General features: G+C 49.3%; 1 protein-coding gene across 3 annotated transcripts; it reads left to right on the top strand.

Moving 5' to 3' along the window:
• The first annotated feature begins 779 nt into the window (after window positions 1-779).
• Window positions 780-49356, top strand: LOC115083657 (oocyte zinc finger protein XlCOF6-like). Of its 3 annotated transcripts, XM_029587605.1 has the most exons (5): window positions 780-834; window positions 10807-10923; window positions 11023-11130; window positions 20687-20776; window positions 48151-49356. In XM_029587605.1, the coding sequence occupies exons 1-5, from the start codon at window positions 801-803 to the stop codon at window positions 49311-49313; spliced, it is 1512 nt and encodes a 503-aa protein (XP_029443465.1). In that variant the 5' UTR covers window positions 780-800; the 3' UTR covers window positions 49314-49356. The 3 variants fall into 3 exon arrangements, with proteins under 3 accessions (XP_029443465.1, XP_029443467.1, XP_029443466.1); XM_029587607.1 differs by lacking the exon at window positions 20687-20776 and having other exon boundaries at window positions 48154-49356; XM_029587606.1 differs by lacking the exon at window positions 20687-20776.
• The last annotated feature ends 11592 nt before the right edge of the window (window positions 49357-60948 follow it).

Genomic DNA, 60948 nt, shown 5'->3' with positions numbered 1-60948 from the left:
CCAGAGGACGTGGTTAGTGCAGTTAGTGTAGCTGTGTTTAAAAAAGGATTGGATAAGTTCTTGGAGGAGAAGTCCATTACCTGCTGTTAAGTTCACCTAGAGAATAGCCACTGCCATTAGCAATGGTTACATGGAATAGACTTAGTTTTTGGGTACTTGCCAGGTTCTTATGGCCTGGATTGGCCACTGTTGGAAACAGGATGCTGGGCTTGATGGACCCTTGGTCTGACCCAGTATGGCATTTTCTTATGTTCTTATGTTCTTAATGAAGTTACTGGGTAATACATTTAAAACTAATAAGAGAAAATAATTTTTTACTCAATGCATAATTAAGCTCTGGAATTTGTTGCCAGAGGATGTGGTGAAAGCTATTAGTATAGCTGCGTTTTAAAAAGGTTTGGATAAGTTCCTGGAGGAAACAGTCCATTAACCATTATTAAGGGAGAGTTGCAGAAATCCACGGCTTATTCTTTGGATAAGCAGCATGGAATCCACCTAATCCTTGGGATGCTGCCAGGTACTTGTGTCCTGGATTGGCCACTGTTGGACACAGGATACTGGGCTTGATGGACCTATGGTCTGACACAGTATGGCAAGTCTTAAGTTCTTATGTTCTAATTCCTCCATAAGGAGAACAAATCCAGCTGAGATCTAATGCACGCTGAGCCCCTCCACATGTCCCTGAGTGTTTCTGGCTTGTGTTTCAGGTGCCGGTGACGTTTCAGGACATCGCTGTCTCTTTCTCCCAGGACGAGTGGGGGTATTTAGATGAAGGGCAGAAGGAACTTTACTGGGAGGTGATGAAGGAGAATTATGAGACCCTGAGCTCAGTTGGTAAGACTTGCATTATTTACATTTTTAAAACCTCAGGAAAGTGGAGAAGTGGCCTGGTGGTTAGAACAATAGGTTGAAAGCCAGGGAAGCCAGGATTCAAATCCCGCTTTTCCCAGTGATGCTCATTGAGACATTGGGCAAATCATTTCACTCTTTATTGACCCAGGTATGGACTTAGGGGGTCATTCACTGAGCCGGGAGGGAAAAATACCACAGGGAGTCACATAGCCACAGTAAATGTCCCCACGAGGAAAAATACCATGGCATTGAATGTTCCCCAGCCAACACGTGATAGTGACCCTAGGACTGGGGGGGCCATCATTGCTTAAAAGGGCCAATCAGCCCCAAGAACAGCCCCCTGCATAGAAGTACAACCTCCAAGGGTTTCATAAGTTATGAAAGTGCGAGTGTAGGCTCTACGGACTAATCCATTTAGCTGGATGTAATTGGTGTAGGGGAGTGAAGTCTATTTTTACCTCACAAAAGGGCAGCTGAGAAAATGTGGCCCATAGTGTTTATGGTACAGACTCTGCATCGTCTTCATCCTCCTCCTCCTCCTCTGACAGACTCCACTCTCTCTTTCTGTCCTCCTGGGGATTCCCTCTTCACCCCCGGATACAGTGAATGTCTTACCGGTCTGTAGAAAGATTTTATAATCTGCTTTTATCTGCTGTTTGTACATCTCTCTCTCTCTCTCTCTCTCTCTCTCTGTCACCTGGAATACCTCTGACTCTCTCCCATGCTCTTCTCATAACGTTTGACCCCTATATCCCTCTGCTTTATGCTTGGAGTCAGCAGTCGAACCTCACTCCTAGCCTTCCACCCATCAGAACCACTCCCCTGAGAACTGCAGCTGTGTATTTTTCTGTGAATGTAGGAGAAATATAACTCAGATTCTTAGCATTCAGACAGGTTAATCCACGACCAGCGGGTTATACAACTCTTCCAGCAGATGTCAACAGAGCAAAGCTGATATCACAGTATATATACCCATCTCTGACAGCCTACCAGTGTTCTCCGTCTCCAGCAGATGATGGATGTGCATTTCCCTACTGGGGATTGCTTAAAGTTTTTAGAATGAGAAAAGAAGAAAGAAAATTAATTCGCCCCACTCTCCTGTGGCAATACCATATGGTCCCTCCCTCAGTCTAGTTGTCCTGAGGTGATACCATATGGTCCCTCCCTCAGTCGAGTTGTCCTGAGGTGATATCTGCAGATCCTTCCCTCTTTAGAGTGCCTCAGTCCGGTAGCTGGTTTTCCTGTGTGGACTTAGCTGTAGAGAGAGAAACAACTGAGAGCCTAGCAGGTTCAGGAAGCCAAGCGTGGAGGTGAAGACCTTTGCTCTCTCCTCCCACAGCTGGAGACCGACTCTATACTAGCCAGGATGGGCTGAGCTCAGGTAAAGAGTAAATATAAAAAAAAAGGAGTGAGGGATTCCATACTCCTCCTGGTCTCTGAGCCATGGTGTGCCGATCCGATGTTTGATACCACCTCCAGGTAGCTTGGGGAGTCGTGGCGAGTTGAACAACCTTTTGGCTAGGCCCCGCTCTCAAGCTTTGCTCAGATGCTGTGTGGTAGGCCGTGGTGATGTTTGCACGCTTTTCTACTCGCAAGTCTGCCGCAAAACAGCGTCTGACGTTGGTTAGCGTTTGCGCGCCTGGATGGGCACTCAGGTGGGTGGCTATCTGGACTGCGTATTGGGCACCTACATTTTGGGCATCCGTAATGTGCCCTTATTGCCAAAGCTCGTTTTTGGGCACTCTGTCCTGGCTCATTTGTGTGAATGTGCAGTTGGGCACACGATTGTTGGACACCTTTGGGAGCGTGCTGCTAGTGGGTGTTTATCCATGGCGCCAGTAACAAAGAAGCCTAGGCGCCTTTCTCTTTGAGCTGCTTGCCGTATTCAGCCATCTCAGCCCGGCGTTCCCCCTAACTTGTGTCAGCGCTGCTTGGAGGCTCAGGGAGAGTGGTCTCCGGCTGATTTTGCTAAGCCCGGTCCTTCCCAGCATGATGCGGGAATGGGACTGGAGGGAGACCTGTCAGAGGTTTCACCTGGTTTCACCTGGTTTTGGGGCTCCCCTAACTGGTTTGTCAGTAGGGGAAGGCAACTCAGTGAGTGCAGGACCGACGCCCCCCTGGTTTTGCCATGGACCCCTCTGCCTTTCCTTGGGTGGAATTTTTTCAAGGACTGCAGTCTTTTCTTCAGGCGAAGTCCTCAACCCTGGCCAAACCTAAGCGTTCAGGATTGCAGCCTGCGGATCCCCGCACGGCTGCTGCCGTGAGTGAGCATCAGAGTACATCTAGACCTGCTGCGGGTCACACTGATGGGGGACTCAGATGGCACGGATGATGAAGGCGATCCTTACTCCCTGGAGGATGGGGAAATTCCTCCGGGATTGGAGACGTATAGAACTACGTTGCATTTTATTAGCGTGTAGCCAGATGGACTCGGGACCAGTGGGTTATGTGCTCTTCTGCTAGCAGATGGGAGACTGAGTCAGATTTCAAAGCTGACGTCACTCTAGATATACCCTTGCAGTAGCCTCAGCTCTTTAGTATCTCTCCGTCTCCTAGCAGATGTGGACACTATCCCACACACTAGAATAGTGTTAAGAATTAGAGCAAAGAAAAAGAATGCCCTTTAAAGGATCTCTCTTATTCGGAAGCGAATTGGAGAAGTTAGCCAGCAAATGGGGTGAATCCCCAGTGCCTCGGCTACCGGAAGACAGGGGTAAAAGATCTCAGCGCCCCTCCCCCAGAAGAACCAAGGGCAGAGGCTTGCAATGCTTTAGACCCTACAGGAACTCGCAGTTCCAGGCACCTTGCCTCTCCGGAAGGTCTCAGCCCTTTCGGAACAGACAGACCAAGAGAGGAACAGGCCTGGGGGCAGGCTCCAGCCGTGCTCCCCAATGAGAATGGGCCAACCCATCCACAGGAAGAGGAAACAGAGGGTTGACTTGCCCTCTTCTTCCAAAGATGGGTCAAGATCACGTCGGACAAATGGGTACTAAACATCATTCGAGAAGGTTACTCTCTGGAGTTCCGCAGCATCCCTCGAGACAAATTTATGATGTCACCCTTCCGCTCCCACACCAAAAGACTGGCAGTGGAAGCCACCCTGACAAGACTACTCAGTCTGAAGGCAATAACTCTGGTTCCTAAGCCCCAACAAAATACGAGGCACTATTCCATCTATTTTATCGTTCCCAAAAAGGAAGGTTCATTCTGACCCATCTTGGATCTCAAGAACGTCAACAGTCATCTGCGGATACTACACTTCCGCATGGAGACTCTTCGCTTCGTAATAATGGCAGTACAACCAGGAGAGTTTCTAACCTCCCTGGACCTCTCCAAGGCTACCTTCACTTTCCAGTCCATCAAGATCACCAGCGCTTTCTACGCTTTACAATACTGTGTCACCATTACCAGTTCAGAGCGCTACCTTTCGGCCTAGCAACCGCCCCCCAGAACATTCTCCAAAATTATGGTGGTCGTGGTGGCAATACTGAGGAAGGAAGGGATTTTGGTACACCCTTACCTAGACGACTGGCTGATCAGGGCAAAGTGTTCGGAAGAGAGCCGGCAGGTGGCCAGCAGAGTCAAGAACCTACTGCAGGAACTCGGTTGAGTCATGAACACGGGCAAGAGCAGCCTTCAGCCCTCTCAATCTCTAGAATACCTGGGGGCCTGTTTCGACACCAAACAGAACAAAGTCTTCCTCTCTCCCCTGTGGAGAAGGAAACTGATGGAACAATTACGACAACTGATGACCAATACACGCCCCAAGGTATGGGACTATCTTCCAGTCCTCGGCCTTATGGCATCAATCCTGAAGGTTGTTCCGTGGGCAAGGGCCCACATGCGACCGCTCCAGCACTCCTTACTGTCACGTTGGAACCCACTGTCCCAGGACTACTGGATAGGCCTCCAACTACCAGCTGAAGTACGTTCTCAGCTTCAGTGGTGGCTACAAGAAGACCATCTAAGCAGAGGAGTAAACCTATCCCCATCGAACTGGATCTTGCTCACCACGGATGCGAGTCTGCAAGGGTGGGAAGCCCACTGTCAGGAACTGACGGCCCAGGGACAATGGAACAAGGAAGAGGCGGGATGGAACATAAACCACCTGGAAGCTTGAGCAATCAGACTAGCGTGCCTGTGATTCAGCCACATACTCCGAGGCAAAGCGATTCAAGTAATGTCGGGCAACGCTACAAAGGTTGCTTATATCAACCGCCAGGGAGGAACCAGGAGCCAACAGGTGTCTCTGGAGATAGACCCTCTCATGGCTTGGGCAGAGATAAACCTACAAGGGATCTCGGCCTCCCAAATTGCAGGAAAAGACAACGTCTCAGCAGACTTCCTCAGCAGAGAGAGCCTGGACCCGGGGGAATGGACACTGTCGCCACAGCCTTCCAACTGATAGTAAATTGCTGGGGCCTTCCAGCCATGGCTCTACTGGCCACCCATCTCAGTGCCCAAGTCCCCAGGTTCTTCAGCTGCAGACTAGATCCACTCTCCCAAGGGATAGATCCTCTCATCCAGACTTGGCCAGAGGAAGACTTACTGTATGCCTTTCCCCCCATAGCCACTACTGGGTAAGGTCATCCGCAGAATAGAACATCACAGGGGACTAGTTCTACTAGTGGCCCCGGATTGGGCAAGATGACCATGGTACGCAGACATGCAAAGACTCCTTGCGGAGAGCCCTCTGTGCCTTCCTCCACACAGGGACCTTCTCCGGCAGGGCCCGATTCTTCACGAAGATCCATCTCTATTCTCTCTTACGGTCTGGCCCTTGAGAGGACTCGCCTGAAGAAGCGCGGTTACTCGAAGGCCGTGATTGACATCCTGCTCCGAATGTGCAAGTTCTCAACATCTCTGTCATACATATGGATCTGGAGAGTATTTGAAGCCTGGTGTAAGGACCGCGGGATACTCCCAGGGACAGCCAAGATCCCCCATGATTCTGGAGTTCCTACAGGACGGTATGAAGAAGGGGTTGTCACTCAACTCCCACAAGGTCCAAGTCACTGCACTCTCCTGCTTCAGAGCTGAAGTGGACGGTATCCAGCTATCAGCTTATCTGGACTTGACCTGTTTCCTAAAAAGGGTTAAGCAACTCCAGCCACCCCTAAAGTGGCTGGTGCCCCTATGAAATCTCAATCTGGTATTAGACTTCATAGCAGAGGCTTCCTTCGGACCAACGCATGGTCTGTCACTACGCCTCTTAACACTGAAGACGGTATTCCTGGTGACAATATGTTCAGCTCGTCGCATCTCCGAACTACAGGCTCTATTCTGTCGGGAACCGTTCCTTAGGTTCACTCCTGGAACCATTCGGATGGGCACCGTCCCTTCCTTCCTACCGAAAGTGGTTTCCAAGTTCCATTTGAACCAGGCCATCTCCCTACCATCTCTGGAGGAACATAAGGACTCGGAAGACTCACGCCTTCTTCGACATCTAAATGTCAGTAGACTCCTGGTGCAATACCTGGAAAGATCAGAACCGGTGCGCAAAACGGATCGCCTGTTCGTTCTTCACAGCGGGAAGAAACAAGGAGAAGTGGCCTCGCGGGTGACCATAGCCCGCTGGATCAAGGAAGTAATCAAGGCAGCCTACATAGAGGCAGGAAAGCCCTTACCAGTACAGGTTAAGGCTCATTCTACTAGGGCCCAGGTAGTTTATTGGGCAGAAACCAAACTTCTGTCGCCCGCCAAGATCTGTCGGGCAGTAACGTGGTCCTCCCTACACACCTTCTCCAGGTTTTACCGCCTGGATGTTCAGGCCCGAGAAGACGCAGCCTTCGCAAGGGGAGTATTAAATGGGCCACGGGCCACCTCCCGCCCTTTCCGGGAGTAGCTTTTGTACATCCCACTGGTCCTGACTCCATCTGGCTACACACTAAGAAATGGAGGAATTACTTACCTGATAATTTTGTTTTCCTTAGTGTAGACAGATGGACTTGGCATCCTGCTCACGGCTGCTCCAGAGAAGGAGAACCTCGGAAGTGAACTTCGAGACTAAGCAAATACGGGTAAGCCGTTGCCTACCCCTATTTCAAGACACTCACAGCTTGTCCGGTGTCGGCGTTAATTGATTGAGTGCACTGGTGGTCTTCAGTTTGAAATCAGTTGAACCAGTTCAATCAAGGTTTAAGGAAGATATATCCACAATGGCTTTTCGAAGAGAATACTGAGGTTACTGCAGGGGTATATCTAGACTGACGTCAGCTTTGAAATCTGACTGCGTCTCATTCTGTTAGTAGGAGAGCACATAACCCACTGGTCCTGAGTCCATCTGTCTATACTAAGGAAAACGAAATTACCAGGTAAGTACTTTCTCCATTCTTTTATAGAGATGAGTTGCCAGTTCTGATCTCCCAGACACTGAAGGTGCTGGGTGCTGAATCCATGTCTGAGCCAAAGAATAATCCCATTTTAGTTTCTTTGCGTAAAGCATTATGGATGCTATTCAAGAATTGATTGATCTTCAATGGGGCGCCCTGGAAGCTAATTTTAAAGAGGGATGAGCCTTGGAAGCGCTGTATCCCCTGGATCCTGTAGCGAGAGAGCAGTTGCGCTTTTTGAATGTGGATGTTCTGGTGTGTGCCGTCACCAAGTGGACGACTATACCTATAGAAGGGGGAGCGGCATTGAAGGATGCACAGGATAGGAGAATTAATGCTATCCGTAAGCAGGCCTTTGAGGCGGTAGCAATGAATTTGCAGATAGCCTCTTGCTATCTTCAGTTCTGCCAGAGGGGTGGCTATGGTGATAGCGGCCAGGCATCAGCTATGGCGGAGGAATTGGTCGACCAATACAGTTTTAAAGTCTAATCTTATGAAATTGCCTTTTAAAGGATCACTCTTGTTTGGGAGTGGGTTGGAAAAAATGGCCAATAATTGGGGTGAGTTCCCGGTTCTTGGTTACCACAGGATAAAAAGCAGGTGCCGTGCTCATTTGGCACGAGAGGTTGTGCTAAGGGTTTCAAACATTTTCGATCCTAGAGAGGAGTGACTTTTCAGAGGGCTCACCCTTTGGGTAGGTCTCAGTCCTTCGTCCCAGGTATCCCAGATGGGGCGTGGGCTTGAGCGGCGGTGCTCCCCAACCCCCTCAATGAGGGTGTGCTGACCCACCCTCCAGGAACAGGAGATAGGGGGTCGCCTGTCTCTTTTTTATCAAAGATTTTTTACGTCTCTGGATTTGTCAGAGGCATATCTGCATATTCCCAACCAGCTGAAGCATCAGCGGTTTTCTGTGTTTCGCTATTTTGGGGCAACATTATCAGTTTCAACCGCTATCCTTCGGTTTGACCATCGCGCCTTGAATCTTCTCAAAAGTCATGGTGGTGGTAGCAGCAGTATGTGAAAAGATGGCATTCTGGTCCACCCGTACTTAGACAATTGGCTAATTCGAATCAAGAGCATGAAAGAGAGTCTTCAGGCCTCGAGCAAGGTGATCTCCTTGCTACAGGTACTAGGGTGAATTGTGAACTTCGCCAAGAGCAATCTGCAACCATCCCAGACACTGGAGTATCTCGGTGTTTGTTTTTAACATGAAGCAAGACAGGGTGTTTCTACCGGAGATCCACATTCAGAAACTGATGGCATAGGTGCGACTATTGACAGAAACAATATGCCTGACGGTGTGGTCTTATCTACAAGAGCTCAGGACTACTTGTCGCTGTTTCAGGTACCGGTGGAGATCAGTATCCAACTGCGGTGGTGGTTGCAAGTGGATCATCTAAGGAAGGGCGTTTCCCTATGAACACCAAACTGGCTAGTACTCACAATGGATGTGTGCCACCAGGGCTGGGGGACTCACCGTCAGGAGATGACAGCGCAGGGGTGCTGGAGTACAGAGGAGTCTCTCTGGAGCATCAGTTGGCTGGAAGCCCATGATGGTCGGCTTGCATGCTTGTGATTCGTCGACTACTTGCAGGGTTGAGCGGTCCGAATGATGTTGGACTATGTGACCTCAGTGAGTTACATCAATCGCCAGGGAGGAGCCAAGAGTCAGGAAATAGCCCAGCTTATGGAATGGGTGGAAGTGCATCTTCAAGAGATCTCAGCCTCACACATTGCGGGGAAAGACAATGTAAGAGCCGACTTTCTCAGCAGATAGAGTCTGGATCCAGGAGAATGGGAATTGTCAAATGAAGCATTTTAGCTCATAGTGGGTCACTGGGGCCTCCCATTTCTAGACTTGTTGGCAACATTACACAATGCAAAGGTTCCTCTCTTCTTTAGTTGCAGGAGAGATCTGAAGTCTTTTGGCATCAGTGCCCTCATGCAGGACTGGCCGGAAGGCACGCTTCTATATGCCTTTCTGCTGTGGCCCATGTTGGGCAGAATGATTCAGAGGATTGAGAGACACACAGGGTTGGTGCTTCTGGTGGACCCAGATTGGCCCAGTAGGCCGTGGTATGCAGATCTGCAGAGGCACCATGGTGGACTCTCCTCTCCGATTACCAGTCCACAGGATCTGCTACGGCAGGATCTATTCTTCACGAAGATTCGACTCAATTTTGTCTTAAGGTATGGCCCTTGAGAGGGCTCGGTTGCTGATGTGTGGATACTCCACTGCAGTGATTTCCCTTTTGCCTCGAGCGCGAATTTTCTCCACTACCTTAGTCTATGTTCAGGCTTGGTGTGAGAAACAAGGGGTTCATCCTCATTCGGTTAAGATCCCGCTGAGTTTGGATTTTTTTGCAGGATGGGTTGATTAAGGGCTTGGTCCTTAATTCCTTGAAGGTACAGGTGGCGGCTCTTGCCTGTTTCCGAGGTCAGATGAATGGTGAACACTTGTTGGCCCATCCAGATGTGGCCCGGTTCTTGAAAGGGGGTGAAGCAATATTGTACCCTCTTGCGGTTGCCAGTGCCCTTGTGGAGTCTTAATCTGGTTCTGGCGGGTCCCACCTTTCGACCATTGCATAGCCTCTCCTTGAGGTTACTTACGGGAAGACGGTATTCTGAACGTAGAGTTTCTGAACTGCAAGCTCTGTCTTGCTGGGAACCGTTCCTGTGAGTGACTCCAGGGGTGGTCCAGCTGTGAACTGTTCTGTCCTTTTTGCTGAAGGTGGTCTTGGATTTTCACTTGAAGCAATCAATTCCCCTGCTGATGCTGGACAGGGAGAGAGATGTGGATAAATATCATCTGTTACAGACCATGGATGTCAAGCGGCATATCATGAGGTATCTGGAGGTTTCTAAACCTCTCAGGAAGACGGACCGACTGTTTATACTCTATGGTGGGGGTAAACAGGGCAAGCTGGCATTGCAGGGTGTGATAGCCCGCTAGATTAAAGAGGTTATCACGGCCGCGTATGCAGATACTGAGCAGCCGTTGTGTAGTCAGCTTAGGGCTCATTCCACTGAGGCTCAGACAGTGTCATGGGCGGAAGTTAGATTGTTGTCACCCGTCGAGATTTGCCGAGCTGCGACGTGGTCCTTCTTACACAACTTTTCCATGCATTACCGCCTGGAAGTGCAGATCCGGGAGGACGCAGCCTTCACTCGTGTAGAGTTGATCGGATCGCAGGCAGCTTCCCTCCCTGTTCAGGAGTTGCTTTCATACATCACACTGGTCAAGGATTAACCTGTCTGAATGCTAAGAGAGCCCTTGGCTGCCGGATGGTGGTGCTATTGTCCTCCAGACTGGCTGCGTTTCTGGGGATTGCTGGTAAGTGCCAGATCCAGTCTCCTTGCTGAGCTCAATGTTTTCCTGTTAACTAAGTGTTTATCTGTTAATAGTTTTGATCATGTATTAGTTGTCCACAGTTGGCTTTTGCAGAGAATACTGGCGGGCTGATGTCAGTGCAGGGGTATATATATTGTGATGTCAGTTTTCCTCTGTCTCCATCTGCTTGTACAGGAGCATAACCCACTGGTCGTAGATTAACCTCTCTTCATTAAAGATAAGGAAATTATCAGTTAAGTAGTAATTTCTCTTTTATATCCCTGGATACAGGCCAAGAAAGGATAAATCCTGATCCTAATACATTATCGAGGATTAAACATGAAGAAGAGCCGTATGTCCAGGATTCCCATGAATTAGCAGAGGAAGAAATTACTCACTCGGGCACAGGTGAGAAATAACACACGCACTGTACAGAGTAATAGGAGATATTACAGAATACAGGGGAGTGATGAGGTAACTGAGGTTCCTCTCCATTCTTACACACAGGCCATGAAATTATCAATCCTGATACAGTGAGGATTTCACAAGAAGAAGAGCTAAAAATCCAAGATCCACAGGAGTCAGGACAGCGAGGAGTTACTCACTCATATACAGGTGAGTAATAATAAATACTGTACAGAATAAGAGGAAGTATTTCAGAGTACCGGTGAGAGATAATAGCACATTCTGTGCAGAGCAAGAGGATGAATTATTTCTCAACTGTACCCTATAACATTGTAAAGAGCAAGAGGAGGGATTACAGAGTAAGGGTGAGTAATATATAATTGTAAAGAGTAATAGATATTACGGAGTACAGGAGAGTAATAATATAGCTCAATCAATTTTACATTCTCACATACAGGCCATGAAAGTATCATTTCTCGTCGATAGCAGGGCTGAATTAACCATGCTGTCATGGGGATCTGTCAATCAGGCCCGGGAGGCAGAGCTTGTCAAAGCAGAGATTTGAGCTTTGCTTTCTGCGGCTGCGTGTGTGTTCCCGCGCAGGAAAGTAACAGAATCTCCTCAGTCTTTTCTTTCCGCACGCGGGATCACATGCGGAGCTGTTCTTCTCCTCAGCTTCAATAAAATAAACATGTCAAAATCGGGGTTTAAACCCTGTAATTGCGGCAAGGTAATGTCTGTCACGGATGGCCATGACTGATGTTACCGATGCCTAGGGCCAGATCACAATCGGGAAGATTGTGAATTTTGTTCGATGTCTCCGAGAGCCCTGAAACAATGGGCCTACCGGCTTCAGGAACTTTTTGCCTCATCGGAGCCATCAGAGGCTCATTCGTTGCCTGGCCCTGCAATTTTTCCGGCTCCCTTGAAAAAGAGGGCATCATCGTGGGATCCTAAATCCTCCACTATTGGAAATAAGGACGAGCCAAGTCGACAAAGGCCAATGGATTTTAAACAATCCATAGAGCCAGAATCGCTGGCGCAAGAGTCACGGGCGCCAGAAATGTCTGCGCCTAAGATGCCGGATGCGCATAAACTCATGGCGGCGCATTATACTTCTGCGCCTAAACACGGATCGGCACACAACACTTCTGCGCGCATGGCGCTGAAGACACTTGTGCGCAGGGCGCCAAAGGACTGTATGCGCACAGCACTGAAGACATCGGCGCGCACAACGGAAGGAAAATCTGCACGCATGGCGCCGGATATATCTCTGCGCATGACGCCGCAGGCATCGGCGCCAGTAGCTCTTGCGCAAACAGAGGCGGAAAAATATGAGTGCAAGTCTAGATCGCGCACAAGACGCACGAACACCCATCACATGTAATACGACACGAGTTAAAGCGACGACGAGGACCCACTCCAGTGTCCTCTTCCTCCTCTCCATCGATAACCCCACCTCGTACAGGTACTTCACTCTCCTCGAGAGCTACTTCGACAGAGTTTCAAATAAAACGTAGAAAACTATCACCGTCTTCACGAAGAAGTCATACAGACTCCTCGTCACATCATTATCATAAGCATTCACGGCACTCCAACCACAAGAAATCGGCAGAGAGGAGTGAAAATTGGGAAATAAGCCCTTTGACCTCTAAATCATCGCATGTACCAACTTCAAATACTTTCTCCCACAAAAAAGTAATACAAATTGCTTCCTCTAACGCTTCTACAGCTTCAGAGGATTCTATGACTATAATATGCGACAAAAACCAAAAGGACCATAAAGACCATAAAGTATCCAATACTTTATCTCGAATACTCCAATGCAACATAAAGCATATGAGTCACAAGAACCAGATGATCGTACAATAATGCCCCCACGTACAAAAGAGGCATTTTATCAGTTGTCCCAATCCTTGGCAGGATTTTATGAAACTCTTCAGTCATCCTTCAAAATGACTAATCTTGCCTCTGTCAGTTCTCCTGAACATAAGACACAAGCTAATAGAGAACCGTCGGTGGAACCTCAGTCTCCTATAACAAACCGACCGAAGTCACCAATTTATAAACGGGATACATCCTTCGATTCTCCTTCACCGCAAACATTCCCATCGGATCCGCAAGAACAACTTCAGGAGCCGTATTCCCCTCCAGAGGACTTACATACCCAAAATATTTAGAAAAATTAGGTACAATACTGCATCTAGAGGTCCAAAAAGAGACAGACCCTAGATCAGAAACCCTTGGTCTCCTAAAGATTTTCGATACTCCAGGAGAACCAACATCTCTTCCGCCACAAGATATCTTACATTCAGTATTACAAAAATCCTGGGAGACTCCTTACACAATCTCAGCGGTTTCCAGGAAGAGAGACATAAAATTCCGTATGAGGAAAACATCACCGTACTCTATACCACAATTACCTCATGCTTCAATTGTAGTAGAATCGGCGATGCAAAGATTTAAGAAAATGAAGTAACAATCCTCATACCCCCCCAGGTAAAGATAACAAATATTTAAATGAGTTTGGCAGGAAAGTATACCATAACTCAATGTTGAATGCCTGAATTATGCACCATCAGTTCTACATGGTACAATATCTATATGAATGCATACAGGCTATTAAAGGTATGCTTTCCTCGACTGCAGATCAGATACCTCTGCCTCTTCACGACATGGAAGAATGTTCTCGGCACCTTTTGAGGTTAATCTATGAGGCATATGAAACATCTTCCAGGGCATTTGCAACAGCCATTGCAGCCCGCAGTTTAGCATAGTTACGCTCAAGTTCGATATGCGAAGATTTGCATGAGAAACTAACAAACCTCCCATGTACAGGAGATAACCTGTTCGGAGAACGATTCCAGGACACAGGTAAGCTAAAGGAGGAAGCTCTAGCAGTACAATCCTTAACATCGCATCCTCACTATTCAACTACACGTCGCTTTGTGGGATCTACTCGCCAGCAATCATATGCCAGGGGACCCTACAGATCTTACCAGTCCTTTCGTACACAGGCTTACACTGCTTACCAGCGTCCTGCTCCACAACGGAATACCTCCAACCAACGTAGAGGTAAACCACATAACCAGAGACAGCAGGCACAACAGCTGACTACTGCAGTAAAATGGACTCCTTCTTTTTAGTTACCCAGCCACCACCACAAAATCAAGCACCACCCGGCAGGATTCATTCTTGCCTGGTAGAGAATAACATCCGATCAATGGGTTTTGGAGATAGTACGTCATGGCTACCAACTCCAATTTGTCACAAAACCCACATTACCTCACCTTTCCACTCTCAAGATTCACAACTTCCAACAACAACTAGGAGAGGAAATTGCTTTGCTTCGCAAACAGCAAGCAATTCGGGAAATTTCCCCGGGGATACAATCACTAGGATTTTATTCCCCATATTTCCTCATACCCAAGAAGTCAGGTGGCCTTCGCCCCATCCTAGACCTCAGGGAATTGAATAAATTTCTCATCAGAGAGAAATTCAAGATGATATCGTTGAAATCAATCCTTCCTCTGATTCAAACCAACGATTGGATGTGTTCCATCGACCTAAAGGATGCTTACACATACATCCCAATCCATCCATCCTCTTGGCATTACCTATGCTTTCACTACAGGCATCAACACTACCAGTACAAAGTTCTCCCCTTTGGACTATCAGCTGCACCTAGGGTTTTCACCAAATGCATGGTTGTGGTGGTGGCTCATCTCAGACAACAAGGTATAACCATCTTTCCATATCTGGACGATTAGCTCATAATCGCCCCAGCTCCAAACATCTTACTCTATCACCTCCAATGAGTGATACAATGCACAATGCACAATAAATCTCTGGAATTTGTTGCCAGAGGATGTGGTTAGTGCAGTTAGTGTAGCTGGGTTCAAAAAAGGTTTGGATAAGTTCTTGGAAGAGAAGTCCATTAACTGCTATTAATCAAGTTTACTTAGGGAATAGTCACTGCTATTAATTGCATCAGTAGCATGGGATCTTCTAGGTGTTTGGGTGATTGCCAGGTTCTTGTGGCCTGGTTTGGCCTCTGTTGGAAACAGGATGCTGGGCTTGATGGACCCTTGGTCTGACCCAGCATGGCAATTTCTTATGTTCTTATGTTCTTATCAATTTTCAGAAATCACACCTACAACCAACACAACGATTACAGTTCATAGGAGCATTCCTGGACTCTACATGCAACAGGGCATACCTACCAAGTGACAGACTAGCACAATTCCGTCCTCTTTTACATGCCTTGAACCATACTCGGAGACCTTCAGCGAGACAGGTTTTAGAAGTCCTGGGGGCACATGGCAGCGGCAATATTCATGGTTCCCAACACCAGGCTACACATGAGACGCCTGCAATGGGGCTTGAAACGTCAATGGAAACAGCACTCACAACCATTGACACAGAAGTTGTCGTTGACCACCGAAATGAGAGAGGATATAACATGGTGGCTCCTAGACTCCACCCTATCCAAAGGAGCATTGTTCAGTTCCCCTCCTCACAATACAGTCTTAACCACGGATGCATCTCGCAAAGGATGGGGTGCACACCTCGAGATTTACGAAACACGGGGGTTATGGACAATCTCGGAATAGAACCTGCAAATAAATTTATTGGAACTCAGAGCGATTCGGAATGCACTACGAGTGTTCCAAGAACATCTGAAAGGACGCAGGGTAATGATCTACACAGACAATCAAGTAGCGATGTTTTACATCAACAAACAAGGAGGGTCCGATTCATGGTCCCTTTGCAAGGAGACCCTGACAATCTTCGCACACACCCACAAAAATTGCATACATCTACAAGCAACTTCCCTACCAGGCGTGGCAAATACAAGAGCAGACAGGCTAAGCCGCATCTTTTATCCTCATGAATGGACACTCAATACAGAAGTAGCCCAAGACATATTCATGCACTGGGGGACACCATCGATAGATCTCTTTGCAACGGAGATCAATGCTCAAGTTCCCAAATTCTGCTCGATAAGACCAAGCCAATTCAGGATCGCTCAAGATGCCTTCCTCATTCCATGGACGACAGGCCTCCTGTACGCCTTTCCTCCCATACCACTCATAACAAGGACAATTCAAAAGTGCATAGCAGACGAAGCTCAACTGATACTCATAGCCCCAGCCTGGCCGAGGCAACCATGGTACAGTTTCCTTCTCCAGCTATCCATCATGGATCCAATTTGGTTACCGAATTGCCAAGATCTTCTATGCCAAGATCAAGGGATGCTTCTACACCCCCTACACTCATCTCTTCACTTGACGGCGTGGAGATTGAGAGGCTGCTTTTAACAGAACAAGGAGTTTCCACCTCGGCACAATTCATTTGTTAGAATCCAGGAAACTCTCAACCAGAAATAATTATAACTATAAATGGAAACGTTACTCTACCTGGTGTGCTGCCAAAGAAATACCACCATTGGACTGCTCACCTGAATTGCTCATTGATTATCTTCATACACTATATACGGCTGGTCTAGCAACATAATCCATCAGAGTTCATCTCAGCGCCATAGGGGCATATCATATGCTCCCCCAAACATTCTTGAAAATAATCCATCTCTTCTCACAGAATTCATTGCCAAACACATCGAAATACATGTACCAGCCATCATCCTGGGAGACCTGAACCTGCACATTGACCGCATCCCACTATCTCCAGCCTGCGAAGCATTCATGACTTCACTAAATGCACTAGGATTTCAACAAGCAGTGACCAGTCCGACGCACAAAGCTGGCCATACACTTGATGTTATATTTACCAATTCGATCTTTCAAACAGACCTGCCCCGTTGTACCCCGATACCTTGGTCAGACCACTACCGAATCGATACATGTTGCACTATCAAACACTCTCCACCTACATCTCTCGGGAAGAAAACAATCTCCTTCCGAAAACAGGGGCAAATGGAAGACATTATGAATGTACTATCTGAAGACCTAAAAGAATTAGACCTCACAGATGCCGACACCGCCTCCTCATCTTGGTTCCAAATTACAAGCAATATAGCAGATAAGCTCTGCCCCATACAAACTAAAAAAATCAACACACAAAAGATTAACAAAAAAACCATGGTACACACCGGAATTAAAATCAATAAAAATGGAGCTCCGCAAATCTGAAAAGGAGTGGCGCAGAAACCAAAATACAACAACTCTTCAAAAATTCAAGGCTTTACTCCACCGCTACTGCCAAACCACCGACAAAGTAAAGGACTATTATGCAGCTAAAATCCACCAATATCAATTTAATCCACACGCACTATTCCAATACGTAAAAAGCCTCGTTATTGCTCCAGTCAATACAAACTCAAACAACAAGGACGAATCAAAATGTGAGAAACTTGCCACTTACTTCAGCAACAAAATACAATCTATTATATCTCGCTTTAATTCACAAAGTCTACCCTATTCATCAGCAATGACCAACTGCACCCTCAACAACAAACAATCTCCAGCTACTCTGTCTACCTCCACCATACAACCATCACCAACCACACATAGAGAAAGGATATTGAAGCAAGGCTTACCATTCTTGAAAATACATCTCAGATAGAAGTAGAATCAATACTAAAGAAAATTAAATCAGCTCTAAACCCCGCAGACACTATGCCCACTAAAATACTTCTATCTTTCCGCACCACCATAGCGAAACCCATAGCAAAGATACTCAACAAATCGATCACACTGGGCACAGTTCCTTCTCAACTTAAACATGCCATCATAAAACCGACTCTTAAAAAATCAAACCTAGACACCTCAGACCCAGCGAACTATCGGCCAGTTTCGAACCTCCCCTTCCTATCCAAAATTATGGAAAGAATCATCAATAAACAACTCTCCGAATACCTTGACTAACATCAATTACTCTTCCCATCACAATATGGATTCAGAAAGCACCACAGCACGGAAACTCTCCTCCTATCACTATCAGAATCACTCCTAAAAGCCCTAGACTCTGGCCACGCATACATACTTGCCCTTCTGGATATATCTGCTGCCTTTGACACTGTTAATCACAACACACTTATCACACGCCTTTCTGAAATAGGTATTTCCGGCACCGCACTACTCTGGTTCCAATCCTACCTGAGCAACAGGACTTACAGTGTTAAAAGTGGACAATGTGAATCTAAACCTAGAAGCCTCACACACGGAGTACCCCAAGGATCTGCACTTTCATCAACGCTGTTTAATATTTATCTCACTCCACTATGCCGCCTTCTATCAAAACTGGGTTTCCAACACTTTATTTATGCAGATGATGTGCAGATTCTCATACCTATAAAAAAACTCTCTTTCAAATGCTCTGAACACTTGGAATGCTGCCCTCACTGAAATAAAAAAAAAACGTCTCACCGACAACTTTGTAGCTATCAATACTACCAAGACTGAACTTCTCTTCATATCACCTGCAAACAACTCCACACTGAACACAACAGTCCTACCCCAAGGCTACCCTCTGGCTGTACAACAAGTCCGCAGTCTTGGCGTTATCTTAGACAACAATTTTACCTTTAAAAATTCATTGCTGACACTGTTAAAAACAGATTTTTTTTAAGCTTCACACATTAAAGCGTATCAGACCTCTATTACACCCATACGACTTCTGCATGGTTCTACAAGCCACAATTCTATCAAAACTTGACTACTGCAACGCTTTGCTATTAGGCCTACCAAAAAACACGTTGCAACCATTACAAATGCTTCAAAATGCAGCGGCGCGCATCATCACCAACACGCACCACCACCATCACATCACTCCTGTGCTTCAATCACTTCACTGGCTACCCGTAGCTTCCCGGATCATATACAAATCGATCACTCTAATTCATAAGGCCATCTATAACCAAAACATGCAATGGTTTCCTGAGCACCTGTATTTCAAAAAAACAAACCGTCCAATCAGATCCCAACATCAGGCCAGACTGCCGATCCCTTCTCCTAAACTAACCAAACTTACATCCACTAAAGAACGTTCGCTCATCATAGCAGGAACCAAAATGTGGAACAGTATGCCCGCGGATCTGCGCCAAGAACCCTGCCACCGAAAATTTAAACAGAACCTAAAAACATGGCTGTTTAGAAAAGCCTTCCTTTGAAGGATGGGAATCATGCAATTACATACTTCGCTTCTCAACCTACTCCTGATTCCTCTATTCTACCTTGCCTTTCCCCTTCCGCACTGACTCCCCTTCCTCCCTTACATGGGGGGGATAAGAGAGTTAGACCAGCAGCGCGGGTCTGACTCCCTTCCCCCCTACTATGATTCCCCCTTTCCCTTACCCTCCTTTTCTTTACAAATAACTCCCTTCAAGACAGACTTTAGTTAATATTGTTACACATATGTATTTGATATGTATACTCCTAGTTTTTCTGTTTAAATTAGCACTTTGCTTTTTCCACTTATGTTCATTGTAAAGCCTTTGGCTGAACTACTGTTTGCTGTAAACCGAGGTGATGTGCATTACGTACCGCGGTATATAAAAAACTATAAATAAATAAATAAATATCATAGACCAGTTAACAACATTCCTATATCCAATCACCCCTTACTGTCTCGATTCATTAAGGGGTTAATTCACCTTTGTCCTCCGATATCTAAGCCTCCAGTTCCATGGAACCTCAACATAGTCCTGGAACAGCTCATGCTTTTCCCATTTGAACCCATGGACTCGGCACATATTAAATACCTCACATGGAAAGTGGTATTCCTGGTTGCAGTAACATCGGCACGAAGAGAGTGAATTACAGGCCTTGGTCCATTATTCTCCATATTTGCAATTTCACCTTCCAATTTCATCACCAAAAGGTAGTTCTCCAAACTCACCCATCCTTCCTACCAAAAGTGGTTTCTCAATTCCATCTCAATCAGACCATGGAATTACTCACCTTTTTCCCTAAACCTTATGTAAATGATAGGGAAAAACTACTGCACACACTAGATTGTAAAAGAGCTTTAGCATACTACAAAGAAAGGACAAACTCCCATGTTTCTCAACTCTTTGTTTCCTTTGACCCAAAGGCACCTGGATTACCGGTGGCTAAATGCACCATCTCCAGCTGGATAGCGCAGTGCATCAAATTCTGTTACGACAAACAGAAACTACAACTACATTCAGAGCCTAAGGCTCACCAAGTCAGAGCAGTAGCAGCCTCATTGGCACACCTAAATAATGTGCAACCCATAGACATTTGTAAGGCAGCTACATGGTCATCGCTTCATACCTTCACATCTCACTACTGCCTTGATCAACAAGCAGCCACTGATGCGAAGATAGGGCAAGCAATCCTGCAATCTCTAGCCTCCTGTTCACGGTGACCGCTACACTGTCAAAGATCACGTACAAATATATATATCATAAACAAAATGATCGGGAGCTTGGGACTCCCATGACAGCATGGCTAATTCAGCCCTGCTATCGAGGGGAAAAAGCAAGTTTGCTTACCGTAAACGGTGTTTCCATAGATAGCAGGATGAATTAGCCCTGCTGACCCACCCACCTCCCTGGCAGTCACCGAGTCTTCGACTACACTTCAGCTTAATCACAGACTGAGGAGATTCCGTTACTTTCCTGCGCGGGAACACACGCGCAGCCGCAGAGAGCAAAGCTCTGATCTCTGCTTTGACAAGCTCCGCCTCCCAGGCCTGATTGACAGATCCCCATGCCAGCATGGCTAATTCATCCTGCTATCTACGGAAACATCGTTTACGGTAAGCAAACTTGCTTTTCTAGATACATTATCAAGGATCAAACCAGAGGAAGAGCCATATGTCTGGGATCCCCAGGAATCAGGAGAGAGAGAGGTTACTCACTCATACATAGGTGAGTAATAATAGGAAATACTGTACAGAGTAAGAGGGAGAATTACAGAGCACAGGATGAGTTGGCGACACACCCTGGGAATCTCATCTGCAGGTTTACAGCTGTTTACTGAGGGGCAGAAGAGGTAGAAATGCGGCAGCAGAGCCGTGTACCGAGATCTGTGTAGCCCTGCTTTATAACACTTCCTGGAGGTCACAGGTACAGCTGGGTCCAGTGAGCTGCTGAGATGATATTCACATTTCATTGGCACAGTTTTAGAATGAGGACAGATATAATGATTATGGCAGGTCTGAGACTGAGCATCAGGGCAGATCTGAGGCTTACAATGGATATAAGCCTCATGGTGAGAATGAGAGTCATGGAAGGTGAGAGGATCTTGATGGATATAAGGCTTACAGTGCTATATTCATGAGGTTAATTTGCGAGCACCGCTTCCATTGCATGTAAATGCATCTCGTACAAATTCCTTGTGAATATCCTGAAAACCCAACCAGCTTCCAGCACTTAAGGACCGGAGTTTAAGGGTTGTGTTGCAGGTAAGCCAAGACCAGTCAACAAGGCTGGCCCATCCTACGAAGATGAATAATACTTACTAGCTAATGTCTTTCCCATGGTGCTTAATTCACACCCATTCAGGACTTACAACATTTTCTGTCTAAAAAATATTTTCCATATTGGGTGAATAAAAATAGACGTGTCCTCCACTTGGAAAAAGCTGCTGAAGCACTTAGTATATTTTGGATAAGCCAAGTTTCCCTGTACGTACCTGGATCAGTCCAGACTGCGGGTTGAGCCTCCTTTCCAGCAGGTGGAGACAGACAAAAACTGAAAGGATATCCTATATCAGGACAGAGCCTATCCTCTAAACCAGAGCTTTCCAAACTTTTCATGTTGGTGACACACTTTTTAGACAAACATAATTTCACGACACGGTAATTCAGTCTACTAGTAAACCAGAGGTTAAAGGTTAAACGAACGAAACATATTTCGACAATTTATGTATGTTTCCTTAAATATATACATAAATAAAATGTTTCACGACACAACCTATCTCATGAAAACCTTAAATTTATATTAAAAATATATATTCCAAGATTCATGTTATTGTTATAATTTATGAGAAACAATAATAAAACAAATTGTCTGTCCCCCACACACTCATCTCTCTCCTCCCCCCAGCATATGTCTGGCCCCCACACACTCATATCTCTCCCCCTCAAGCACATGTCTGTCCCCCCAGCACGTTTGCCCCCCACTCACTCATCTCTCTCCCCCCAGCACATGTCTGGCCCCCACACTCATGTACCTCGTCTTTTTGATTGTTGCCAGTTAAGTGCTTCACTCCCTTCCATGATCACCAGACACTGCTGCTTGCAGTCAGTACTCCTCATGGCCAGGCCTCATTGGCAGCAGCAGCCAATGCAAGGATGGCTGGGCTCGTTCCACCCACCAAGCCCCCCAAAAAAACGCGATTGACAGCAAAAATCACCCAATAATAAGCAACCCATAAACTGAAAAAAAAAAGTGAATCTCTAGAAAAAAAAAAGCCCAAACTCGCATCAGAGTTGACCGGGCTTGCGCGACACACCTGCACACTGCAGGCGACACGCTAACGTGTCCCGACACACAGTTTGGAAAGCTCTGCTCTAAACCTCCAGTATTCGTCTGTCTCCAGCAGATGCAGCAGCTCACCCTTCATTCTCTGCTTTAGGCTAGTCAGCCTGCCTTTCTTCTTTTCTTACGGATCAAGCAACTACTTGTTCTTATTTTCCTTCGTATTAAAGGAAATTATTTCTTTAGTGACTTTTTCTTTTCTTCTGTGGGAGACGGTTCCGTCTCCCGGCTCTTGCCGGTCTCAGGGGGGCTTTGCCCCTTGTGCGCTGCATAGCCTGAATCCATACCCGCTTCCAGGTGTGGGGCCGAGTCTTTCCGGGTCTCGTCTTTCCCCCCAGGCTGCCGAGAGGGTTTAGAACCCGACTGCTGCGCTCAGTTGTAAAAAAAAAAAAAAAAAATTAAATAGAAGAAATTTCAACTTTCAGTTTTTATTATAAGTTGCAGGTATTCCCCTACCTCCAACTTATTTGCAGCAGTAGACAAGTATTTTTCTTTTTCTGGTCTCAGGAGGTCTTGAACCGGCAGCCAGACAGACAGGAGTCGTCAGGTTTCCCGCCTGCTTCACTCCGGGCCTGCAGGCTGTCAATCAACTTTTTTTTCAGACTTTTTTCTTTAGAGGCGGCTCTTCTATGCCGTGGCAGGCAGCCTGCCTCTCCTGTGGGCAGCCCTCTTTGTGATTTTCGCGTCAGGGCCTATGCTCTGCTTGCCTGCCGGGTGGGGAAGGTCCCTCCTCGGCAGGACAAGCAAATTTTAGCCCGGGGATCGACCCCCCCCCCCCCCCCCCCCCCGGCATGGCCAGGCCGTTCCCGGGTTGGCAAAGCCCAGGAACGGTGGCCATTTTGGATTTTTCAGCGGCTCCGTTTTCGGAGCTCCCTGGGACTGGGGGGCTGGATTTTTTGAAGATAACCCCCCCGATTTGAGCCCTGCGGGCCCCCAGGAGGGGTTTCCCGACCCCCCTCCTCACCCCCCCACAGGAAATTTAGGGTCCGTTTTTCAGCTGAATTCGTTCTCCTAATGCACACATCATACCTTGCAAGCCTGCAGGAGGAGGACGAATGCCCCCCTTCGACCCCCGCCCTGCCAAAAATCCCTCGCTCCGCGCCGTTGATCCCTGGGCCGGCTGCGGAGCCCCAGGGGCCGGTGCGGGTGGTCCCGGGGTTGTCCCCGATCCCCCAGTGGATCCAGGTTTTCCGGACCCCGCCGCTACTCCAGATCGAGAGGGTGCCCTTCCTTTGGAGAGGGACGACCCTATAGCCCTTCGCTTATTCCGCAAGGAGGAGCTGGAGCCCCTCCTCCCATTTGTCCTCCAGGAATTGGGGTTGGAGGGGCCCGCTGTGGATGATTTGATGGCCTCCTTGCCCAAAGATATGGACCCGGTCCTGGGGGGTCTCAGGGCTCCGGCTACCACTTTTCCCTTCCATCCCATGCTTAAACTGCTGATTCTCCGGGAATGGGAGGCTCCTGAGAGGGCTCTCCAGGTGGAGCGTGCCATGGACAAACTCTATCCCCTCCCAGAGGAATGCTTGGAAATGCTCAAGAAACCCTCGGTCACCTCCTATGTCTCGGCGGTCACCAAGCATACCACGATCCCGGTGGAGGGATCGACAGCGCTCAAGGACGGACAGGATCGTAAGCTGGAAGCACACATGAAGCGCATCTTCGAAGTCTTGGCTCTCAGAGTCCGGGCAACTTGCTGCAGCAGTCTCATGCTGCGGGCAGGCCTTAGGTGGGTCCAACAATTATTCTGCATCCAGGACCTCCCGCCGGCAGAGGCGGAACAGGCTGAGCGTCTGGAAGCCGTAATCGCTTACAGGGCAGACGCACTCTATGATCTGGTCCGTGTTCAAGTGAAGGCGATGGCTTGGGCAGTGTCTGCCCGGAGACTCCTCTGGTTACGCAATTGGTCGGCCGATCAGTCTTCCAAAGGCCGGTTGGACACGTTGCCTTTTAAAGGTAAGCTGCTCTTTGGTGAGGACCTTGAGAAGCTTATGGACTCCTTAGGGAAAGACAAGGTCCATAAGATTCCGGAGGACCGTCCTAAACCATCCCGGTCCTATACGCCCTCTCGTCCTCGATTCTGGGGCCAGCGTCGGTATACTCTGCGCGGGCGGGGTGATTCCTCTAGGGCAGTGGTTCTCACCCCTGTCCTGGGGACCCCCCCCAGCCAGTCGGGTTTTCAGGCTATCCACAATGAATATGCATGAGAGAAAATTTGCATGTTATGGAGGCAGTGTATGCAAATTTTCTCTCATGCATATTCATTGTGGATAGCCTGAAAACCCGACTGGCTGGGGGGGTCCCCAGGACAGAGTTGAGAACCACTGCTCTAGGGGTTATTCTTCCAGATCTCAGTCCTGGTCGCAGCCCTTTCGTGGGCGGTGGCCCTTTCACGAGGGCCAGCTAGCGCATTCCACCCCCAAGCCTGCCATGCAATGAAGTTCAGCTGACTCATTCCTCGGTCCCGTCCCCCCCCTCGGCGGCTGCCTCTCCCTGTTTCTCGAGGAATGGGTCAAAATCATGTTGGATCAGTGGGTCCGCGACATTATCAGAGATGGTTATGCCTTCGAAATTGTCCGCGATCTTCCGGATCTTTTTCTCTTTTCTCCATGTGGGCGGTCCAAGAGGGACGCGGTGGAACAAACCCTCACCAGACTCCTGGATTTGAGGGCTGTGGTCCCAGTCCCGAAGGGGGAGCTTTGCGCCGGCCAGTATTCCATTTACTTCGTCATTCCCAAAAAGGATGGGTCTTATCGCCCGATTCTGGACCTCAAGAGGGTCAATCGAGCCCTCAAAATTCCTCATTTCCACATGGAAACCCTGCGAGCGGTCATCGCGGCGGTCCGCCCCGGAGAGTTCCTCGCTTCACTCGATCTCGCAGAGGCTTACTTCCATATTCCCATTCACCGCGACTACCAGAAGTATCTTCACTTCCACATTCTCAACCAGGACTTTCAGTTTTGGGCGCTTCCTTTCGGCCTTGCAACTGCGCCTTGCACCTTTACCAAGGTCATAGTGGTGGTCACAGCGGCTCTTCGCCGGGAGGGAATTCTTGTTCATCCTTACTTGGACGACTGGCTCATCAGGGCCAAGTCAGCGGCCTCTTGTCAACAGGCGGTGGATCGCGTCTCTCGGGTGGATTGTGAACTTCTCCAAGAACCACCTTCAGCCCTCCCAGGAGTTAGAGTTCCTGGGAGCCCACTTCGACACCAGAGTAGGCAAGGTCTTCTTATCGCGTGCGTGAGCCCTCAAGCTGATCGAACAGATCCAGAATCTGATTGCGCTCCCTTTCCCGACAGCCTGGGACTACCTGCAGGTTTTGGGATCCATGGCTTCCACCATCGACCTCGTCCCTTGGGTTTTTGCTCATATGCGTCCGCTACAGAAAGCTTTGCTGTCCCGTTGGCGGCCGGTGTCACAACTGTTTCACATGGTCCTTCCGTTCTTGAACTCTACAGTCGACAACTTGCAGTGGTGGCTGTCACTCCCTCATCTCCTCCAGGGGATGCCTCTCCAAGCTCCACAGTGGACAGTAGTCTCCACGGACGCCAGTCTGTCAGGCTGGGGTGCAGTCTGTCTCTTCCAGTCCACCTAGTCGCCGACTCAGTCTCGCTGGCACATCAATCGCTTGTAGACCCTGGCGGTTCGCTTGGCCCTTCAGGAGTTCCTCCCCCTGCTCCGCGGCAAGGTGATAAGAGTCTTGTCTGACAACTCAATCATGGTGGCCTACATCAATCACCAAGGGGGCACTCGCAGTCCCCCGGTGGCCCTGGAAACCAGCCGTCTCTTCGCTTGGGCGGAACGGAATCTGCAGTGCCTGGCGGCCTCTCGCATCGAAGGCAAGGAAAATGTCCAAGCCGATTTCCTCAGCCGTCAATCGCTCGATCCGGGGGAGTGGGAACTCTCGGAGGCGGCCATGGCTCTGATAGTGGACAGGTGGGGTCCCCCCCACCTGGACTTAATGGCGACCCTGCGCAACTCCAAGGCCAATCGGTTCTTCAGCCGTTGGAGGGAGCACGGCTCAGAGGGCGTGGATGCTCTAGCTCTTCCTTGGCCAGCGGAGGTCCTTCTGTACGTATTCCCTCCGTGGGCCCTGGTGGGAAAAGTTCTCAGGAGAATCGAACTCCACCGGGGACCTGTGGTTCTGGTAGCACCCGAGTGGCCACGAAGACTGTGGTTCGCAGATCTCATCAACCTGGCGACAGACGGCCCCCTCCGACTCTGTCATCTACCTCGTCTTCTTCGGCAGGGGCCTGTATTTTTCGACCAGGCCGATCACTTCTGTCTAGCGGCCTGGCTTTTGAACGGCGACGCCTGAGGCGTAAGGGCTATAAGGAGGAGGTCATCTCCACCTTGCTTCGGGCCCAGAAACAGTCGAATTCCCTGGCCTACGAGCGCATATGGAAGGTTTTTTAATCTGCTTGCGTGGAATCGGGTATCCCACGCGCTCCGCCCCGGTCTCTGTGGTTCTCTCTTTTCTTCAGAAGAGTCTCTCCAGGGGCCTCTCCTTCAGTTCTCTATGGGGTAGATTTTCAAACCGCGCGATTTGGCGTACTTTTGCTGGCGCATCAGGCGCAAGCAAAAGTACGCGCTGGATCGGCGCGCGCAAGGCTATCGATTCCGTATAGCCGGTGCGCACCGAGCCGTGCAGCCTACCCCCGTTCCCTCCCAGGCCGCTCCGATTTCGGAGCGGCCTCGGAGGGAACTTTCTTTTGCCCTCCCCTCACCTTCCCCTACCTAACCCACCCGCCCGGCCCTGTCTAAACCCCCCCCTTACCTTTGTCGGGGGATTTACGCCTCCCGGATGGAGACGTAAATCCCCGCGCGCCAGCGGGCCGCTAGCGCGCTGGGACGCAACCTGGGGGCGGGTCCGGAGGGTGCTGCCACGCCCCCGGGCCGTAACCACGCCCCCGAGCCCGCCCCCGAAACGCTCCTGACACGCCCCGAAAACGCCACGCGGATCGGGTCCGCCCCCCGACACGCCCCCCTCAGAAAACCCCGGGACTTACGCGAGTTCCGGGGCTCTGTGCGCGCCGGTAGGCCTATGTAAAATAGGCGCACCGGCGCGCAGGGCCCTGCTCGCCTAAATCCGCCCGGATTTAGGCGGATTTAGGCGAGCAGGGCTCTTAAAATCCGCCCCTATGAGTACAGGTCTCCACGCTCGGCTCTCTCCTGGGTCGGGTGGACTGTCATCCCTTAGCGGGCCATCCGGGGGTGATTCGGTTTCTGAGGGGCGTTAAACATCTCCGTCCCCCTTCTCGTGCCTCGGCCCATCATGGAGTCTTAACCTGGTCCTTCGGGCTCTCTGTACGGCTCCGTTCGAACCCCTGCGCCACGCCACGCTAAAAGACCTTACGCTGAAGACTGTCTTCCTGGTCTCTATCTCCTCTGCTCGGCAGGTCTCTGAGATTCAAGTGTTGTCCTGTCAGGAGCCCTTCTTGCGTTTCTCCGATTCAGGGGTCTCTCTCAAGACGGTCCCTTCCTTCTTGCCCAAAGTGGTCTCCACCTTCCACGTCAACCAGTCGGTAGAACTCCCTGCGTTTTCCCCAGAGGAGATTGCGGGTACGACTGGGGGCGATCTTCGTCGCTTAGATGTCAAACGGGTCCTGCTTCGCTATCTCCAGGTTACCAATGACTTTCGGGTTTCGGACCATCTTTTCGTCCTCTGGAGTGGGCCCAATCGGGGTAAACCGTGTACAATTCTGGTCGCCGCATCTCAAAAAAGATATAATTGCGATGGAGAAGGTACAGAGAAGGGCTACCAAAATGATAAGGGGAATGGAACAACTCCCCTATGAGGAAAGACTAAAGAGGTTAGGACTTTTCAGCTTGGAGAAGAGACGACTGAGGGGGGATATGATAGAGGTGTTTAAAATCATGAGAGGTCTAGAACGGGTAGATGTGAATCGGTTATTTACTCTTTCGGATAGTAGAAGGACTAGGGGACACTCCATGAAGTTAGCATGGGGCACATTTAAAACTAATCGGAGAAAGTTCTTTTTTACTCAACGCACAATTAAACTCTGGAATTTGTTGCCAGAGGATGTGGTTAGTGCAGTTAGTATAGCTGTGTTTAAAAAAGGATTGGATAAGTTCTTGGAGGAGAAGTCCATTACCTGCTATTAAGTTCACTTAGAGAATAGCCACTGCCATTAGCAATGGTTACATGGAATAGACTTAGTTTTTGGGTACTTGCCAGGTTCTTATGGCCTGGATTGGCCACTGTTGGAAACAGGATGCTGGGCTTGATGGACCCTTGGTCTGACCCAGTATGGCATTTTCTTATGTTCTTATGTAAACCGGCTTCTAGGACCACTATTGCCAGGTGGTTGAAGGAAGTGATCTCTTCGGCCTATCTTTGCCAAGGTCGGGCGATCCCCGAGGGCCCGAAAGCTCATTCACTGCGTTCTCAAGCTACCTCCTGGGCGGAGAGCCAGTCTGTCTCTCCGCAGGAGATTTGCAGGGCCGCCACTTGGACGTCTCTGCATACCTTTGCTCGACACTACCGTCTGGATGTGCAAGCTCCGGTCTTTGGCTCTTTTGGGCGACAAGTGCTTCGAGCGGGACTGTCTTTGTCCCACCTGGTTTAGGGAAGCTTTGGTACATCCCACAGTCTGGACTGATCCGGGTAAGTACAGGGAAAGGAAAATTAGTTCTTACCTGTTAATTTTCGTTCCTGTAGTACCACGGATCAGTCCAGACGCCCTTCCCTGTCTGTTGTCTTTTTCTGTCCTCTCGAAGCTTGTTTTCTTGCAGGTTGCAGGTTCTCAGACGTTAACTTTTGTGCAAGAATACTGAGCAAATACACTGGAAGCCTTGGTTTTTTCAAGTACCAAGTTTATGCAAGAGCGTTTAGTTTCTATCATGTTTACTCTATTTTTCTACGGTTGCTCCATTGAGCTTTATGGTTACTTGCTCGATCCTACTTTGGGTTTATTGTTTTCTGTTTTGACATGCGTTATACTGAAGGGTTAGAGGATAGGCTCTGTCCTGATATAGGATATCCTTTCAGTTTTTGTCTGTCTCCAACTGCTGGAAAGGAGGCTCAACCCGCAGTCTGGACTGATCCATGGTACTACAGGAACGAAAATTAACAGGTAAGAACTAATTTTCCTATATCCCCTTTAATGGGTGGGGTTTTTTTTGTAAATGGTGCCTAATCCTTTACTTATATGTTATCAACTTCATTAAATGTGCACTAGCCTTGGGAATCTTTTGTCAGCTGCATGTGGACTAGGATGGAGGAGTCACATGGGGCACGCTCGAGCTGTGACATTACCATGAAGCAGAAACACATGCCGGCACTTCAGTTCCCATACGTCTGTCATTACTGAATAGTTATATAATCCCTAGGAGTATACAATCCTGGCTTTTTAGTCCGTCTTTCAGTGTTTGAACCTGGCAATTTGCACTGGTAAATAACTTTATTGCTATTTATTATCTGCTATTTTATAAATTACTCCATTGTAATAAGCATATCATGCTGATTTTAGAATTGTATAATTTAGTTATTTGTCTGTGTTGTTTTAATATTTTCAGAGACTTGTTATCTGTATAGTGAAAAAACTTCAGAAGGATAGCTGTGTTAGTCTGGTGTAGCAGAAATGACCGGAGTCAGGTGGCACCTTCTAGCCTAACCAACAGGTCGATACAGTAAGGACGCGGTAGAAAAAGTGCGGTAGGGCCGGGCGCCCGCTCGTTTGCCGCACGCACAGTTCGGATCACATACCGCTCGATACAGTATTTAAATAGCATGCAAATGCAAGCCGCGCCCAAAGTGCGTCCAAGAAGCGTCCATGAAGCGCAATCCATTTTACTGTATAGGCGCTGGTACCTGTCATTTCCGGGTGCTCAGGTCACGGCGTGCGTTCATGGCACCTTCGCTGCCATGAGCGCACGCCGTGACCTCGGACGTCCAACCGGGCGTTCAGGTCACAGCGTGCGTTCATGTGCTCATTCACAATCGCCGGCGAGGGCTGCTGGAAGCCGCGCCTCGCAAGGGGAGCACCCAATCCGCCCCGGACTGCTGAAGCCGCTCTCGCTGCCGGCTGCCCCCGGGAGGAGGGGAGAGAGTACTGGGGCTGCTCCGGAGACCGGCACCCATGGACGCGGCCAGGGCAGGTGAGCGGGGGCTGGGGGAAAGTTTGCCCGATCCTGGCTCCTCTAAAGGTCTTGTCCCAGGGGGTAAGGGGGTCGTTTGCCCGTGAAATTTCGTCTCTCTGACCTGACGCTCCACACTATCGCAGGGGTAAGGGTAGGCGGTAAAATGAAAATTAGGTCTTACCTCCGATAATTTTCGTTCCTGTAGTACCAAGGATCAGTCCAGACTCCTGGGTTTTGCCTCCGCAAAAGCAGGTGGAGACAGAGACAAACTTGTCAGGCTCTGTATATATAGCAGAGTGCCACCTACAGCCTGTCAGTATAACGCAATGTCAAAGCAGAAATTACTAAACTGAACCTGAACTAAAACCCCCGGGATAACAACCGGAGAACTAGGCTCACTGACCCCAATGAGGGCCTGCCCCAAACAACAACAGGAAGTAACCATTCTGTTAAAAGAATCGAACATAGATATGTTCATCCTGATCAAACACAGCGGACTCTCCAATCAGAAAACCTTGAGGGTGGGACTCTAGACTGATCCTTGGTAATACAGGAACGAAAATTATCGGAGGTAAGACCTAATTTTCATTTCCCTGTACGTACCGGATCAAAAAATCTTGCAAATCCTATACGTACAGGATCAGTTCAGACTCCTGGGATGTACCAGAGCTGAGACTACGTGGGATGGGATCCGGAGAGGCCCGCTCTTAGAACGCCTGCCCCGAAATTGTCATCCCATGAGCCCTGAACATCCAGACGATAATGACACGCAAAAGTGTGCAACGATTTCCAAGTCGCCGCCCTGCAAATCTCCTGCGGGGAGACTTGCATACACTCCGCCCAGGAAGCCGCCTCGGATCGCGTCGAATGAGCTTTGAGACCCTGCGGAAGATGCGTTCCACCGAGTAAATAGGAGGAGGCTATTGCCTCCTTCAACCAGCGAGAAATGGTGGTCTTGGAGGCCATATTACCCCTTTAGGAGCCCTGACAAAGTACAAAGAGGTGATCCGATAGCCGAAAATCATTGGTTACCTCCAGGTACCACAACAAAACTCTACGGACATCCAGCTTCTTCAACTCCCTTGAGGCTGAATCTGTCCCCGATAGATCTCCAAAAGATGGAAGTTCCACCGACTGGTTCAAGTGGAACGACGAAACTACATTCGGAAGAAACGACGGCACCGTGCGCAGTGTAACCCCCGTATCCGCAAGAAAGGCTCCCTACAGGACAGCGCTTGGAGCTCGGACACTCACCGAGCAGACGATATCGCCACCAAGAACACTTTTTTTTTTTTTTTTTTTTTTTAAATTTGACAATTTTTATTCTTATTGTAACAAATAAAGGTACATCAGCTTAATAAGCAGACAATAAACATTCCATAACATAGGATTGCTCCAACCCCAACAGCAATCCCTAGAACTAACCTCCCTCCCTCCCCTGCCCCTCCCCCCTGACAGAGTACCATTATACAGCTTAATGTCCATCCGCCCGCTACAGTTATTTAGTTGGTGAAGTAAGTATCGTATATCCAAAGTCTGCCTACATAAATAGACAAAACATCTTAGTTGTTGTAAAGTATCACATCTATTACAGATTCTTTTATCAGAGTATTCATACACCATAGGAAGTTAAGCCTGTCATGGTTAGTGTGAAATCATCCCAATATCAGACCATAAATATTATTGACTATTCCAGGCCTAAGGCGGCGGCAAAAGGTTTCGAAGAGGTTTTAAAGGTGGCCAGTCGGTGATGTTTGGCTGCTGTCAGATGAGCCAAGCGGTGATACGTGTGGAATTTCGCTTTAATCTCTGTGAACGATGGAATAGTCCCAGATTTCCAGTTAGCGGCTATGAGGCTACAGGTGGCGATAAACAGTTGGGCACAAACCCTGTGATACTTCTTGGGCACCTTGTCGGGAAAAACATGTAGTAATGCCACTCTAACACTTGGGTTGATATCCAGTTCCAATAAGCTACTTAGCCAAGCAAATATCTCCTTCCATAATGAAGCAACTGAAGGGCATTGCCACCAAATATGTAAGTAGGTGCCCACTGCACCGCAGTTGCGCCAGCATTTATCCTCGAGGTGGTGGTAAAATTTATGTAATTTGTCAGGGGTATGGTACCACTGATATACCATTTTATAACAATTTTCCTAGAGCTTGGCGGATATCGAACATTGTCTAGCCAATTTCAAAATATCACCCCATGTTTGTGGCCCTAACTGCATATTCAGATCTGCCTCCCATTGTTTGACAAAATTACATTGTTCAAGGCCGAGTGGAAAAAAAAAGCTGATATAGCTTGGAGATGGCACCCTTGAGGAGATCTCTCTAGAGGAAATAAGACTCTATGATGGATCTACCTGGTCGGAGGGAGCCTGTGCGTTGTATTGTGCGAATAAAGTGAGTGATTTGTGCGTATGCTAAAAAACTTAGGGGGGGGAGATTGTTTTTAAGAGCCAGATGTTCCACTGGTAGTAGTGACCCCTGCGAGAGGAAGTGCCCTATTGTGAATATCCCTTTCTCTCGCCAACTGTGAAAGTGAGAGGAGGTGCTGCCAGGGGTGAATCGTTCATTGAAGGCTAAGGACGATTGGTAGAAATAGTGAAAGTCTCCTATGAGCTGTTTACGCGTCTGCCCCCAAATTCTCACCGTAGTCTCAAGAGCCCAAGGAATGCATTGTACAGGTCTCCAAACATCCCGTGGCTGCCATGGCATAGCTGTGACCGCCATCTGTCCAACCATGGCCTGTTCAAGTTGGACCCACTGTTTGGGGAATTTGGTGCGGTTAAGATCTAAGAGAGCACGTAGTTGAGCTGCCTGGTAATACCGCATAATGTTAGGGACCCCCAAGCCTTCCTGTTGCTTTGGCAAAAAGAGAAGAGCACGGGATAACCTGGGGAGCCGCCTGCGCCATATAAAATCGAAAATCCTGCGCTGCCAGTTACGGAGAGTAGGAGCAGGAATATATACTGGAAGGGAGGAGAACAAATACAGGAATTTCGGCACGATACTCATTTTAACAATGGCAATTCTGCCTAACCAGGAATATAAGCCTCGATTCCATCGGCTCATGTCAGTAGTAATCTTATCAGCAAGGGGCACATAATTTAGTTGAAATAAGTCAGATAGTTGGGATGATATACGCACTCCTAGGTACTTAATATGAGATTTTGCCCATTTAAAAGGAAAACATTCCTTTATCCTGTGCACAGTCTCCGAGGGAAGATTGATATTAAGCAACTCTGATTTGTCAAGGTTAACCCTTAGACCAGACATACCACTAAAGGTATCTAGTTCCTGCGTAACCCCCTGGAGAGATGACAATGGATCAGACAGGAACAACAGAACATCGTCTGCAAATAAGGACAACTTGTACCGGTAGCCCCCTATCTCAACCCCCTTAATCTCCAAGGACTCGCGAATTCTAATAGTAAGGGGTTCCAGATATAGAGCAAATAATAAAGGCGACAACGGGCACCCCTGTCTTGTGCCCCTACCAATGTCAAAAGGGGGCCCGTACCCATTGTTTACCTTTACCCTCGCTTGCGGATGAAAATATAGCTTTTGGATCCACTGGAGGAAATGAGGTCCAAATGCCATATTGTGTAAGGTGGAGAATAAAAAAGGCCAATGTACCAAATCGAACGCTTTCTCAGCGTCTAAAGAAAGCAACGCTGCCGGTACCCTATTCCTATGAACCCACCACATTAAGTCTAGCACCTTGAGGATATTATCAGCGGCCATACGTTGTGGCACGAATCCCACTTGGTCACTGTGGATAAGTGAAGGAAGAAATTTATTAAGCCTGAGAGCTAAAATCCGGGCTAGGATTTTAAGATCAACATTGATTAAGGATATAGGCCTGTAAGATGCGCATTGTGTCGGGTCGTCTCGCCCTAGCTTAGGCAAGACCGTGATGCCTGCCACATTAGCTTGGGGTGCGATAAAGCCATCCGTACGTAAGCTATTAAAGAATTGTGCCAATGGCCCAACTATAGTGTAAGCGCATTTCTTGTAGTAGACACTCGATAAGCCATCAAGGCCTGGGGCCTTACCCGGTTTAAGGGTCTTGATGACCGCTAGTATCTCTTCTTCCATGATGGGGGCTTCCAAAGCCTGCTGCTGAACCGAGGTGAGGCTCAGCAGCTTGACCCCTTGTAAGTATTGTGCAATATTGTCCAGACATATCTTGTCATTCGATTGGTACAATTAGCCATAGAAGCTCGTAAAGGCTTCCCTAATTCTCTTAGAGGCTGTCAGCATTTCACCCTGAGAGTTCTTAATTTTAGCTATGGTATTACGAGCCATCCTGGCTTTCAAACTGCGGGCTAGTAAGCGCCCAGCTTTGTCCCCCCCCCTCGTAATAAGCCTGCTTTGTGATCTCTAGAGTATGAAGTAGCTGAGCTTTATCAATTTTATATAGTTCCGACTTTGCAGCGAGTAATTTTTGATAGCAACGTGGGGCTAAAGTTCTCATTTGTTTCTGGGAGAGGAGTCTAATTTTTTGCAATAAAGCCCCCCTAGCTTGTTGCTTTCGGCGTTTGCAAGCAGCCGCTCTAGAGAGTAGTAGGCCTCGAGCGAACGCTTTGGAGCAGTCCCATATTATGCCAGGGTTGACATCTGGAGAGGCATTGAGTTTAAAATATTCGGAAAGCTGGGGTTCGAGCTTTTGGACAAATGAGGGGTCGGAGAGGAGGGATTCATTGAGTCTCCAAAAGCAGTCCCCCCCCCCCCCCCCCCCGTCACCATCACTAATGTCTATGTCCAAAATAACAGGGGCATGGTCTGACCAAGAAATAGCATCAAGATCAGTTTTATGGACCCTATTACCCAGTTGCTTATCCACTAGAAAATAATCGATTCTAGAGTAGCTGTCATGCGGATGTGAGTAGAATGAGTAGGATCGAGACTGAGGATGACGGACTCGCCAGATATCTATGAGAGTCCAGTCATCCATCAAGTTCTTCAGTTGCTTGCGAGCAGACTGAGGCGTGTGGGAATACGCCGTTGAATTGTCTAAGCCCTGCTGCAGTGTGATGTTAAAATCGCCGCCCAGGATAATAAAGCCCTCAGCATGATTTAACAGCAGCGCCTGGATTTCTTTCAAAAAGGGGCCATATGCCGTATTGGGGGCATATACAGCTACCAGAGTTTAGACCTGAGCTCCCAACTTAAGTTTCAGCAATAAGAATCGACCGTTAGGGTCTGCCACATGTGATATATATTCATAAACCAGTGAGGCCGAAAGCAGTATCCCCGTCCCTGTGTATTTGGCACCCCTAGTGCAACCAGCGTGGTAAACATTTGGAAAAGATTTGTGGTCTAATAGATGTCCATGAAGGGGCCTTAAATGGGTTTCTTGCACATATACTATATCTGCTTTTTGTTGTTGGAGTTCTTGCCTAAGAAGGAATCGCTTCCTATAGGTGTTTAGCCCTTTGACATTAAGGGAGACTATTCTGACCATGAGGAAAACATATAAAACATAGATAATCTGCAGGTGATACTCTGGCAAACCTTATTGGATAATAGAAGGGTAACGGTAGAGAGACTAGATTGAGCGGACCCCGGACCTCTGTCGGGGTTCTGGATGGGCAGTTTAACCTGAAGCACCATGAAATGAGACCCTGTCCCTTGTGGGTTTGGTACCAAGAGTGTCCGCTGTCTGTTCTCGCGGACCTCCACCCAGGGGGTACAGGTGAGCAACGCTGGAGGCCAACTTCCAGCCCCCCCCTCCCAAGCTCTCTATAGTGAAACTAAAACAATTTAGCAAATATCAGCGATAAACTTACTAAACATTCTATCTGGTGTTCCATCACATGAATGTATTGAAAAGTAAAAATTACTAGTGTGGAAAAGATTAACACAGACCTAAACCCACGATCTGTAAAAAGAAATAGACCGGTCCAGCATATAAGTAACATCAAATAGCAAGACCTTCACCAACAAATTGTGCAGTGTCCCACATAAAACCAGTCAGCCGTGCTCTGATGATGGTTGAGTAACTGGAGTGGGCTGCCGCCGCAGACGTCCCCTGCCTGCTCCCGGCCGGCGCCATCTTGGAGTTGCATCAGACATATTCTGCTTGGTCGTAGGTGCTTCGGCGGTAAACGAATGGGCCAGGCCTGCCTCCTTGAAGATATGAGCCGCATCCGCCAGGGATTTAATTTTGTAAGAGATCCCATTATGCTGAAATAAAAGGGCAAAGGGAAATGCCCACCGATACTTGATCTCTGCCTGACGAAGGGCTGCTGTGGCGTCCCAGAGTTGGAAACGTTTTTGTAAAGTGGAGGGCGCCAGGTCATTATAGAAAGAAATAGTACAGCCTTGCCAGGTCCAGCCGGGATGCGCCCTCACCAGAGAAATAATTTCCTCCTTTTGCTGGTAGTTTAAAAATTTGAGGACAATATCCCGCGGTTGGTTTTCTCTCCGCTGGCCTAATGCCCGGTGTGCTCGCTCCAGCACTATTATCGGGTCAGATTGTGTCTCGGTCGTAGATGCTTTGTGATCTAAAATCAGAGCTTTGCAAATGGCCGCCGCCGTTTGCATGCAGTCCTGGAACAAGTCCGTTTCCGGCACGCCACGGATGCGAAGATTAGAGCGTTGAGCCCTGTTCTCTAGATCTTCAATTTTTTCTTGCATCGTCTCCAAAGTAAGCGAGGTCTGTTGTGTGTGGCTATTAAAAGATTCCAAATTAGCACTTTGGCTCTCGAGTCTGGTATCCATGTCGTCCACGCGGTGCCCCAGGGAATTAAGATCTTCTCGTAACTCGGCCATGCTGGCTAAGAGGTCCGCCTTATCATTTTTAAGGTCCATGCAGATCTCACAGAACCAGGATCTTATTTCAGACCGAATGGGGATATCCGGGTGCAGGCTTCCCGTTGCTCGTTCTTCCCCTGCTTCAAAGCCGGAGTCCATCACGGCTGACTCCCCTAAATCATCCCGCTGCTGTAGGCCCTGCTCGCCGCCCTCATCTGATGGAAGGTCGTCAGCTATTTTACTGAAGGAGAAGCGCTTAAGGTCGGCGGTTTTCTCTCTCGCAGCCATCCTGACACCATCCGCCATGGATTCCGTGGATCGTGCTGCCGGAACCGACCCAGATATTTTCCAATTATGAGCAGCTTAAGAGCTTTGGGAGGGAGCGCAGCTTTTATGCGGCCATCATTCAGCGCTGCTCAATAGCGCCCCCAAGAACACTGTTTTTAAAGTGAGATCCTTAAGGGTTGCCCGCTTCAGAGGTTCGAAAGGGGAGGCACACAGATCCTTGAGCACCACGTTCAGATTCCAGGCCGGACACGGCACTTTCAAAGACGGACGCAAACGGATCGCCCCTTTCAAGAAGCAGTTCACGTCGGTATGTGCTGCCAGGGGCCTACCCTCAGTGGACCCCCGGAACCAGCCAAGAGCCGCTACCTGCACCTTCAAAGAACCACAGGATAACCCCTTAGCCAGACCATCCTGCAGGAATGACAAAATGTCCGAAACTGAGGCTCTGGTAGAATGAACCGAACGCTCCAAACACCATGACTCAAAGACCTTTCACACACGCACGTACGCCAACGACGTAGACTTTTTCCGCAAACTCAACAAAGTAGAGACCACTGCATCCGAATAGCCCCTGCGCTTCAAACGACGCCTTTCAAAAGCCATGCTGCTAGACAAAAGCGATCTACCTGATCGAAACACACGGGACCCTGGGGGAGAAGATCCGAAAAGTTGGGAAACCGCAGCGGCCCCTCCACCACTAGGTTGAGGAGATCCGCGAACCACGGACACCGTGGCCACTCGGGCGCCACCAGAATGACCTCGCAGGGATGTTCCTCTATGCGCCGAAGGATCCTGCCTATGAGGGGCCAAGGCGGAAAGACATTCAGAAGAACCGAGGTGGGCCATGGTAACGCCAGGGCGTCCACCCCTTCTGCCCCCGTTTCCCTTCTCCGGGCAAGAAACCTTGGTGCCTTGGCATTCTGAAACGTCGCCATCAGGTCCATGGCTGGAGCGCCCCATCTGTCGCAGATGAGCTGGAAGGCTCTGTCTGACAGCTCCCACTCTCCGGGGTCGAGATGATGACGACTTAGGAAGTCTGCGTGTGTGTTGTCGACACCACCAGAGCGGTCAAGTGACGCTCGGCCCACTGAAATAGAAGGCGAGCCTCGAGAGCCACTGGGCTACTTCTAGTTCTGCCTTGCCGGTTGATGTAGGCCACCGTCGTCGCATTGTCCGAGAGGATCCTGACCGACGTCCCTAGGACCAGGGACCACAACGCCAAGCGGACTGCTCTGGTCTCCGGACGATTTATCGACCAGCGCGATTCGGCTGCCGACCATCTGCCTTGGACCGATGACACAGTGCTCCCCAGCCTTGAAGACTCGCATCCGTCGTGACCACCGTCCACTGCGGAGTCTCCAGTGACACGCCCCGGCAGAGATTGAACGGAGAGAGCCACCATGCAAGACTGCACTGCACCGTCAACAGCAACAGGATGTAGAATTGTTCCGGGCTTCAACGGGAGAGCAACGCGAACTGTAAAGGTCGCATGTGCGCGAAAGACCAGGGAACCAGGGCCAGCGTCGACGCCATGGAACCTATCAACTGGAGATAATCCCAAACCGTCGGCGGTTGTTTCAGGAGTAACTCTCGCACTTGACCTTGCAGCTTGTGGCGACGCTCCTCCGACAGGCGAGTATCGAACAGCGCCCCAAGAATACCATCGACTGAGAGGGGATGAGATGCCTCTTCGCAGTGTTCACCACCCAACCTAGGGAACGCAGCAACTGCATGACCCGGGCTACCGCTGATCGACAGAGGGCCTCGGACTTCGCCCGGATCAACCAATCGTCCAAGTACGGGTGAACCAGCAATCCTTCCTTCCGGAGCTGTGCCGCTACTACCACCATAATCTTTGTGAAGGTCCGAGGTGCCGTGGCCAAGCCGAACGGCAGGGCCTGGAACTGATAGTGCTTCCCCAAAATGAAGAACCGAAGATACCTCTGGTGTTCCTTCCGGATCCCAATGTGTAGGTACACTTCCGTGAGATCCAGAGACGCCAAGAATTCCCCGGACTTCACCGATGCTATCACCGCCCGGAGGGTCTCCATGCAAAAGCGAGGAACCCACAGACACCGGTTGATGGCCTTGAGGTGCAGTATGGAACGAGAGGCCCTGTCCTCCTTCAGCACGATGAAATAGATGGAGTAATGTCCTCTTCGTTGCTCCTGAGGAGGAACAGGAATGATGACTCCCAAGTCAAGCAACCTATCCAAGGTCAGACGAACCACTTTCCGCCTGTCCGTGTTCCCGCAAGGAGACAGGAAGAAGCGTGGTCGAGGCTGACATGCAAAATCTAAGGCATAGCCGTGTTCTATTACCAACAGTACCCACTGATCCAACGTGATCTTGGCCCATTCCTCAAGGAAAAGAGACAATCTGCCCCCTATCCTGGGTACCGAGGAATGCGCCCTCCGCACATCATTGCAGGGACTTAACTCCTGGCGAGGCCTGGGAAGAACCAGACCTTCCAAAACGCCGGCCTCGAAAGGACTGAGTCTGCTGCCGTCCTCCTCCGGAACAAAAGGAGGAAGAAGATGAAGGGGAAGAAGTGCCTGGCCGGGAGGACCGAGACCTCCGATTTCCCCTAAACCGATTTCTAGAGGAGAAGGAGGATCTGGGACGCGATCTGTCCTCCGGAAGACGATAGCCCTTAGTGTCCCCCAATAACTGTATCATATCATCCAATTCTTTTCTGAACAGCAGCTTGCCCTTAAAAGGCAAGGAACTGAGCTTGGATTTGGACGCCCCGCCCGCCGCCCAGTTCCGCAACCACAGCAGCCGCCTCGCCGAGACCATGGATCGAGCAGAGGTTCGTAACAGATCATACAGCGCATCCGCACTGTAAGCCACGGCCGCTTCCAGATGTCCGGCCTGCCGCGCTTCCTCCTCCGAAAGGCCCTCATTGGCCAGAAGCTGTTGGGCCCATCTCAATCCGGCGCGAAGCGCAAAGTCACTGCAGATTGCGGCCCGAGCCCCTAGGGCTGAAACCTCAAAGATCATGATTGCAACTCCAACTTCCGATCCTGGAGATCCCGTAAGGCCGTGGTACCTGTCACCGGGATGGTAGTGCGCTTCGTGACTGCTGACATGGAAGAGTCCACCTTAGGGACCCGCAAGACCTCCAAGGCTTCCTCGGGCAGAGGGTAAAGCTTGTCCATCGCCTTGGAAACCTTCAACCCCAAGTCCGGGGGGTCCCACTCCCGATACAGCAGATCCGTAGCCAAGAAATGGAACGGGAAGGTGGTAGGAGGGCCACTCAGACCCAACAACACCGGATCCATGGAGCCTCCTCTAGCCTCCCCCGGGGGCGTAGAGATCCCTAACTCCTCCAGAATAGCGGGGAGGAGAGGCACCAGTTCATCCCGACGGAACAGCCGGATGACCCTGGGATCGTCACCTTCGGACGTCTGACCCTGACGCTTGGCTCCGGGTGATGGGTTCCCATCACTCTGCCCCCCTTGGGGGCGGGGACGGGTCCTCCGAGCCCTCCTGAGCCGAAGACTTGTCCGAGGACTCTGGATCGTCCTGAGGTGGAATGGCCCTCAGGGACCTCCCCGGACGGGAGGCCCCGTCTGGAGAGCCCTCAGCGGCTCTCCGGACGGGGCCTCCCGTCCGGGGCGTTCCTGAGGCCCAGAATGCGGCGCTGCGGGACCCCCAGCCGATGCTGCTGAACGTTTGCGTGCCCTACGGGCCTTAAAGGCCCTGTGCATGGCCAAAATGAAATCAGAGGAGAAAGAAGAACAGGAGACGTCCAAATCCGTTCCTGAAACGTCTCCTGCCCCCTTCCCCGAGGATCCCGCGGGCACTGACGGACGCGGAGGGGATCGCTGAGGAGAAAGTGAAGGCGGCGAATTTCAGGCCCCCCCCCCCCCCGGAGGTTCCCGCCGCGATCGGGACCGCTGCAGACCCCGGCGGCCCTTGCCGCCACAGCCTGCCCTGCACCGGGTGAAGGCCCCGCCGAGCCGACCGCCGAAGGGGGAGCTCCCCGCTTCCCAGGCGCCCCCCGCGTGGCTCCCGAGGTGCCTTCACCGCCCAGAATGCAGGCCGAGGAAAGGCCTGCCCGGGAAAGCCGTGCGCACGCTGACCCGCAGGCCGCACAGCCCACACCACGTGGCATCGCGGCCGACTCGCGCTGCTCCCACGGCCCGATCAAAACAAAAAAACCCCGAGAGCCGGCGAAAACCCTCGACCGATAGCTACGACAACGCCGGCAGGAAGCGCAGGAACTCTGCTTCCTTTTTTTTTTTTTTTTTATTAAGATGCTGTCCAGCGACAGGTACTGAATCGGCCTGGTGGGGGTGAGTGAGCCGGGCTCCCCGGTATCACCCCTGCTGGGCCGGTTTCCACCTACAGGGTCTTCGACCCTAAGCCTCAGCTGCCTGACAACCAGGGGGGGACGGTCCCCTCAGGACCTGACAACCCCCTGGGAGGCTAAGAGCTGTCCACAAGGACCTAAGGGAAGTTTTATTATTATTTTTTTTAAACCTTACAAACCAAAGGAGAATGAAACCAGTATGGCAAACTGCCCCCTACTACACTAAACACCCAAACCTTCCTGCAATAGCTAATCAGGCGAGACTGTGGGTTAAGCTTCCGACACCTGCTGGAGACAGAGATATACTGACAGGCTGTGGGTGGCACTCCGGTATATATACAGAGCCTGACAAGTTTGTCTCTGTCGCCACCTGTTGGTGCGGAGGCAAAACCCAGGAGTCTGGACTGATCCGGTACGTACAGGGAATTAGCAGGTTAAACACGCGGCAAAACTGCAGGTTTAAAAGGCGATAATCGGGGCGCACCTTACTGTATGGGAGGGAATAGCTAATCCGATCGTTTACATACCATTTACATGCCGCGGGCGGAAAGGGTTACCAGTTGATTTAAAGAAGCGGTAAGGATGCGTTAAAAGGGATAGTGAATCGCAGGTTGGACTAACGCGGCCAAATTGTGAGTAGAAAGCGGGTTAGAAGCAGGGTAACCGCGCCGCACTTTACTGTATAGGCCTGCAATTTATTAAAATATGAGCTTTCAAGGACAGAGTCTGTTTCATCAGATGCATGAAGTGATGTACAGGAGATGGGTAAAATATATACAGAACAAAGGGAAGGCTTTGGATTAGGCAGGAGATGATGTGGAGACCGTGTTAATAGCATTATAGTCTAGCTACTGATAACTGAGGTAAGTGTGAAAAGACAGAATGATCTGAGAACTGTTAAGTTATAAGATAGTTGTAGTGGATATGAAGCCATTGTCTCTGTTCAGACATAGGGTGAATTATGTTAAACATTTTGATGAGTTCTAATTCAGCAGTTTCATGCTGGCGTGTTCCTTTGACGTTCTTATGCAGGAGTTTGGCAGCCTTAAGGTCAGACAGAGAATGTTCTGGAAGGTTGAAATGTTCTTCTGTTGGTTTCTGAATGTTGCAGTTTCTAATGTCAGACTTATGTCCATCTATTCTTTTCCTTAGGGACCTAACCTGTTTGTCCTTTGTAGACAGAGGAACGTTGCTGGCAGGTAGTGACGTATATTGCATTAGAAAAGAGCAGGTGAATGAGCCCCGGATACTCTTCCTCCTCCCCCTCTCAGAGGGGGATTTCTGCAGCCCCTTCACATAAGCGGGCTAAGTGTGAGAAGGTCTAGGATCCTGAGGAGGAAAGGTTTCCCCAGTTTAGCCCTTAAGGAGGGCAACAGTTGTAATGGAGGGGATTTGTTGGAGAAGGTTCACTGTTCCTTCAGGGTGGAGAAAATCGTTGGTCATTTGTGTTTCTAGAACTGTCTTAATTACACAAACCTTATAAGTGCAAACCTTTGTAAGGAAAAAAGTCACAGGACATCAAGATATGAGCATAAGAAAGTCAGTGAAATCCCCCCCCCCCCTGCACAAGGCAGTTAAGGGTGGACCTAGATGGGGAGGAACGTGCTAGATAGCAATTTCAAAGTAACACAAGGGTGTGGTGAAATCTTTCCCTCTTCTAGGTGAAAGGAGGGACAATTAGGGCCTCCTCGAGTGAGCATCTGGTTAGAAGAAAGACTACTATTCTGGTCAAGGAGGGCACTGCCCTTGGAGGTGGCCGATATTGGAAGTTCAAGTCTCTGCTCTGTTCTTTGAGGTCTCGGGATTAGCCCTGTTGACTGCTGTCTCCATGTCTGCTTTTGGCCCAGTGTCTCCAGAGGCCTTCAGTAGAAGATGGACGAGATGGCATTAGGGCTGATGCATCGTATAACCTCGTAGAGACTGGTTTCTCGTCACTTGCCTTGGGTGAGGAACTAGATGACAGGCTTGGTATCTGAGATTCAGCTGGCTAGACTTTTCTTTAAGGAAATGTTCCTCTTTGGAGAAGACCTCGAAAAGCTGATTGATGATTTGGGGGAGTATAAGTCTCCCAGATTTCCCAAGGAGACTGTCCGCTTTTTTGCAAGGAAATGCTGGTTCAATATTATCCTTGCAGACTCTGCGCATCACCATCGAAATAATAGTTATTGAGCCTCTCCGTCTCTCCCCCCTCTCTTTCGATGGTAAGCTCTCTGGGACAGGGATTCTCTCCTTCCACCACCCAGCATCCCTTCCTTACGCTCTCTTGCCCCCAATGCTCTGCCCACGTTGCCCAGTATCTCCCTCTTTCTACCCGGCTCTCTCTCTCTCTCCTCCTGCCCCTCTACTCCTGTAGATTCTCCCCCTCCCCAGGAAGCCTGCAGAGAACAGGAGGGGGAGGAGCCAGCACCTCCGGAGACCTCACCGCTCTCCATGCCCAGGAGCCAGGGCCACGGGTCAGCAAGGGGAGGGGAGGGAGAGGGTTTGAGCTCTCGGCCTCTTCCATGGTGGCCGTTAGGCTGTGGGAAAGCAACGGCCGCGAGCTCACAAACGCCCCCCCCCCCCTCTCATCCTTTGCCCTCCCCGTCCCCACTCCTGCTCGGCTGCAGTTCAGAGACCCTCATTTTCTCCAGCATCTTTGATGGGGGTACGTGGCAGAGATATATTTTAAAGGTGGTGGTACCCGTGCACCACTATGCACCGTTGATGCTGTGCACATGTCTTTGCTATACAGTTTTACTCAGCAGGGAAACAACGCAAATAAAAATGTATAACGGGGGCGAGAGAATATTTCTTCCTTTTTTTTAAAATGTCTGTACAGATATGAGGCAACCCTGACATATACACACCCGTCTGCAGGACGTCTAGATCTGGAATTATACTTCTCGGTCGAGGCAAGGGGGTGAGTGGATTATGGCGGGGTTGGCACGGGCGCTTGTACCTAATTGCAATGCCCAGAGACTCCTCCTGTTTTCTCTGTGGCAGATCTTGCTGGGAGCTGCAAGACCTGCAGTTAAGACGGGGGGAGGGGAGGACGACCACCTTTGCAGCATTGCGGGCCAGTGAGAGCTGTTCCTGGCCGCAAGCAATGCTGGGGGTGGAGTCAGGTCCTACTGGCCACCTTCGCTGCTTTCTCCAGCCGCAGTCTGTCCCTGTGCAATCAGGGGTTCGAGACTGACCATTTGGGGAAGGGCGAGATGATCTCCCTGGTGGTTGTCCCAAGGTTAGTCACCTGCCTGATGTGGGACACGGGTCCCTGCCCCACCACAGCCTTCCCCCCTTGTTATCCACGTTTCTCCATTGGTTCTAGTATAGCTGGTGCCGTAAAAAAGAAGAAAAAAACAACTGGTACCAAATACTGAAATTCAACAGGGAATGGAAAATCATGCAGGGCGGGGGTTGACAGAAAAATCCATGGGCCAAGAACTGTTTGGAGGGGAAGCAGTGGCCAACGCCGAGCAGGAAAGAAACCTGCAGCGCATCATCGCTAATGACCTGAAGTTAGCCAGTCAGTGCGACAGAGGTGCAGGGAAAGGTAAGACTGGCGTGGCTGACAGAAAGATTGGGCCCACTGTTCAAAGGTGTCCCGTTATCTAAGTTATCCGGGTACAATTTATCCGCATACCTTAGGGCTATTCAGCGGCACGGCAGTGTGCCGACGACTATTACTGGATAAGTTCTAGTTAGCCAGATCAGGGATATCCGGGTAACTTTCGGCAGACTATTGAGCAGGTCTAACATATTCGCTTAACCTCATCGGATGAGACCGAATATAGGCACTTACCCAGTTAAGAGAGCTGGATAAGTTGCCCCACCTCGATCCACCTGTTGCCTGCCCCCAAGGTGTCCAGCTATCTACTCAGCCGGATAAATACTTATACAGCTCAATGGTGGCCGCTGAACGCAGCCGGATATTTAGCGGCTCCCACTTAGCCAGGTAAGTCCCTATTGAAGCGTTAAATTGCCGGCCTCTCATTATCTCTGCACGTCTGTGCCGAGAATCCACTTCGAGCCCTGCGTGCCGTTCTGGAGACCACATCTACAAAAGGACCTCGCTAAGTTAGAGGCAATTCAGAGTCAAGCCACCAAAATGTTACGTGTCCTGTGCTGTCAGTCATACCCAGAGAGCCTGAAGGAGCTAAGGATTTAATTTCTAGAAAGGAAAAGGGGAGATGCCATGCAGACGTTCGTTTATCTCTGAGGCTTCAATAAGGGGCCAGAAGGAGCATTTCGTATAGAATGAAAAACCCAAGGATAAAGGGTCATCTTATGACAGAGAAGGGAAGGAGGATCGAAAGGCATGTGAGAAGATATATTTTTTTCACTGAGCTCTTTAAGAAGAAACTGAAGACGTTTCTATTTAAGCAGGCTTTTTCATAAGGACTGTTTGTAGAAGAGAAAAATAGGAATATATTTTATTGATGTCTGTTTTTATTTTAGTTTTACTGTTCTTTTGTATCTTGTGATTGTATGTTTTAAATATGCAGTTTATTATGTATGTATTTTAAACTGGAATCTGCAAAGAACAGCTTGATGTCAATGTAAGTGAAATATAGGAAATGTTTAAAATTAAATTAAAGGTAGTGGAAGAGACTTCCAGGGGAGATAACTAAAGCCAAAACCCTGGCACAGACTTAATCTGTACCTTTTCTGTAGCATGTGTAAATGTTTTTGGAGAGACTCAGAAGAGCTAGACTAAGCTCTGAAGTGTGGTCAAGTATTTTTGGCTTCTCATTGTGTTTTCTTTACCCAGTTTCAGCTGTTGATGGCATCATGAGGGTGAATCTGTGGATTAGAAAAAGCATACTGGGCCTTATTCATAGTGGAACATTTATATTGTGTATGGCTTCGTATCGAGGCCAGTTATTGGCTGCTTGGGGAGGGGTGGGGTTAAAAGCTGTATGATCTGTTGGGTAATCATATGCAGTGTTTGTAAGAGGAGGGTTGGAAATGGGGGAAAACTTGTTCAGGTTGTTGCCATATGCACCACTCTGATGTGCTTTAGCTAGAAGAATGGTTCATCCTATTTTTGAAAATGAATAAATATAGCCCCAGCTATGCCCACTCCCTTCAGAAGTCACAGCAGGCCCGAGTGGGGTCTCCTTCCGATGATACAGGCCGGCCCCTGCAGTGCCATGGCTGCTGGAGCTTCCCTCCTCGGGCAGCGGCGGCAGCATGCTGGCACCCCCACAGCCCGCTCCTGCTGATGACCCCTGCACACAGGCAGAGAGCACACCCCCCCCCCCCCCCCAGGACAGCCACACGGAAGCAGTTGGCCTACTCTGCACATTGGGATGTCCAGCCCTGCTCATACCCACAATTATGCAGCGCATGGTGGGAAACCTCAGGCTTTAGCTCCTTCAGTCTCTCTGAGAGTTGCATTTGTGAAACAGAGGATGGAGCAGAGATTCAGTTTCCCATATTGGGCCTGCAGATGGCCGGATTCTTTGTTGGCATTGCTAACTGTATAAAATATATATATATTTTTTTTTTAATCAGACACAGCAATATGGAATAGCAAAATAAGAGAGTACAAGACCTAATCATGAGAATGTGTTGTCCTAGATCAGTGATCTAGAAAATTAAACATCAGCATTGTAACAGCCCCATTCCTTAACCAGATAGCCCCCTAGATTGCATCCTATTGGTCTGTTATGCCTTTAAGCAAAGAGGGTGGTTGCTGCTAGTTGACATATTGGGTTGATGAGCTGGGACACGGTCCTCCAAAACACATCGTTTCTTGTGTGTACAAAAGGGCACCTGAACGTGAATGGCCCTCACATTTTCCAGGGAGCTGTTTGTTTGATTTAAACTTGCGCGGTTTTAAAATAAAGAGAACTCAAAAGTGAGGAAAAATACCACAAAGGTAACATTCTTACAACCAGAAACAAAATAATATAAATGCCAGCAAAGCAATTCCAATAAACACAATTCCTACCAAAGCTGAAACAAAAATCTCCAATAAACTTCACATGAACGCCACATGAATTTTTCGTAAATCCAACAGATGGCATCATTACACACAAGTAATGAAAGGGAAAACCAATGATTTGCTTCGCTTTTGTAGTTTGTTGTATTTATTTATTTATTTTTTGTATTCCCTGAAGATTTATATAAAGACATCACACAGGAGTTTTCACTGTCATCTCAGAAAGCTTCTGCTAAATCATGGAATTCAGTAAACATCAGAGGTCCCATGGGGTCATTGCATGATCCCTGACAAAGTTTGATCCAGGTCACTGGTAGTTTTCTATAGCACAGACACTTGATTAATGCCTTCTTTTTATATCCAGCAGGTAATGAGGTCATACAGGAAGTGAAGAGGGAGGAGAATCGAGAAGAACACCCTATCGTACTGGCACTTACACCTAGACAATCAGGAAATTTCTGTGAGAATCTTGCCCAGAAGACTGAGGGGGGAGACATTAGCCAAAGACAGCAGGAATCAGAGAAGAAGGAGCAAGACTCTGCAGGAGAGTCACTGGATGGAGTCACTGCTTGTGAGAGAAGTGACAGGGAGTTCACAGACATCCCTGAGCATCAGAGACATCTGAGAAGAGAGAATCCCTTCCAAAGTAATAACAGTGACCAAATGACTTCTGACCTCCACCAGAGAGACCTGACAGTAGAGAGACCCTTCCAGAGTAATAACAGTGACCAAATGACTTTTAACATTCGTCAGAGTGAGGAGAAAAAGCAGAAGTCCTTTCTGTATGAGATCTGTAAAAAAAACTTTCACAGGAAATATTATCTATTATTGCATCAGAGAAGTCACACTGGGCAGAGAACCTTTCCATGTGCTCAGTGTGGAAAATGTTTCAAACAAAAATTAATTCTGAAATTACACCAGAGAATCCATAAGCAAAGGAACAATTTCACATGTAATAAATGTAATAGAAGTTTCTCTTGCAAGGAATCCTTAGTAATACACCTAAGGAAACACACACGGAAGATACCCTTTCATTCTCCTCAACATGGCCAATCTTACAATGGGAATTTTGTTTCAATAAATCAGCAGAATATGCAGACAGAAGAGAGAACATCTTCATATTCTGAAAGTGGAGACAGCGCCATTCAAAAGCAAGAACTTATACAGCAGCAGAAAACAGACACAGAAAATAATATATTTATATGCACCGAGTGTGATAAAGTCTTTATTTATCTGTGTCATCTGAAAAGGCACCAAAGGATCCACACTGGAGAAAAACCATTTCCATGTACGGAGTGTAAAAGAAGCTTCAATTATATTTCAGGTCTTAAAAGGCATGAAAGGATCCACACTGGAGAGAAACGATTCACATGTACTGAGTGCAAAAGAGGCTTCTATTGTTTATCAGATCTTACAAGACACACATACAGTCACACAGGAGAGAAACCATTTACATGCACTGAGTGTAATAAAAGCTACACCCGATCTTCAATTCTGAAAAGGCATAAAATGACCCATGTGGAATAGAAACCATTTACCTGTACTGAGTGTAATAAAAGCTTTGACAGACCTTTGGATCTGAAAAGGCATAAAATGACCCACACGGGAAAGAAACCATTTACCTGTACTGATTGTGATAAAAGCTTCATTCCTTTATCATAGCTACAAAGGCACCAAAGAACCCATGCAGGAAAGAATGCAAAATCCCCAAATATTATCAGCTGGCAATGTGCTACAAGCTGCTCACAGTAATATACGTAGACAGAATATATAAACATATTGATGTTAAGAAAATCATGGCAGTATAATAGAAATTCAACAAAAGAGGGGCAAATGGAACCAGTGACCAGTTAATGCTGAATAAGTCAGTATGGCATGGATAGCAAGTTTGCTTTCCATGAACAGTGTTTTCTGTAACTAGCAGGATTAAAAGAAAATTATTCCTTACCTGCTAATTTTCGTTCCTGTAGTACCATGGATCAGTCCAGACGGTGGGTTATGTCCCCCGTCCAGCAGATGGAGTCAGAACAGACTTCGAAGGGCGTAACCATATATACCAGTACCCCCTCTGCAGGAGCTCAGTATCAAGTATATCAAAGCCCGATGAGAACAAGAACACTCTGGATCAAGTTTGCTTAAACAAGCACTGAACGAAAAACTGAAACATCAACAGGTAACTGAAGGTAACCAACCAACTTTTAGGGAGTTGTGAAAGTAGCAGAAAGAGAAAACTGCGAGACACAAAATGCTGCTAGATAGCAATCCACCTGAGCAGCAAAGACAGAGCAGAGTGGAGCAGGACTAAGAACCCAAAAGCGGTGGGCGTCTGGACTGATCCATGGTACTACAGGAACGAAAATTAGCAGGTAAGGAATAATTTTCTTTTCCCTGTACGTACCAGGATCAGTCCAGACGGTGGGATGTACCCAAGCTTCCCTAAATCGGGTGGGGTCCTGCTCGGCCTGCTCGGAGAACCTGCTCACCAAAATGTCCAGAATCTGGAGAGGCGAGATGCAGGCGATAGTGCCTCGAGAACGTGTGCAGTGATTTCCATGTTGCTGCACGACAAATCTCCTGGGAAGATACAGAGCGGGCCTCCGCCCAGGAGGCTGCCTGAGAGCACGTAGAATGCGCTATGATGCCGCGAGGAGGAGTCCATCCCGCTCCAATGTAGGAAGCGGCAATACCGTCCTTTAACCACCTAGCAATCGTCATCTTCGAGGCCTGGGAACGCTTCCTGGGACCGGACCAAAGAACGAACAAATGGTCAGAAATCCTGAACTCATTAGTAGCCTCCAAATAGTGAAGCAACGTGTGCTTGACATCCAAGAGCCGGAGGGTCTTCGGCTCGGAGGAGGCGAAGGACGGAAGTTCCACCTTCTGGTTCAAATGGAAAGACGACACCACCTTCGGGAGAAAGGAGGGAACTGTGCGGAGGGAAACCCCTGAATCCGTGAACCGAAGATAAGGCTCTCTGCACGACAAAGCTTGAAGTTCCGAGATGCGCCGAGCAGAACAGATGGCCACGAGAAAGACAGCCTTAAGAGTGAGATCCTTGAGTGTTGCGCTGCGTAGCGGTTCGAAGGGCGGTCCCAACAAGGTGCGAAGAACGAGATTAAGACTCCAGGAGGGACATGGATCCCGTAACGGAGGTCGCATATGCTTGACACTCTTGAGGAAACGTGCGATGTCCGGCTGAAGTAAAAGAGAGCCGCCATACTGCAATAGCGAGCCCAGGGCGGCCACCTGAACTCGCAACGAATTATAGGCGAGACCTTTATCCACCCCATCCTGGAGAAACTGTAGAATCTGGGACAACGAAGCCCGCGTGGGACGCGCGCCCTGGCTGGTGCACCACATCTCGAAGACCTTCCAAACTCGAACGTAGGCCACCGATGTCGAAGTCTTCCGTGCCCACAGCAGCGTCGAAACTACCGCCTCCGGGTAGCCCCGGCGCCGGAGGCGTCGCCGCTCAAAAGCCAAGCCTCAAGACAGAAGAGTTCTGCCTGCTCGAAAAATACCGGGCCCTGATGTAGGAGACGTGGAAGATGTCCTAGTCTTATTGGCCCGTCTATCACCAGCTGTAGCAGGTCCGCAAACCAGGGTCGTCAGGGCCTCTCCGGGGCGACGAAGATCACGGTACCCTGATGGCTTTCTATTCTGCGAAGAATTCTGCCCACCAGGGGCCACGGTGGAAAGGCGTAGAGCAGGAGAAGTGGAGGCCACGGAAGAGCCAGGGCATCCACTCCTTCCGCGCCGCGCTCTCTTCTGCGACTGAAGAAGCGGGGGACCTTGGCGTTGAGGGCGGTCGCCATGAGGTCCAAGTGGGGGAACCCCCACCGGCGGACGAGAAGTTGCATCGCCTCGTCGGAGAGGGACCACTCTCCAGGATCCAGCTGTTGACGACTCAGAAAATCCGCCTGAACATTGTCTACTCCGGCAATGTGCGAGGCCGTGAGACGGACGAGATGCCGCTCTGCCCACTTCATCAGAAGCGCCGACTCAAGACGTGCCGGCTCCGCGTACCTCCCTGCCGATTGATGTAGGCCACGGTGGTGGCGTTGTCCGAGAGGATCCTGACTTCCCGGTTCCAAAGAAGCGGGAGAAAATGTCGTAGCGCTAAACGGGCCGCTCTGGTTTCCAGATGGTTGATTGGCCACGTCGCCTCCACCGCAGACCACGTCCCTTGCGTGGCGCTTCGATCGCAGAAGGCTCCCCAGCCGATGAGACTGGCATCCGTGGTCACCACCACCCAATTGGGAACCTCGAGGGAGACGCCGCAAGCCAGATTCGACGGGTCCAACCACCAACCCATACTGTCCCTGGCAGTCTGCGGAAGGGGAAGTATCATCTGATAATCCTGTGAGACTGGTTTCCAACGAGAAAGAAGCGCCGCCTGTAAAGGCCGCAGGTGTGCGAACGCCCAGGGCACGAGATCGATGGTGGAAGCCATCACGCCCAGGAGCTGCAGATAGTCCCAGGAGGTGGGTTCGGACAACGCAGAGAACCGCCATATGTGTTCCCGCAAGGATTGAGCCTTGTCCGGGCGTAAGAAGACCTTACCCTGACGCGTGTCGAAGCTCGCCCCCAGGAAGTCCAAGCGCTGCGAAGGAACGAGGGAGCTCTTGGAGAAGTTCACTACCCAACCCAGGGAATGAAGAACCTGGACGACCCTGGCTACCGATGACTGTCCGTGGATGAAGGACTTCGCACGTATGAGCCAATCGTCCAGATAGGGATGAACAAGAATGCCCTCCTTCCTTAGGGTCGCCGCCACGACCACCATGATCTTGGTGAAAGTGTGAGGAGTGGTCGCCAACCCGAATGGGAGCGCCTTGAACTGAAAATGTTGGCCCAGAATCTTGAAACGGAGGTAGCGCCGGTTAGCCGGGAGGATGGGAATGTGTAGGTAGCCCTCCGTCAGATCCAGGGAGGCAAGAAACTCCCCCTGATGCACCGCCGCAATCACCGAACGGAGCGTCTCCATGCGGAACCGGACAACCCGCAGTGACTTGTTGACTTCTTTTAGGTCCAGGATGGGCTGGAAGGATCCGTCCTTCTTGGGCACAACGAAGTAGATGGAATAATGGCCCAAGCCCACCTCGCCTAAGGGGACGGGAGAAATGGCCCCTATGTCCCGTAGCCTGTCCAGAGTTTGCTGCACTGCTCTTCTCTTGAGATCCGAGCCACAGGGGGAGAAGATGAACCTCCCTCTCGGAGGGCGGACAAACTCCAAGGCGTAGCTGTGTTTTATGGTGTCCAGAACCCACTGGTCTCAGGTGATACGCACCCACTCCCCGTAGAAACTCGCCAGACGACCCCCAATCCTGGGGGTGGAGGAGTGGGCGAGGCTGGCATCATTGGGTGGACTTAGGAGGGGGGTTCCCCGATCCTGACCCGTCTCGCGTGGGCCTGCGCCCACGAAAGGAGCGCGGCCAGGACTGCGATCTGGCAGCAGAGGTCCGAGGCCCAGCCTGTCTGTAACTTCTGTAGCGCCGTTGCGCTCTGGCTCTGGTCCGAGAAGAAGCAAAGGCCCTTGAAGGTCGGTGTCTATCCTCAGGGAGGCGGTGAACTGCGCTTTCCCCCAGGGACTTGATGATCTGATCCAGATCCTCCCTGAAGAGGAACTTGCCCCTGAAAGGCAGAGAGCTCAGGCTCGACTTGGAGGAGGTATCCGCTGCCCAGTTACGGAGCCACAACAGACGCCGTGCCGCCACTACCGAAACCATGGATCTTGCCAGAACCCGGAAGAGGTCGTACAAGGCATCCGCCCCGTACGCAATGGCAGCCTCTAGGCGGTCTGCCTGGGCGGCTTCCTCGGGCAGCAGGTCCTGAGACGTGAGAAGCTGTTGCACCCAACGAAGACTAGCCCGTTGGGCGAGCGAACTGCACATAACCGCCAGCATTCCCAGGGCGGAGACCTCAAAGACCCGTTTGAGAAAGACTTCCAACTTGCGGTCTTGAGTATCTCACAAAGCTGCTCCGCCCGTCACCGGAATAGTCGTCCTTTTTGTGACTGCCGACACCGCGGAGTCCACCTTCGGAACCTTGATGAGCTCCAGGAAGTCTTCAGGAAGAGGGTACAACTTCTCCATGGCTCGACTGACCTTCAGGGAAGCCTCCGGGGTATCCCATTCCCTGATCAGGAGCTGTAGAAAAGAATCGTGGATGGGAAAAGCCCGAGACCTCGGTCGAAGTGCCGCCAAGACTGGGTCCCCCTTCTTGGAGGACGTGACGACGGCTGGGGCCACTGGAGCTGGCGGGTCCGGCGGTGGGTCAAGATCCAACTCAAGGAGAATCTGCGGTATGAGGTCGTCCAGCTCTTCCCTCTGAAAGATGCGGAGCACATGCAGGTCATCCCCCTCCGGCAGGACGTCCGGCTGCCCCGCGTCCGGGGGGTCCGGGACAGCCCCCCCAGGGCTGAAGTCGTACCCACCGCTCCTGGGGCCAAGCGAACCCGGGTGGGGACTTGGGAGGCCCCCACGCCCGAACCTACCAGGTCAAGGGGGGCCTGTGGCATGAGCCGAGGCACTTTGGCGGGGGGGGGGGGGGGGGGGGGTTCCCGCGGGCAACACCCCGGGAGCTTCCAAACCCTGCAGGTAGGCCGTATGCATTAACAAAATAAACTCCGGGGAGAATCCCGGCCTGCTCGGGGGGGCCCCGGAGGAAGAGAAATCCAATGGCCCCGGGGCCTAAGAGCCTTGCTCCGGAGACAAAATCGGTGGAGAGACCTCATGAGAATCATTTTCCTCCTGCGCTGCATGAGAATCATCAGCGCGCTGAGAATTTAAAATGGCCGCTGTTCCCGCCAAAAATGGCGATGTGGCCGGCCCGCTCCGCACGGGCAGAGCTGAGAGAAATGAAAATTCGCTGAGGGACTGCGAGGTGCCTTCCCCCCCGGGAAGGCATTGCGCGCAGATGCCCTTGCGGGAGATCCGTGACCCCGGCTCGCCACAGGCCGAACAGCGTGATGGCCGCGGCATCGGGACCGCCGGGGAAGGGAAAGAGAGCCTCGGGGGGGGGGGGGCCCAAGAATACAAGGAACTGCTGCGGGGGGGGGCCCTGTCGGCCTGTGCTGCCCGCTGACCCAAGAATGTAGGAGGTGCCGCGGGGGGGGCCTAGTCGGCCGACACTACCCGCTCGGGGAATCCCCCCTCCCTGCCACAGCAGCCCTCGAGGAGCTCGAGTCGAGCCACGGGCGAAGTTATCGCGGAGAGGCCGGCCCCACCGGCGTCCACGAGGCACCGGTGCTGAAGAAACTGCAAAGGAAAACTTCAAAATAAAACACGCTGTAACTTACCCCCGGCCAGAGAGAAGCAAGGTCGCGGGAGATAGAGAGAGAGAGAGAGAAAGAGGCAGAGTAGGAAGCCACGCCTCCCCAAAAATTGACTTAGCTTTTTTTTTTTTTTTTTTTTGTAAAACTTGATCCAAATTGTTAATAGAAAATAGAGAGAAGAAGAAGAAGCAGAAGAAAATAATTCCCTGCCAGTCTGGGGAAGCACTGATTCCCCTACTCACATCTGCTGGAGTCAGAAGATACTGGGCTCCTGCAGAGGGGGTACTGGTATATATGGTTACGCCCCTCGAAGTCTTTTCTGACTCCATCTGCTGGATGGGGGACATAACCCACCGTCTGGACTGATCCTGGTACGTACAGGGAATTAGCTATTACATATGGGTTATGCCATCTGGTAGCACTGGAGGGACTTGTCTCACCAGGCTTGTAGAGCTTTTAGCTCTACTGACCATGTGCAGCAGTTACCATGTGGGTGTTGCCTTATGAGTCTTCTCAGTCAGTATTATAGCTAAATCTAGGAATGTAGTCAGCTCTCCAGGGAGGCAGGTGGACATTCCTTGGCTAATTCATCCTGCTATCTGCAGAAAGCACTGTTTAGCAAACTTACATTTTCCATCAAGAGGTAGGCTGAATTAGCCATTACTTGTGGGGAGTCCGAAGCTGAGGGTTGCAGCAGAGTGTTTACTTAGTAAACAACCTGGACCCACCGTAGAGAGTGGACTACAGTGGGAACAGATTAAAACTGTTTGTCGGAAGGGGGCGCGCTCTTGCTGCGGAGCAAGATGGCCGCATGACCTAGAGCTCCCGTACAGCCCAAGCCCGGCACCTGCCAAAATCGCCCTTCAAAATAAAAACACAGGCTTCAAACCTCCCGAAACGGCAAATGGAACCAGCCGAGATGGCACAGCACAAAAAAGGGCCCGATTTCAAGCAGTTTGCTTTTTCTAAAATTGTCGACATGGAAGAAGGACCTGGGAGCTTGGAGCCTCGGACTCGAGTGAGCAGGTAGCCGAGGGGGAGCGCGATTCGGGGGGAGCGACTATGGCGGCACCTGATCTCCCCCACGAGGGACGAATTTCGCAGGCGGTTCGGGAATCTTAGAAAAGAAATGAAAGATAATAAAAAAGAACTCTTATCCTCCATAGCACAATTAAAAGAAAATATGGCGGATATAGGGAGACGAGTGGATGACTGTGACATGCGCCTAGATGTGCAATCAGAAAAGCTTGAAAGTCTGCACAAATCAATTCAAAATGCCACACATGATTCAGAAGAAATGCTTGCCAAACTGGAAGATTTAGAAAACAGAAGCAGGCGAAATAATTTGAGGTTCAGAGGCATACCAGATACGGAGGCATATGCTGACTGTGAGACAACAATTCATAGATTCTGTGCTTTTCTCCTACAACAATAAAAAGACAATAATGCAGAATCTGTCCCTGCTCCAGAGGTAGAGCTGGAACGTGCCCATAGATCTCTGGGCCCTAGGATCCCTGGTAAACCAAGGGACATCATAGTGTGCTTCACTAGATATCCCATAAAAGAAAAAATTACCAAATTGCGAGAAAGCAATCTGTGTGGGAATGGGAATCCCACAGTATACAGATTTACACGGATCTCTCTCCACTGACTTTAAAGAAGAGGATGGAATTCAAGGAAATTACAGCGGTGCTCAGAAAACTTTCGATACCGCTGGCTATTCCCGTTCGGCATTGCAATCACTATTGATGGCACTACCACTAAAGCTAAAAATGTAGTGGAAGCCGCAGCCATCTTAAAAACAGTTCATCTGATCAGGGCAAAGGAAAGGGCTGATCTCCCTGGGAGGACACTGAGCGAAGATTTCTATGGGACAGACTCTGGATAAGAATCCTGATCTGCTGGTTTCAAATGAGTGACATGTTTCAGGTTTTAAGCTTAAAAGAGGTTTGATTTAAATTGTGTGAGGGGACGGCGGGGCAGGCTCGGGATGGGGGGGGCGGGGGCGGGCTCCGTGATGATTTTAACCCCCATAGCCGACACAGAATGCTACCGGCACAACTCTGTGTGGCATTTAAGAAATATGAGGGAGGGGGGAGGGAAAGGGAGGGATTCAGTGGGCAGTTTATCATACCAGAAGTGCACGAAGAATAACCACAAGCGTCAATTTTCTATATAATTTAGGGATGGGAATGAATGCTGAAATGGGTGTGCTCTATACAGTGGGCGAAGTACACTGGGGTGTGGTTAACAAAGAGGGGTGGAATGAAATCGCACTTCGGCGTACAGGATGGGATACGACTAGATCAATAATATGATGCCCATTAAATTATGGTCCTTAAATGTGAGGGGCCTTAATAGTCCGCAGAAACGGCAGATTTTAAGCATAGGGCGCAGCAATCAAAGGCAGTTATACTTATTCAGGAAATGCATCTGCAGAAAAGATATGAACACTTAGGGAGCAGAGTGGCCTTTAATGGCCGCTCTGCTCCCTAAGTGTTCATATCTGCTCCCTAAGTGTTCATATCCCTAAATGTATATGCTCCAAATTATTCCAAACAAGATTTCTTAGACAATGTATTAAACACATTGGAGGGGAACCATCTGGTTATTGTGGGTGACTTTAATCTTACCATCCAACCACACTTGGATAACTCGACCGGGGGGGATTAGGGGCCGCCGAAGACTGCGAACGTCTTAAAAAATGTATTATAGACAGAGATGTGGTAGATATATGGCAACACAGGAATACCGCCACCCGGGATTATACTTTCTATTCTCACCCTCACCACTCCTATTCCCGCATCGATTAGTTTCTAATAGATAAGCTGCTCAGCCTCCACATCAGAGATCTGGGAATAGGCCCCATTACATGGTCAGACCACGGCCCAACTTGGTTGTCTATAAAGACACGCAAATTACAGACGGGGTTACGGTATTGGAAATTGAACGACTCCCTATTGGAGAATGACGCATTTTGTCAGAAAGTGCGTTCCAAAATAGATGACTATCAACAACTTAACAGAACAGATTCCCACCCGAAACCCCTACTTTGGGAATGTTTAAAAGTAGTACTCAGAGGTAAGTTGATATCCCAGGCTTCTTATAAAAAAAAAGACAACCCAAGCAAAAGTAACAGCGTTACTGTCCAGTATTTCTGATTTGGAGAAGCAGCACAAGGCATCTCTGTCAATGCCTTGAAGGCCATACAAGCGAATGACATCGCTTATAAGCTACAATTAGTGCGGCAAGAACATTTTTGAATGGGGCAATAAATCCAGTAGGCTGTTAGCACGCAAATTGAAAAAACAGATCACACAAAATCAAATAACTAGGATCAAAGCGGCAGATTGCTCCATATTGGACTCTGCAGAGATGATACAGCATAGATTTCAACAATTTTATGGTGAGCTGTATACTGCAAACTCCAGCATCTCTTTGGCAAACATCAAAGCTTACCTTGACAATATCACTCTACCCATGCTAACAGACACGGAGAAGCAATATTTTGAGGGCCTTATAACACCCACTGAGCTCCACCATGCTATCAAAGCTCTTAAAGTTAATAAAGCACCAGGCCTAGATGGGTACATGGGCCTGTTTTACAAAACATTTACGGACCATTTATCACCCTACTTGCTAGAGGCCTTTAATGTACTTCGAGAAGGGGGTTCCCTTCCTGCTGAAGCTAACGTTGCAGGAATCACTATCTTGGCGAAACCAGGAAGAGACCCCTTGGCATGTGGGTCTTACCGACCCATATCCTTAATTAATATCGACTTAAAGCTTCTAGCCAAGATTTTAGCAACATGCCTAAATAAAATGATGGCTAAACTAACACACCCAGACCAAGCTGGCTTTATCCCAGGGCAGAAAGTGGCAGATAATGTCCGGAAAATAATAGATCTTTTATGGAAGGCTAAGAAAGACCATAGCCCGGCCATATTGCTAGCCATTGACGCTGAAAAAGCGTTTGATATGGTTCATTGGCAATTTTTATTTAAAACCTTGGAAAAGATGAACTTTGGCCCCAACTTCTTAAATTGATTGTTTAAACTTTACAACAATCCGAGGGCTAGGGTAAAGGTAAATGGGGCCTACTCAAATCCATTCCCAATAACTAGATGAACCAGGCAGGGATGTCCCCTGTCTCCCCTGTTATTTGTGCTATTTCTGGAGCCACTCACCACGAAGATTCGTGGGGACCGGTCCATCATGGGTATCCAGGTGGGGACAGAAGATTATAAACTGTCGCTATTCGCAGATGATGTATTATTCACACTAACCAACCAACCCTCAGCAGTCTTTACCAGGCGTGGTAGCTAAATTGCTGGACTTCAGCTCGGTGTCCGGTTTTCATTTAAACCTTGATAAATCCGAGGTATTGAACATTTCCCTACCCACCGCACAAGTCACACATCTCCCAACAACAATTTCCCCTGAAATGGGCAAGGTCAAAAATAAAATACCTGGGGATTATAATAGGTACTAAATTAGATGACCTGTTTAAACTCAACTACATCCCTCTCGCGGCCAAAGTCTTCCAGGATTTAGACCACTGGACATCCTTGCTTATTTCTTGGACAGGGAGGATAGCGGTATTAAAGATGACAGTCCTCCCCAAATGTAATTATCTGTTTCAGTCACTTCCAATTCATATCCCCACTGCTATATTAAAAACATGGCAAAAACATCTGTTTGCGTTTATATGGAAGCGGAGACCCCCTAGGGTAGCGCAAGCTACACTTTTTAGACATAAGCTTCGTGGAGGACTGGGGATCCCTAAACTCCAGTGGTACTACGCAGCAGCTCAGCTTGCAGCCGTCCTTTCATGGCATAGGCAAGGAGAAACGCCGAGATGGGTGGCCATAGAACAAGATAATTTGGGATCATTCCCTCTAAAAGCCCTCACTTGGCAACCAAAGAAAACCTGGAGGATTGATGGAGATATTCCCCTCTCCCTTCAAACCACTTTACAATCCTGGGCTCAGTGGAAACCTCTCCTAGTGGGCACGAGAAAATATTTTTTGAACACACATTTTATTTCACATCATAAACTCCCCCCCCCCCCCGGGGTGGGATTCTTCGCTATTGGAAGGGCAATGGAATGGGCCAGATCAGAGACACTGATGGTATTATGTCATTTGCCCTTCTCCAGGAATTGTATCAGTTATCACCATCTGCCGTTTTCTCCTACCTGCAACTTCGACAGTTTGATAGGCGGGAAGATATACAGGGAGAATTAACTAAAGGAAAGTCCCAATTTGAGGGATTGTGCGAGCATGCAGACCGCCTGAGGGGTGGTTTATCAAAAATTTATAATATGTTACAAAGCTCTTTGGCAGGAAGGCCACAATACACATACAAGTGGGAGAGAGACTTCGCGATCTTGCTCTCTGATGAGGAATGGGATCAAATATTTGTTCACACTAAGAAGTGCTCTGTCTCCTCTTCCCTTACTGAAAATGGCTATAAAATACTATTCCGTTGGCACCTCACACCAAGCAGGCTGTATAAAGCCAAACTGTGTGACGATGCTCTGTGTTGGAAAGGTTGTGGTCAAATTGGATCCTACCTACACATGTGGTAGGAATGCCCTAAAGTAAAGAGACTGTGGACTGATGTACAGGACATCATACAATGCACTCTACAAAGGCAGGTAGAACTGTCCCCGGCCCAGGGACTGTTGAATGTTCCCATTGACAGCTCCAGGTTTGAAAGTTTCTCACAGGACAAGCAGGATGGTTGTCCTCACAAATGGGTGACATCGAGGATGGAGCCCAACCACGGAAAACTTCTGTCAAAGTTTCTGGAACTTTGACTGGCCCCTACTGGGCATGCCCAGCACGGCACCAACCCTGCAGCCAGCAGGGGTCCCCCTTCAGT

The sequence above is a fragment of the Rhinatrema bivittatum genome, chromosome 2, assembly GCF_901001135.1.
Source record: "Rhinatrema bivittatum chromosome 2, aRhiBiv1.1, whole genome shotgun sequence".
Lineage (NCBI taxonomy): Eukaryota > Metazoa > Chordata > Amphibia > Gymnophiona > Rhinatrematidae > Rhinatrema > Rhinatrema bivittatum.
This window is presented reverse-complemented; position numbering and strand designations above follow the sequence as displayed.

Bases quoted from the DNA above. Each gene is read 5' to 3' on its own strand.
- LOC115083657 (XM_029587605.1), top strand. From the start codon at position 801: ATGAAGGAGAATTATGAGACCCTGAGCTCAGTTG. The intron at 835-10,806 runs GTAAGACTTGCA...CCCTGGATACAG, and splicing joins TGAGACCCTGAGCTCAGTTG to GCCAAGAAAGGATAAATCCT. The intron at 10,924-11,022 runs GTGAGAAATAAC...TCTTACACACAG, and splicing joins AATTACTCACTCGGGCACAG to GCCATGAAATTATCAATCCT.